The sequence below is a fragment of the Palaemon carinicauda genome, chromosome 39 (assembly GCF_036898095.1).
Source record: "Palaemon carinicauda isolate YSFRI2023 chromosome 39, ASM3689809v2, whole genome shotgun sequence".
NCBI classification, from domain to species: domain Eukaryota; kingdom Metazoa; phylum Arthropoda; class Malacostraca; order Decapoda; family Palaemonidae; genus Palaemon; species Palaemon carinicauda.
Genome location: NC_090763.1, coordinates 44,905,886 through 44,977,974, shown reverse-complemented (window position 1 = coordinate 44,977,974; position 72,089 = coordinate 44,905,886). Strand labels below are relative to the sequence as shown.

The following is a 72,089-nucleotide window of genomic DNA, read 5'->3' as shown; positions in this document are numbered from 1 at the left end:
TATTGTCCTATAGAACAATGGTTTGATTGTGGAGTTTCCATCTCCTAGAAGAGCTTCTTACCATAGCTAAAGAGTCTCTTATACCCTTACCAAGAGGAAAGTGGCCACTGAACAATTACAGGGTAGCAGTTAACCCTGTGAGAGAGAAGAATTGTTTGGTAATCTCTGTGTTGTCACGTGTATGACAGGAGAATGTGTATAGAATAGGCCAGAGTATTCAGTTTATGTGTAGGCAAAGAAAAAATGAGCCATAACGAGAGAGAGGGATCCAATGTAGTACTATCTGGCCTGTCAAATGACCCAATAACTCTCTAGAGGTAGTGTCTCAACGGGTGGATGGTGCCAACATACTACTGTACTTATTAAATCAAGAGGAGTTTTTCCATTACTTAAGGTCTTTACAGTATTCCCCATTTCTTTAACATTGTGTTGGCAGTGGTTTTGGGCTTTTTTACTCTGGCTTTGCAAATCACTAATAATGGAATAAGTCAGTGTTTAGTTTTCCAGTTCCGTTCTTTAACGTGATCTCAACTGGAATTAAAAGTGCTCACTTTTCTCTTAAGGGGTGCATGGTTTCAGAACCTAGTTACAGAACTTGGATGGGAGGAACTGTTACAGATCACCAACAAGGGGTTAAGTACACTGTCTTCTGTACTGTACATGCGTATACACGTACAGTACACTCTGTACATACCTTTTACAGCTTGTATTGGCTTGTAGTCGATTTCTCTGAAGATCTTTCAAAATTAGTTCATAGGAAAAAGGTTTTATATGTTGGATAAATTATCAACTGTCATTGGACAGTCTAATTATGATAGATAAAAGAAATCCTTCACAGTTCTAAAGGTTTTTTCAGTTCCATATGTCATCTTGGAATGACAATACTGTACTGTACTTTGGGATATTTTGTCATCAGAAAAATTTCTCCCTTTTTGTCCAAATTTCTAGCATTGTAATCTGGCTTGTTAATATTTTGCCAATTTCAGCTTTAGTGGCAAAAATATAACCAGCTTGTCGCAGAATTAGGTTTGCTTAGTGTGTATCTAAATTTTTATTTCATTTTTGCACTTTCAAAGAGAAGGCAAAATAGATAGATTATAAACAGGCCAAAATATCCCAAAGTACGTATGGTACATTCTTGCTGACTTCCGTAAGTAGGAAGAGGATTCTTCCTTGGGAACTGGTTCCTATATCTGTATGAATGCAGGGAGGTATAGAATTTAAGAAGACCTTCAATATCAGTTTATAAGACATTAGTCTTATTTTCAGAAGTTTGTTTAGAGCAGCCATTAAAAAATACATAATTGGAGAATCTCCAACATGAAACTTTCTATCCATTTATTGTTATTATATAAGTTACAACCCTAGTTGGAAAAGCAGCCTGCTATAAGTCCAAGGGCTCCAACAGGGAAAATAGGCATGAGGAAAGGAAATAAGAAATCCGATAGAATATTGTGCTTGAGTGTACCATAGTACAGACTATGGCATTACCCAAGACTAGAGAACAAGGGTTTAATTTTGGAGTGTCCTCCTAGAAGAGCCTCTTACCATAGCTCCTCTACCCTTACCAAGAGGAAAGTAGCCACTGAACGATTACAGTGCAGTATGTAATCCTGAAGAATTTTTAGGTTATCTTAGTGTTGGCCGTTGTATGAGGAAAGGAAAATGTGTAAAGCATAGGCCAGACTATTTGGTGTACATATAGGCAAAGGAAAAATGTGTAAACAGAGAATAAGTTATCATCAAACAAGACAAATTCTATAGAACTTTGAATAGTTTACTGTAACATTTATATATGTTACACATAAAGGTATTTGCATTCTGTACCTTTAAATGCATCTCAGGACTTGTGTGACATTGGCAATTTGTGAGTACAGTTTTCCAGAGTTTTTTTTTTACATTGATGTTACAATGTTTTTTTCTCTGGTTTTTAATCTGACCTCACAAATTGCCAATGTCATACCAGTTCAGACTATGGTCAGATAAGGAGTGTCATTCACATAAACTATCTGGACCTGTTAGCAGGATTCAAGGAAGTTTGGGCTTAGGAGTTACTGGTAAAAGGGAAGTGCAGAAAACACTGCCGCAGTCTCCTACATTCAGCGCCAAGTCTCTTTCTGGAGGCGACAAGATCCTCACTGTTGTATAGACTTTGACACTTTTTACTCATGCTGTTGTAGAGTTGATATTATTATGATTATTATTGCTAACTAAGCTACAAACGTAGTTGGAAAAGCAGGATGCAATAAGCCCAAGGGCTCTATCAGGGACAAATAGCCCAGTAAGGAAAGGAAATAAACAAACTACAAGTGAAGTGATGAACAATTAAAATAACATATTTTAAGAACAGTAACAGCATTAAAATAGATCGTTCGTAAATAAACTATAAAAAGAGACATGTCATCCTGTTTAGCATAAAAACATTGGCTGCAAGTTCTACCGATTCAAATACCCAGTTAGGGAGATCATTCCGCAACTTGGTCACTGCCTGAATAAAACTTCTAGAATACTGTGAAGTATTGAGCCTCATGAGAGAAGGGCTGACTTTTAGAATTAGCTGCATACCTAGTATTATGAGCCGGATGGTACTGTCCGGGAAGATCTGAATGCAAAGGATAATCAGAATTTGTAGGTCTATTTCGGTCTTTGACAATTAGTTCATAGTGGAAAGGCTGCAATAATGTTAGCTAGATCATGAACAGTGGCTCAATGGAAACATGGATGGAGAGTCTATGTAGGAAAGTTCCAGAAATCCTTTAAAATTCAAAAGGGATTTCTTTGTAGGTTGTTTCGAGTATGTCTTCCCAGAATGATGATGTATTATTGCTTACTGCCCTAAGTAGGATGTAAAGGGTTATCTTAGGGAACATATTTATAAATCTGTAGGTGCTGTACAAAATTCTTCATTATTGGATTTGTAATTTTGAAATATGATGTTCCCTTGTATGCAGTAGTGTGTTGAACAATGGAATTGTTTCTGTAGTGCTGTTTAGAACAAAGTTCTTATCAGTTTGCCAGTTAGGCTGATAAAATTTTATGATTTTATTTTCAACGTAAGAGTGCTCCCTTTTAGATTCAACTTCGAAAGTGGGACATTATTTCCTTTGGATAATTTGCGTAGAAGGGCTACTCAACTTTGAAAAATGTCATCACTGTAAGGACTTATGCTTAAAAATGCCATCCTTTTTAATGTTTTACTCCATAAAAATTAATTATCTTCGAAAGTACGCTTCCCTGTCTTCAGGGAGATTTGGTGTCGGCTAATTGCTTTACCACACAATAGCAACTTAGTTTCTGTCTAACCCAGTGATAAAGTATCAATTTAAAGTTGGTTTGTATTTATGAAATACTAGATATTTTATAAAATAGATCACTTTTGTTTTTTAAGCTTGATTATATACAGTAATTCACTTTTCTATTATCTTTGGACAGAAAGGAGTTTAATCTCTTATTTTATCTGATAGATTTGTATCTTGAAAGTTTAAGGAAATTTTTCAGTCTTGTTCCAAATGTGAAGTTTAGATTTTAATGACCTTTAACATTCTTTTGCATATACACTAGATTAAATATTGAAGATGTTCTTATGATAATCTTAGGACTTCACAAGAATGTTTAATAGCTAACGCTTATTTTGTAAAGCGTGAATATATTTTCTGTATAATTGTAATTCATATTTTTGAATTAGATAGCCTTGGCCACTACTGCAGTATGATACAACTTAGTTCTTGTTAGAGGTTAAATCATATACTAACTGTGATTTTAAGAACTGTTAAAGAGAACTTCTATGTTTTTGAAAAGTTTTGTAAAACTTCTTTTGACATAAGTCTGGATATGATATTCCAGCTTCAAGGGCATCTTCTGAATACAGTCGAGGAAGTACTATAGCTCTTAGTTAAGATCAAGGGCAGGGTTGAGTTGTTAGTACTTGCAGAATAAGTATTTTTATTCTTATTTTTAAAAGTTTAATTGCATTTGTAATGCATTAGGTTAACCCTTTTACCCCCAGGCTATTTGGAAATTTCCAACCTTTACCCCCAGGGGGTTATTTTTTTCCCATCACATTTTGCTGTATATTTTTTTTTAAATTGCTCTAACAGCCTTAATTTTTGTCATAGAGAGGTCAGGTTGGTCTCATTCTCTTGGAAAATGCCTGAATTTTCTCAAAAAAATATAAAAAATATGAAAAAAAAAATTTTTATAGCATTTTTTTGCAAGGACGTACCGGTACGTCCATGGGGGTAAAGGGATGGCTTTTGTGAAACGTACCAGTACGTCCTTTGGGGGTAAAAGGGTTGATAATTTTGGGATTTATTCAGGTAGCTTGGTTGCATTCGATAGCTGATTTTGACGTATATTTTTCTTTGTACGTTGCTCTTTCTGTCAGTATTTGTTTTGAGTACTACTCTCTTTAGCTGCATGCCTAAATATTGGGCTACTTTTGTTATAGTGAGGACATTCTCCTGAGACCTTTCAGTTTTTCCTGAGATTGTACTGTTTTAGAGACTTAGTGAAAATAGTTCTTTATTATTGCTCTTTTTGTAATTATTTTCATATTTCCTTGGGAGGAAGTTTCTCCATTAAAGAAATTCCCGAGCAAATGTTTACAACCATTGTTATTATGGTGGTTAGAAATAAACAAAATAATTTGTAAGTTAGAAGTGATTATAGGTAAATCTATTTTTGAGAGTTTATAAGGGATTCTAAGCCCATTTCTTTTAGTGAGATGCAGGTAATGAGATCAAAAGAAATCGAACTTTGTTTTCTAAGTAGATACTGTATCGTGAGTCAAACTTTAGATAGATTGACAGTATCTAGTTGAGGAGATAATAAAGCAGGTTATGTAATTAAGAAGGCATCACAGAGTAACAATATTTAATAGTTTTAAAATTTTTTTAACTTGATAACTATCCTGAAATTTAGGCAAGAGAACAACGTTTTAATAGTTAAATTATTGTATTTTTTCCTTATTATTTTTGTGCTGAGTTAATTATCATAAGTAGGATTCCTCATATATCCAGACTTATGTCAAAACGAAGTCCGTGTTGTAACGTTGAAACATTAATTATATTCTGTAACCTTGTGACAATACTGTATTCTTTAATCTCTTCCAGATGTAGATTGTAGACATTACCGAAAGATACTGTAATAAAGGCCTTTAGGCCCATCAACAGGGGCTGATTTCAGAAGTGCAGTGGCCCTGCTTCCTTGCCACCAGAAGCCGTATATAGAAGCTACAACAGTCCCTGTCTCCTGTGATGAGTTTAGTGACATAGGATTCTCAATGGTGAGTCTTGAAATTGTATGACAACTTCTCGTTTACTGGAAGCAGTGTGTCACTGGGTTATTATCTTCCATTCGGTTAATGTTTACTAAATGGGTATCTTGAACATTTGATATTTTAGTCTAGAAATATGAAACTGCTGTCATAATTTTTTCATCTTATTGAGGGAGTTACTCTATGCCACAGAACCAAAAATAGCCTGTCACTAGAGTTCTTAAGAAAATTCCCGATTCATTGTAGCTTAATGAATAATCCCATTTTTAAAGTTCCAATCAGTTTTCTTTTAGAATTATGACTAAAGAACAAATGAATTTAAGGTTTTTGAGTTCTTAAAGTGACCTAAGATGTCTTTGGACACTACAGTTGAACATAGATTTGCCATTCAAAATGATTCCTAAGATTACTGTACCTGGAGTATTGTTCCAAACATGAGTGCAGTGCTTAGATGATTTTACCATTGATGTGAAAAGCTTTGTCTTCATCAGATATTTTTTGCAGGCCATTCAGTTTTGTGTAATATAATTCTTATAGTAACTGTATTACTTGATAAGTCAATTTTATAAAAATAGAATCCTCAGAAAGCTTAAGAAAGAGTGGTTGTTCTTCCACAGGCTTTGAAAGTTCAAAATTTGTTAAACAGAATACTTTTTGCTGTGTTGGATGCATAATTTGCCGAAATCTCATTAATTTTAATGACATTTTCTGGTAATTGTCTGCCCCTGTATTTATGATTACATCTTAGATTATGTGGGAATATATCTCTATATCATGAAATGTATCTCTTTATTAATTTGATTTTGAAGAACAATTTAGTGTAAACTTAATTAATCTTTAGAAGCTGGGAGTGTTAGATTTTTTTTTTTTGTGTGATTAGTGGTAAAGTAAATTGTAATTAAATCTTTTCATCCTAATAATCATTAAATGTCACTGAATGTGAATGCAGTCATTCATTGTTGGGCTTTTTTAGTTTACATTTGTAACTTGTCCCTTGATGGACTTGGAAGAGTTTCAGTATTTTTCTTTATATTCGGGATGCCAATAGCTTTTTAAAAAGGGGACCGGCATCACCCTTTACATGTCCCAAGATTAGATGCGTGTTATGTTTCTCGAGTGCTTCATTAACCGAGGAGAAGTGCAACATGCACATTGCTGCGTCATTTTTGGCTCAAATTTGGTGCGGTAACCTATCATTATTTAAATAATCTTTACATATTTTGTTATTCCCTGTACCAAAAGATAGAGCTAATGGCCTTGTCAGATTCTTGTGCCAAAGTGATGGTATTTAGTAGAACAAGTTTAGAGAGTTGAACATTGCCCTAATATATTGCCAACTATGGCATGCATACTTGATATGCTGTGGTCATTAATACATACTGTATTGAGCTATTTTGTTAACAGGACTTGATTTGGATGTGTCTCTCATTCGTAATTTTAGGCTTGAATCACAGGCAGAAGGCATAGCTTCTTTTTTTATTTTGGTCTTCAATATTCTTTGAGTTTACGTGGTCCTGTTTGGCTCTACTTCAGTATTGGTCAAAGCACACACTTATATTTGAAGCTTAGATCTGTAAAGCTGTCATTTTATGTAGATTTTGTTACACCAAATCTATTAAGATTGACAATTGCTTTTCTTGATGAAGCACTGGTGTTTTTGGAGAATCTACTGTTCCTTTGTTGTGCTACCTTGGGTCCTCTTGGTGAACACTGAGGTAGTGGCAGTAGGTGAGTCAGCATATGAAGCTTCATTTGTGGTGGAAAACAGGGCTATGGCACCCTAGTAGTACCAACCAAACTCGGCTGAGTGCCTCGTCGGGCAAAGAGGAATGATGAGAAAAAAATCCTTTTTTGTTTCTATTTTATGTCGGCTACCTTCTTATATAGATTGAAGTGACGTGGCAGATAGTTAGACTTTGGAGTCCTGAAAGGTCAAGATTTTTGAACGAAAACTATTCAAACTGTTATCATTAAGCATGTTAGATAATCTCATTGTTTCTTACACTATTTTAGTGGAAATCTTTGTAATTGCTTTACACATTTCAGCTGGTATCTAAGCTTAGAAAGTTGATGGTTAACAGACTTTCATGAGTGCTAAATGTGTCAAACAAAGATTAGTTTCATACTCTTACTTTCTCATATTTCATATAAGAAATTATGTACATGAAAATCATAAAAACTTATTGTTGAAAAAAAAAAGAATGTACTGTACAGAGAGTTTGTCAAAACTGAAAGCTTGATGCTGAAAGTTTTTATTTAGGAATATTGCATGAAACTTGATGATGCATATTCATTACTTTCTTGTTATCCTGTGATGCACACTTACAGTAATAGGTTTTACCTGAATTTTCATGTTTGAAAACTATTGCATTTTAAAATGAAATCCAATTTTAATGAACATATTATTGCAAAAAAAGTCATTAGAATATTTCTAGGAAATAGAAATACTGTATCAATATTCGGGAATCGTAAATGTTTGGACTAAGGTTGAGACCCGCTGAAGCTTGGGGGAAGCCTATAGGTCTACCTACTGAGTCATCAGCAGCAATTAGGTAGCCCTCACTGGTCTTAGCTTGCGTGGAGAGGGGCCTTAGCTGATGACCATATGTATATGTTGTCAGTCTCAAGGGCACTGTTACTGTCCCTTGCCTCTGCCGTTTATGAGCAATCTTTAAACTTGCAGAAGTCATCTGTCATCTTTGTTACAAAAACTACAGTAATATCTGTTTTGACCACAGATTCTATCTCCATCATAAGCTGTTCAAAAGTCTTTGATCGAGAAATTTAAGATTTCTACTTTATTTGAGAGATTTTAGATGTGTTATACAGTACTTGAACTAATGTGCAGTATATATCAGGAGATAGTTTGCATTAGGGAAGAGTACTGAATAATTTGGCTGTACCTTTCAAAAATTAACAGATCTTGAGACAATTTCCTTTTTTGAAATGTAAGGAATTTTGTTGAGTTTTGTTTTTAGTCTACAAGACTCTTCCCGATGAAGCTTTTTCACATTGGCTATAGCTTAATGGTAAAGGATGTCAGTACATCCAAGGTTTCAGTTAAGCTGAGACACATTGAAACCTCAGTACTGAATGACATTGGAGAAGTTACTGTACACATTTTAAAGTTATATTATTAGCTGAAAGTCTCTAGTTGTAGACTGATAAGTTTATTTGTCCATTGAGATCTTTTAGATAACTGCTTTGGGAAATATTGTATAGTTTAGATTTTCCCATTGAATCTGAGTTCTGCCATGGAAATTTTTATTTATCAAAATAACTGTTCAGAAGCTCATTTGAAGCCATATTGTCTTTGGTGATCCTTAAGTATTCTGTATTTTTCTTTTTGGATGAAAGATATAAAAAATACTCGTCTTTGTAAATCCTTTTCCAATGTTATACTCAAGCAATTGAATTCATTCTAGATTTTTTTCCCAGTCTGAGGATGTTTCGAGATTACTTTTTCCTTGGCTCGAAGAATTTAATTACAGTAGTGCTTGTCCAAAATCTATTCCACTCAGGTCTTGTGTGATAAGTTGATTTTTTTCTGATGGATTTAAATACGGCCAAAATTTAGCTTCATTTGCACAAAAAACTTGTAGATTAACTTTTCCCTGTTCCTAAGGTTGGTTTGACGCTTGCTTTTGATAAATCTATTATAGATTTCATTCTATCTTCCCTAAGGAATACGTATGCTCGTTGCAATTTTAAGTCTGATTCGAGTATCTTTTCCTGAGGATCTAAAAGATTCAGTTTTCCCAAGAATGACATAAGTCTATATGGAATAAGAAGCTAAATGCATCCTGTTTGCTCTCTAATAAAAACAGCTTCTGTGAGTATGATACTTGGTCTAGGTATCATGGTATTTTGAAGCTCTTCTTTAACTGTTCATTTCAAATGCTTTGAGTCAATTGTTTCTCGTTGATCTTTGTTTGGATGATGCATTCGATAGCTAATTTTGATGTATATTTTTCTTTGTACGTTGCTCTTTCTGTCAGTATTTGTTTTGAGCCCTACTCTCTTTAGCTGCATGCCTAAATATTGGGCTACTTTTGTTATAGTGAGGATATTCTCCTGAGACCTTTCAGTTTTTCCTGAGATTGTACTGTTTTAGAGACGGGAAAAACAGTTCTTTATTATTGCTCTTTTTGTAATTATTTTCATATTTCCTTGGGAGGAAGTTTCTCCATTAAAGAAGCCAAAGAAATTATCTATTCTGTTGTGTTCAGTATCTTGATGAAAAGAATACTGCTTTCAGTGCAACTCAGAATGCAACATAGCGCAAAGGCAATTGATTACTGTACTTTCAGCATTTTATTTTATTAGCTTGTCCTGAGATATGTGGACTTTCATCTTCAGCTATCAGTAAGAGGCGATAGTCATTTTCATCGTTTGGTTTGCAACATTTCCCTTGTGCAATTATTTTAAGGAATGAATTCAGGTCCGTCGTGCATTTATAGAGTTATTATACCTCAATGCTTTTATGAACAGCTATTGATATAGTGAGTGTTGATCAATATTTCTCTTTTGAGTTTTATAGCTCTGGTTGTAGCAGACTTTTGTGCACAAGGAGGCTGTTAATTATTTGTGCGGCTCATTTTCTTGCATCCTCTATACTTCATATTGCTTACTGTGGATGTCATTAGATCTGCCCTATTATTGATCTGAATTAGTGTAGCACTGTCTACTTCTTTGATTGTTGGTGCCACTAGCTATTTTCAGAATCCTGTTCACTCTATTTTTTACTAGTACAGTATTTGTTCAAGGAATTTACATCAGCAATTCTGCTGTACTTAGTGTACGGCTGTCATTTGCTATTGCTTTGGATTTTGAAATCTTTTATCGCTTCATAAATAAGACCAGTTTGCTAGTAATTGAGATGGACTTTGATGACTTTTGACAGCTGCCATATTGTGAAGTTTAGGAAATTTCTCCTCAAGCAGTTAGTACTTTTATACTTATGTGATTTTATAGGGAAATACATTGAAATCATCAACTCCATTGTACATACCAAGGCTCATTGGTGGAGAACTTGTAACACCATGTTCCAGTTCAGGTTTCATATTCTAGAAAGAAAAAACAAAAATTATTTTTGTGTCACAAAATACCAAAGGCATATAATAAAAATTTATCTCTCAATCCTTGTTAGGAGTGTGAGATGGTGTAGAATATTGTCCTTGTCACTGTGCACTTTGTTTTGGATCACAGCTGTGATAAGGTGGAACTTTGAGGTCTGGAGGAAGTATTGTTCTGCACTCTATGACATACTTATTGTTTCCAAGTTCAACAAGCTTTTTTGCAAGCAAGCTAACTCACTTGGAATGTCCCTTTATATGGGATGGGGTCTAAGGATTTTCCGTTCTCTATGTGACCGCAATTTTGCTTTTTTCTTATTACAAGTCTTGGATTTGATTTGCTTTTTTCTTATTACAAGTCTTGGATTTGAATCTTGATTTGTAATCTCCAACTAGGGTTGACTATGATGTTAGTCCCTGCTCAGTTTAGGTCAGGATTTCTTAAGTGTTGGAATTCCATTGTGCTTTCATTTTCTTGGTGTTGATTGTCTAAACCCAAAGTACAAGTAATTTTATGTTGTGTTTAATTGGGTCTTGGAGACACTGTGATTATCTCTATTTGCCTCGTGTGGATTGATTAATCATTGTCATTGTAGGAAAATGATTAACAATGATCCAAGCAATTGCTTTTGGCTCAGCTCCCATTCAAAAAGTTGTTGGACTGTTGCCTCTAAGGAAGAAGGAAAAACAAGCGGCAGGAAAGAGGGTGGTGCAGGAATCTTGAGCAGAAATTGATCCCCAATCTATTGATGATGCCCTTGTTCTCTCTATTTCTTTGAGGAAGAAACTTATTGTTACCTTAGAGTAAAGTACTATAGTCCAGTTGTATGTGGAGCTGATCTAGTGGTCATTGAAATTTGTATAGTTCATGAGTTTCCAGTAGCATAGCTATTGCATTTCATTGCAATGATTCTTAGAAAATTGCCTGGATGAGTTTCGTGAACTTCTTAGTCTTCCATTTGAATTTCACGGGTCTCACGCTTATTAGCAAGTGATAAACTTGTGTCGTTCTCTAGTGATTCTCATGAGGTTCTCCACTTAGCTTTTCTCTATTTATTTTGCTTCTAAGAAAGCTCCTTTATGGCTACTCAAGTATTGTTTTTCTCATTGAGCAATGAAGTGCTTTTGATATCAGTTTTTGCTCTGACAGTAATTCCCAAGTACTTGAGGTTTTACATGTTCTGTGAGGTATCACATCAATATGATACCGTTTCAGTAATTTCAGTTTGAATACCGTTTCTTAGGTTTTATTCACACAGAATGAGCCCTGATTAGCCTAGTACACTTATCCTCAATTTAAGAAAGGTATTTGTATTATAACTTAAGCATCTATGTCATCTGCTTTGTATGAATGACATGGCCTCCAATGGGGAAAGGAGAGTAGCTATATTTTCTTGAGTTTTTTTGAGAGGAAATTGCTGAGAATGCCTCTTTTTGTTGCACAGGTTATTCTGGCAATATTATTTCACATCAATTAGCCTGTTGGTTTTTCTTTTGGCTGTTGGCATTTTATGCATAAGTTTATCTAATTGTGACAAGTCTAGAAAAAATTGGTTTCTTTCCCAACAGTTTACTCAAATCAGAAAGATTCTTGGTTGTTGGAGCAACTTAGTCTGTTTTTCAAAATTGATGGTGCATCAGGGTTTGCTTTTGACAGAGTCTAGGTTATTGAAATCCCTTGAAATGAAGACAGCAATCATGTTAAAAGACGAATTAAGGCCAAACATTTATTAGAGACAGCCATTTGCTCAAAAGACCACAATTTAGAAGGGCACATTTCAACCATATTTTTATCTTTTGGTTCAGAATATACAGGAAATAACTTGACTATGTAAAAACATTTAGATTTAATGTAAAGGTCAGGCAGTCACCCTCCAAGGAAAGTACTGGCAGATGCATTTTGGTATTTAAGGTTTACCTTAGTACCAATGCCATGTCTTTCAGTGCCCCCTTGAAGGGTGCGCTGCCTGTGCTAACTCGTCGGTGTAGGGGAATGCGACATCAGTCCGATCTGGCACATAGCCGGCTGGGGTGAAGCCGGGGTGTCGGGGCAGTACCCTGCATTTGATGTCATCCCCTTTTCCAGGGTCTTTTTTGCATTTGAGAAACATCGCACGAATTTTACCTTGGTCGTGTATTTGGTCTTGTTGCTTTCTATAAAGCTTTTTCATCCAGGTATATTGGACTGTATTTGAAATGATGACTCCTGTCCTCAGTGGTGACTTGAGACATAAAAGTGAACTATAAATGTCTGAACTTTAATGATAATTCATTCACATTAAGGGGTTTAAATGGGAATTTTTTAGTCTTGTTTCTTTGCATTAAATAAATGATGGCATTGATAAGTTTATACTTTAATGTCAGTTATAAAGTAAGATACAAGTTTAAATATTAAAGTTTCTTTGGGGGTTTTAAATGTTACATTACCAACAACTTAAGTTTAATTAAGATAACAGCTGAAATTGTTGTTATTCTGACCAAATTAAAGAGATATATCCGCTTGAAAAGTAGTAGAGAAATACTTTGATATAATCCAAATAATCTTAAATCCAGGGAGACATTTGCTAGACATTAAATGTGTTTAAAGATTAATTTGTACTTTGACAAATGTTGCTTTTACGCAGTTTAACATATTCTGCTTATTAAAATAGTTTTGCTCTCAAAGATGTGTGGAAGAGTTATGGCTAATATTTCTGCTTTCTGAAGGTTCTAGTTTTGTAAACTGTACTTAGATTCTAGGCTATGCAGTATATTATAGTGTTAAGATATGTTAACAAAACTGAATTGCCTGTGAAGTGTCTTATAAAGAGTTAACTATTAAGTCCATGGTAAAATTATCTAAGTACTGTACTCATTTTTAGAACTACACACTCCGGGTATGGTTAACCAGGATTACCTTTGATTGGCAAAGTTCTTCAAATGCTATGTGAAACTAATGTCCAATATGTTCTTAGATCACTGCAAGAAATTAAGAACCTTATTTCCATTTGTTGCTTTAGATAAGTCATGATTCTAAATGGCAACCAACTCTAATTGGAACTTTAAAAATGCAATTAAGTTACGAAATTCAGGATTTTTCTGAAGATTCTGTTTTCAGATATTTTTTTGGTACTGTGGTATACTGAAATGCTTAGAATTGCTTCTAAGTGTTCTCTTAATAAGATGATAAATTGTCTGCAGCAGCAGTTTCTAGTTATGATATTCCTAGACTTTAATTATCCTTGGTTATAAATGATACCCATTTCCTTAAATGTTAACCAACTGGGAGATGTCCCAGGGATAGTCTGCTTTTAGTAAACAAGTTGTCGTCATACAATTTCAACTTCTCCATTTGGAGGAATGAGACTCACCATACTCATCACAGGAGACGTTACAGGACTGTTTGACTTCTATATAAGGTTCTCTGGTATGCTGGGCAGCAGCTAGAGCCAGAAAATGCAATTCTGAGGTCAGCCCCTTATTTGGGGGGGACACTAATTTGTTGGGAAAAAAAAAATAAAAAAAAATATTTTTTATTTTGTTATAATTTTCCTTTGTATTTTTGTTTTTATTTTGTTATAATTTTCCTTTGTATTTTTATGGGAAATAAAAGTTTCTTGTTCTAAATGTTTCTTTTATTGTTTTCCTTAATTTTTTATACAGAAATTGGAGATTCTTTCAAAGTTCATTTTACAACATAGGCATACGGATTTTTTTACATAGTACAATTTTACATAAATTTCATGATATGTATCTTGCATTTCTATTTACATTGCCAAAACTTTAGTGCTAATAGATTTATACTTAACTTTATTGGTTAAATAACTGACTTACGGTAATAACTGCATTGGTTAGAAGGTATCTCGGTTTGCATTTTTATTTCAGAGTGTTTAAAAGTTCATTACAAGAATAATTTGTATCACTGTACACTTATGTATCATGCATTTGAGTTAAAAGTCCACCAAATTTAGCAATTGTGGTCAAAGTTTTGGATGTAAAATCATGGTTTTTGCACAACTGATTCGAGAGATCTAGTCAATGACCCACAAAGAAGTCCATACAAATCCTTGGGATTCATAAGTACTTTTATGGGACTTTGACTAATCTCTCAGGTCAACTGTACAAATAATAAAAATTAAAATATGCGTTTACATATAAAACTTTGACCAGAATTGCTAAATTTTGTGGTCTAATAAATTAAATGTATGATACATAGTGTACAGTGATGCAAATTAGTCTTGTAATAAAATGTAAACACTTGGAAATTAAAATGCCAACTGAGATACCTTCTAACCAATGCAGTTATTACCATAAGTCAGATATTTAAGCAATAAAGTTAAGTATAAATCTATCAACACAAGTTTTTGCAATTAAAATAGAAACAAAATTAGTCTAAGAAGAACTTTTACACAAATATTTCACTGGATTTTATCTTGATAGAAATCTCTTCTGACTTTGGCAACATTTAAAATTGAATCAATAAAATGAATCTAAAGAAATTTTACAATAAATATTTTACTGGATTTTAGCCTGATTAAAATCGGTTTTGACTTTGGCAAGAGATTTGGCACCATTTAAAAATGGACAAAAATAATTAGTCTAAAGAAATTTTACATAAATATTCCTATGACAAAGAAAAGGGAACAATAAAGATGGATAAAAAATCTGTTAGCATTTGGTGAAAACAAAGACATTTGAGGAATATCTCTCACCTATACAATCCCTAACTTATTCATAGGTTTTCCATGGTTAAACATTGACAAGAAACATTGTATAATACCCAATTGTACTTACAGTATAATCATTATACTAAATTTTATTTAACTTTAACCATAAATTCCTTCTCTGATTGACATCAAATTGAAAAGACAATTCTATGCTACAGATATCTAACTTTAAAATCTGAAATACAAAATAAAATACCCTAAAAGATATGTCAACTTTGTAGTGGCTGGGAAATACGAAAGGTTAAATCAACCATTTGTTCCCAGAGTTAGAGATAAATTTACGTAAAAAATAAAAAAAGGCTTTGCCAAACTAAATTTGTTCAATCAATTATTTCTTTAAACATTAGCATGTTGAATGTAAATATATATCTACTTCCCATAAAAAATTACATAATCAAAATAAACATGTAAACAAGGTTTTTGATCGACTAACTTCAGATTTGAATGGTAATTTGAGTTTGCACTTAAAAATTGCTGATGATGCAAGTAAACTTTTAAAAATCTAAACTTGGCTTCAGGATGTAAATTGATTCTCTATCAAAGCAAGACTGTGAATAAGCTAAATGAAAGTAGAACATATCAAAATCATAAAAGCTCAAACTACTGTACACAGATCACATATTGACATTACTCAGCAACATGTACTAATTAATCAGTAGAACTTAGCAAAAGACGACTATTTTCTTAAGTGGTACAGCAAAATTAGATGGCAATACAAGAGAACCACAAAGCAACCAATACAGCTATTTTCCTATACACAAATTTTTGTTTAATATATATTAAAAACCTATGCAATAATACTTCTGGCAATTTCTCCGGTAAATAATTACAGAAAAGAAAAAAAAAGTAACATGGTAATTTCTTCACAAACTTCTCGAAACTAGGAGAGAACTTGAAAAGTTTGAAAAATTCTTGTATTTTTGTACACTTTTCATTTAAAATAGTTTGAAGTACTACGATTCTGCAACTTTTGGTCAAAGTAACAATTAAAATGATTCAATGACAGACAATTTCAAAAGGAAACTAAATTGGAAGCAAAAAACTTCAACGAACTGGTCCCATACAGGAAAAAAGACCCATTCCATGTTTACAAAGTCTATCAACATTTCTAGGCACAAGGAAGAGGCAGAGACTAGCCACTTAAAATGACACAGGATAGACATCAGTGGTGTGAAAACGCAACCCTATACATCTCTTGGCCTAAAACAGAAACTGGACGGCTAATTACACAGCCCCGAAAGGGATCATGATGAAAATAAGAAAACATAGAAACTGCGATAACCAAAAAAGCGATGGTATGCAGAGCCTTCAGAACAATCTTACCCGATAAGCATAAGGCAAAGGGTGAAAGGTCCTCTCTCTCCACAATACCCATCTAAATCTTAAGATTAAAAATTGAGGGAAACTTTATACAATATCAATCCTTGAATGACAAGATTGAGAAACAAGGTGAGAACTGTTAAGATTTGACAGAGCAAAATAGGGCACCAGTTTCCTGTGGAACTGTGATGCGTGCATTTTACAGCAGCTTTAAAAATACGTTTCATGACCGAGTAGCACCAAAAATAATAAAGCTGTCATTAAAATTCCAAAGGACATTCTTACTGTACCTGGTATAAAGGGCACCAGAGAATTAATGTTGAAATCTGCAAGATTATCCCAACCTGTAAATTGACACGTCAGCAAAGGACCCTGCATGGAGGGCATAATTTAAATAAAAACGAGAGCACTATACCAACAGACTAGATCTAATACAATGGCCTTTCAGCGAGATTAGGATATACAGTATATGCAAAAGCAACAATAAAGTCCACAAAAAATATAAAGGAACTTGCAATAAAAGCGCAGCTGAGCAGCTGTTAAACTTTAACAAGGTAAACATAGCTGCTTACTGGGTGGAAGGTAAGCCGCCACTCGACAGGCAGCTTGGCCTTCATTTTGACCTTTGGCAAAGGTGCCTGCAGGGTGGTTGAAGAAGGCTGTGTAACTTGAAGGTGTAACAAACCATCAATTTTTAATGGGAGACTTATCCTGAGGAGGGGGAAGTTCTCAAGACCAAAACTTGCATGGCTAACCGACCCGGATACTCCGGACTTTGTATGACCTCACTCTCGAGGGTCCAGTGCCTTGCACCTCCAAAGAGTGGTAAGAACATCTGGTAATTTTTAAAAGCCAGAAGGAAACAGTGTTTTTGAAGGTCATTCTCATAAGCTTATTATTCAGAGCTATGAAATATTCTCTTTTGATTTAGCATCTCAACGCCCTCACAGGACAAAGTAGCAGATCGTCTTGATTGCTAAAATCCAATTTTGACAGGTCATCTGTCCTCCCCACAAACTGTGGGGCATATAGAGAAGGAAACTTTCCAACCTTCAGAATGATCAATGGCATAGGAGTGCTGTGTAATTATCAAACTTGCTTCGACAAGGCTAACGCATTCAGGTATCCCCACCATAAATACATAAATACTTTCTGGTACGAGGTCCAAACTACACAGTAAGTATTCACAGCAAACAAACCTAGTATGGTGTCCTTCACAAGTAGTTTTTCTGATCATGGCGATACACAAACTCTTTCACCAGATTCAAGTATCCCCATGATGCAGAGGTGTGCTCACCTCCTTGAGTGTCCATCAGTGTCGATACTACCACAACCGCAAGAGTTAGGATGGGGCGAAAGGTTACTTGAATTCAGCTCACACATCAGGTATTAATAAGTAACTGATGAGTTGACACTATGAAAACACTACTGCAGAAGCATCGCTTCAACACCAAATATTGGGTAACAACCACTAAAAGGCCTAGAGAGCAGGTGTCTAGGATCTTGTATGCACCATTTATCAAATGGGAATGGTAGTTTTCCTCTCCCAAGGTCCTGCCAAAAGTACTGACGGTATCCAGTGGTTTTAGTCAAAAGAATCTTTGCGGCAAGACCACGGATATTACGAGCTCTGGGAGAAGCGCGGCAAAGGGATGGAGACTTCATAATTGTCTTTTGTAGTCAAATAGAAAGTGTATTTTAGGTTACAGTTTTTCTTTTACCCATTGTTGTTAACAAATAAGTTGGAGACACTGGGTTCAACAAGGTTCAGTCTTTATCAAATAGAGATAAACTGCCCTAACAGGCCATAGAAGTAATTCAGTCCCTTCTCGAGTGATGAAAGTTAGATCACTCGACACAAAAAGGTGGATTTTGGATCTTGCAGGAAGCTATGGTTGCAGAAAGCCCATGAATATTGTGAGCCCTGGGAGGGGGCTAAGTAACCCGAGGGTTTAAAGGCTCTCCAAACAGGCTCTCTCTAAGTGTCTACTGAGTGGTTATTACATAATGCTAAGGTTGAGGAAAGACCAAGAATATCAAGGGCTTTTATCAAAGATATAAACTCTCATAATCACATCCCCGTGACCAGAAGGAGATTGTGATATTGGACCCACCTTTTTTGCTTTGAATTGTGCTAACAAACAAAGATATGGAAGGACAGGTGGCATGGAGCATTCTGTTCAGGTATAAGCAAACTGCCCTTACAGGAAAAAGTAAACTGTGTAAATCATCAGTTACTGTAGAGGAGTAAAATCTGGTATCATTATTAGAAAGTTTGGATCTTGGCTACAAATTCTGTAACAAAAGTAAATGACAGATCTTTCCACCCTCTAGTGTGAAAACAAAAAAGATAGGTCATGTAGTTTGCTCAATCATTTTGATGAGGCTACAGCTAAAAGGAAGACTATCTTTGGTAGTAGGTCTTGATCTGAAGCCTTGTTGAGGGGATTAAGAGGTGCCATTCTGGTACTTGCTGAAGCCATAGTTGCTGCATTACCATGTATATATGCTTTGGGAGGGGCCCCATCAGATGCTTCTCTCAAAGATAAACATGCTCTTATAAACATCAAGAATAGTGGTCTAGAATGATGCCGTGTTCTGTAGATGACACCACTGACAGGGATCTCTGTTACTTCGGAGTTAGTCTCGAAGTCCCTTTTTCAGAGGTGGTAGGTAAACTTTAACTGTGGAGATACAGTATTTATAAAGGAGCGACATGGAACTTCGTTAAGTGCACTTATCACAGCAGAATTGGCCAATCTGGAAGCTTCTTTTGAACTTCTACGACTGGATCTATAAAGTTAAGGTACCACTCCACCTTAATGGATTATGTGTTGATAACTAAAAGAATGTTTGGAAGATTGAAAGACGTGCACGTGTTTAGGGGTATGGCTAACGGTATGTCTGATCATTTTTTGGTGGAAGGAAAATTGGTTGTAGCAAAAGAGTGGGGGAATAGAGTAGGTGGATGTAAAAGGGAGCTAGTGAGGGTTGAAGAGCTAATAAAACCTGGGGTAAAAAGTAAATATCAGGAAAGGTTGAAAATGGCATATGACGAGGTGAGAGTAAGAGAAACTGGTAATTTAGAGGAGGAGTGGAAGTTAGCAAAAGAAAATTTTGTTGGGATTGCAAGTGATGTATGTGGCAAGAAGGTTGTTGGAGGCAGCATGAGGAAGGGCAGTGAATGGTGGAATGAAGGAGTGAAGGTAAAAGTGGAAGAGAAAAAGAGGGCTTTTGAAGAATGGCTGCAGAGTAATAGTATAGAGAAGTATGAAAAATATAGAGAGAAAAAGGTGGAAGTAAAGCGCAAGGTACGTGAGGCAAAGAGGGCAGCTGACCTGAGGTGGGGTCAGGGACTGGGTCAGTCATATGAAGAGAATAAGAAGTTTTGGAAAGAAGTGAAGAGAGTAAGAAAGGCCGGCACAAGAATTGAAGAGACAGTGAAAGATGGAAATGGAAGGTTGTTAAAAGGAGAGGAGGCAAGGAAAAGGTGGGCGGGATATTTTGAAAGTTTGCTGAATGTTGAGGATGATAGGGAGGCAGAGATAATTGCTGTTCCAGGTGTTGAGGTGCCAGTGATGGGAGATGAGAATGAGAGAGAGATTACAATAGAGGAAGTGAGGAGAGCACTAGATGAAACGAGAGTAGGAAAAGCATCTGGTATGGATGGTGTGAAAGCTGAGATGTTGAAGGAAGGGGGTGTGACTGTAATTGAATGGTTGGTGAGATTGTTTAATGTGTGTTTTGTGTTGTCAATGGTACCAGTAGATTGGGTCTGTGCATATATTGTACCACTATATAAGGGTAAGGGAGATGTGCATGAGTGTTGTAATTCAAGAGGTATTAGTTTGTTGAGTGTAGTTGGAAAAGTGTATGGTAGAGTACTGATTAATAGGATTAAGGATAAAACAGAGAATGCAATCTTGGAAGTACAGGGGGGTTTTAGAAGAGGTAGGGGTTGTATGAATCAGATTTTTACAGTTAGGCAGATATGCGAGAAATATTTAGCAAAAGGTAAGGAGGTGTATGTTGCGTTTATGGATCTGGAGAAAGCGTATGATAGAGTTGATAGGGAAGCAATGTGGAATGTGATGAGGTTATATAGAGTTGGTGGAAGGTTGTTGTAAGCAGTGAAAAGTTTCTACAAAGGTAGTAAAGCATGTGTTAGAATAGGAAATGAAGTGAGCGATTGGTTTCCGGTGAGAGTGGGGCTGAGACAGGGATGTGTGATGTCGCCGTGGTTGTTTAACTTGTATGTTGATGGAGTGGTGAGAGAGGTGAATGCTCGAGTGCTTGGACGAGGATTAAAACTGGTAGACGAGAATGATCATGAATGGGAGGTAAATCAGTTGTTGTTTGCGGATGATACTGTACTGGTAGCAGACACAGAAGAGAAGCTTGACCGAATAGTGACAGAATTTGGAAGGGTGTGTGAGAGAAGGAAGTTGAGAGTTAATGTGGGTAAGAGTAAGGTTATGAGATGTACGAGAAGGGAAGGTGGTGCAAGGTTGAATGTCATGTTGAATGGAGAGTTACTTGAGGAGGTGGGTCAGTTTAAGTACTTGGGGTCTGTTGTTGCAGCAAATGGTGGAGTGGAAGCAGATGTACGTCAGAGAGTGAATGAAGGTTGCAAAGTGTTGGGGGCAGTTAAGGGAGTAGTAAAAAATAGAGGGTTGGGCATGAATGTAAAGAGAGTTCTATATGAGAAAGTGATTGTACCAACTGTGATGTATGGATCGGAGTTGTGGGGAATGAAAGTGATGGAGAGACAGAAATTGAATGTGTTTGAGATGAAGTGTCTGAGGAGTATGGCTGGTGTATCTCGAGTAGATAGGGTTAGGAACGAGGTGGTGAGGGTGAGAACGGGTGTAAGAAATGAGTTAGCGGCTAGAGTGGATATGAATGTGTTGAGGTGGTTTGGCCATGTTGAGAGAATGGAGAATGGCTGTCTGCTAAAGAAGGTGATGAATGCAAGAGTTGATGGGAGAAGTACAAGAGGAAGGCCAAGGTTTGGGTGGATGGATGGTGTGAAGAAAGCTCTGGGTGATAGGAGGATAGATGTGAGAGAGGCAAGAGAGCGTGCTAGAAATAGGAATGAATGGCGAGCGATTGTGACGCAGTTCCGGTAGGCCCTGCTGCTTCCTCCGGTGCCTTAGATGACCGCGGAGGTAGCAGCAGTAGGGGACTCAGCAGTATGAAGCTTCATCTGTGGTGGAAATGTGGGAGGTTGGGCTGTGGCACCCTAGCAGTACCAGCTGAACTCGGCTGAGTCCCTGGTTAGGCTGGAGGAACATAGAGAGTAGAGGTCCCCTTTTTTGTTTTGTTTCTTGTTGATGTCGGCTACCCCCCAAAATTGGGGGAAGTGCCTTTGGTATATGGATGGATGGACCACTCCACCTGAAGCTGTTCTTACCAGGAGGTCTGGTTGCATTTGGACCTTGTTTAGGACCTGATATATTAGTCAGAACTGGGGAAAGTCTTAAAACATCCATCCCCTCCCAGGAAAGATGGCCAGCATCTGGAACAGAACTGGAGAATAATGTGCTGCCAATTTTAGATTCAAATAATCATCAAAACTATTTATAATTGAGGAACCCAAAATGATGGGGTTTCTCAGTACTCAACAATTCAAAGAATAAAGAGAAGCGATTATCATCCTAGTTGACCAATTGTCTATTACTCCTATCACACTTATTTCACTGGGATGTAGAGGGCTGAGAAGTGAATGACATTCAAATCGACTTTTAGCAAAGGAGGCGTAACAGTCTCTAATTGTTTATAAATATACTTCTCAGAAGTCATGCTGTCGTTTATCAACATTAATGAGGGCCTACTGATGGTTGCAGTAAAGTAGGGCAATGCTAGATAAGCTACTTTTGGTTCTAGATAGTATTGCTAAACTATAACCATAGTTGGAAAAGCAGGATGATAAAGACCAGGGGCCCCAACAGGGAAAATAGCCCAGTGAGGAAAGGAAACAAGGAAAAATAAAATATTTTAAGAGAATAAACAAGTCGCCACTCTGTGGCAGTCACAAGGACACTTGTTCCTTCCAAAGGCGGGCACCATATTTAGTGTGACACGAGGAAAATGGCGGGTATGGCTCAGTTGTACACTTCCTCTCAAAACTCTGCAATTATCTGGGATTAGGTTTGAAATCGCCTGAAGCTACTTTAACCGATATACAGTCTGGACAAGCATAGCTAAAGTTACGTTAGTATTTCCCTTTCTAGATAGGCCTGAAAGGGCATAGGTCATCATTATTATTACTATCATTATTCACTTAACTACAACCCTAGTTGGGAAATCAGGATGCTATGGGCCCAAGGGCTACAACAGTGGAAAATAGCCCAGTGAGGAATGGAAATATATAAACTACAAGTAGAGACTTATGTCAGGGTTCAACTTCATGCCCATAATTTGCACCATGCACTAATTTTAGCTAAATCTTTATTGCGGTAAACTCAAATAAGGACGGATTTGAAAGAGAAAGGCCAGAAGTTGGGAAGGAAGGCTTTAGCTTCTTGCTTTCAGCAGAGGAAGACACAAAAGGGGAAGAATCAGACGCCTATTTAATTATCCCCAAATTATGCAAATTCACAAATTGAGGTAAAGAAGCATTGCTAACCATGACAGGTGCCAGAAGGACCCTCCTCTGAGATTGGAGCAAGTTCTCACATTCACTTGAGAAATACTCAATCCCAAATGTATTGAAATCAAAGAAAAAGCACAAGACACAAAGCTAAGCATGGACAGCATCGAAGCAGCGTTTGATTGGAATGGCAACAATGATATAGCTACAGCCTCTAAATACTAGGAATTAAGAGGCAGAAGATGCCGAGGTTAAATGACTCAGTCATTCACAAGATGTGCCCAGTGTTATGACAGCTCCATTCAGTTCAACAGGCAGCGAGTTAAGAGTTTCCATACGCACATAGACCTTCCCCTGCCGGGAAAGGGTAGGTAGACTTGATGACCCGATCAACCTCAGAATTTTCTTTATATGAAAACTGCTTTATTAGGATCATCATGGTATTTCTATTTTGATTAGAGAGTGGCTCGGAAAGAAACCACCAATCACACAACACCTCCCAGTCACCTGAGCATGAAGAGGTTCTCCATAGCCAACACTATGACAGATAAGATGCATATCCTCATAAAACCTAATGCTTCACCCATTCATGACAAGAGACCGAATCGTAAGCAGACGATAGGGAAGGAAATCGGTCGTTATGTTTTGCTGAAATTCGTGATATGACTGAAGAAATAAAGGAATATTGAAAATTAGATTTTTGCAATTTAACATAATATCTGAAATAAGTGGCATTTTACCCCCAATTTTCCACTTCAAAAATATTCATTTTTATAATATGGATGAATAGAAAGCTAAATCCAAGCCGTTTAAGTGATAGCTGGTCACAATAAGAGACAGGAGAGATAACTCTTAGAATAGGAGTTACAGTTTCGCACTCCCTTTCTTATTAGATATTCATGTAATGTTCTAACTTCTAATACCTGCAACTTCAGCAATGCCAAGCAGCTCTTCTAGGAGTAGGACACTACAAAATCAAACCATTGCTCTGTAGTCTTGGATATTGCCATAGCCTCTGAACTATGGTCTTCCACTGTCTTGGGTTAGAGTTCTCTTGCTTGAGGGTATACTCTGGCACACTATTCTATCTTATTTTTTTTCTTCTTGTTTTTTAAATGGTGTTGGGCAGGCTTAATAGAATGGCCATGGATGTCTGGTGGCTTTTCAACAGGTTGTCTTTTCCTTATGTTTTTCTTTTCAAGATCATCATTACTGTCCGCCCTTCAGTTGAAATGGCTATCCTGGAGGTTATTCAGCCTTGCTTGGTGTATCGGCTCTATGTTGACCAGTTTTTGAGACTTTTTTTTTCATAGGCTATGAATTCGATCGATTACTTTATTTATAATTCTGTCCATATTGTTTTCATCATTTTTGCTGATTTGATTTGTAAGTATAATGTATCTTTTTTTATTACCATCAATTCTTATGCTGTCAAGAGACATTGAGCAAAATCCGGGATCAGAATGTCGTTGAATTTTGTCAATGTCGTCTACTCTATTGCAATATTCGAGGTCTTAATGCAAATATTCAAGACCTTACAGTTGTGTTGAGACAGTATGATATTGTTTAGTGCTCCAAAATTTTGGTTTCTAATATGAGGCACTGATCTGAACCTCTTACAACTGGTTTTGAGTAGCCAATAATTTTGAAAAGGGATGCCTTTCCTAGGGACAGGAGAATGGCAGTGTTAGGACCGCTATGAATGTGAATGTCATGAGATTCAGGTAATAAAATTTTGTGGCAGGCACAACTTCTATACAAGTTCTATCCATCAGAATCCAGAAATGGATGATTCCATCTTCGATTGTCTTCTTACCATTATGGCTAAGATACAAGATGATGATAAAAAGGCCTCTTTTGTATTTCTTGGCAATTTCAATACTTGCCGTTGGGAGTGTTTAAATTCTGGTTCTCCTACCAATCGCCATGGCTCAAGAGCTTTAGACTTTACCTCCGAATCAGGCTGCGACCAAATCACAAGTGAAGCTACTCACAGGTCTGGTAATGGCTTGGACCTAGTATACAACGACTACCCTAGCGTTATACCAAGTAAGGTTGGTTCTCCAACTGGGACATCTGATCATGCCTTGATTTCATTAGTGGTGAAGATTTATATGAAATTTCAAGCAGACTGGAATGGGATTTTGAGTGATCTTTGGGGGTTGAATTGGTTACAATTGTATAGTACTGTTGATCCTGTTGTGCCTTTGAATGAGAATCTAGTCAACATAATTGATAAGCGTATCCCTTCTCGGATGCTAAGATACCGAGTGGAGGACAAACCATAGTTCAACGAGGATTGTATACATGCTTATTTGGAGAAGCAGAAGGCCTATTATCTTTGGAAGGGTAACAGATCAGATTTGACTTGAATTAACTATACTCAGCTTAGAGCTTTTGCACAAAATTTATGTTTCTGTTTGGTACAACCCAGGAACATAAGTGCTGAACTACCCTAGATCTGCATTCTTTGGTGGAAATGCACAAATTCCTCCTTTATTTAAACCTGATGGCTCTGTCACTCACTGTCCACAGGAAAAGGCAACCCTTTTGGCTGAGGTGTTAGACAGGAAGCAGAGTAACGAGACTCGAGATCTTCCTCATTCCTGTTTTCCTGAGGCCAAACTATCTAGTTTAGCTTTTTGATCTAGTGAAATTACAGCTCTCTCGATGAACCATGATGCTTATGGAGGAAGACCTAGATGGTATTTTCCCTGTGCTTTTTACAAAGACTACAGAGGAGTTTTTAGCACTTGTTGGAGAATTGGTAATGTTACTCCACTAAGTAAATGTGTTTGTGGTAGCTCAAGTCCAACTGCTAACCATCCAATTTTTATAACTCCGATATTATTTAAAGTTTTTTAAAGTCTTGGTAAAACGTCTTAATAGGATTGCTAAAGGTAATCATCTGTTCCCTCGTTTGGAATTTGGTTTTTGTAAAGACCTTGGAGCATGTGATACCGTTCTTACAATCTTCCATGCTGTACAGAAATCCCTTGATTGTGGTCAGGAAGTTTGTATGATGGGCCTTGTTTTTAGTGCTGCCTTTGACCATGTTAATCACGAGGCCCTTGTTTTAAAACTTGAACAGTTGCGAGTGGGTGGGTTGTTTCTTAGCCTTATTGTTGAATTATCAAGTAACAGATTGCAAAGAGTTGTTATTGATGGGCACCATAGTGATTATAGGAATGTGATATCTGGTGTTCCACAGGATAGTGTTCTTAGCCCATTACTTTTCATTCTATATACACATGACATGTGGTTTGACCTAGAAAACAAGCTTGTTGCATAAGCAGATGATGCTACACTTTGCATCAATGCCATCTCCTGAATGAAGATCCGGGGTTGCTGCAAATTATGGGTTATGAAGTTGAATCCTAACAAAACTCAAAGTATGATTCAAGTACCGGTAGGTCAAGGACAGTGGCTCCTCAACATCCAGACTGCAGCATTTATCAGGTTTCTTGAACTCTGTGACTTAAAATTTTAGAAGTAATTCTCTACAGCAAATTTACTTTTGAGAAACACATTAGATCTGTATGCTCTTTAATTGCAATACAAATTGGTTTATTGAGAGTCGAGATTTTCAGTGATCAATCTATTCCGAAGAAGTGTTTCAGTTCTTTCACTCTATCTTGTTTCGAGTATTGTTCTCCTGTCTGGGCTTACGCTGCCGATTCTCATTTTTATTCGTTAGACAGGAACTTAGTCTATTGAATTTCTTATTCCTGATCTAGATACAGTATTCATCTCTGGCACTATCATTTCATTAGTTCATTATGCATGTTGCATAAGATTTTACATAATTCTGATCATCCTTTACGTTCAGATCTTCCGGGACAGTTCCATCCTGATCGTAATACTAGGCATGCAGTTAATTCTGATAATCAGGCCTCCTCCATCATGAGGCTTAACACTACACAATATTCTAGAAGTTTTATTCCAGCTGTGACCAGGTTGTGGAAGGATCTTCCTGATCGGTTAGTTGAATTGGTAGAACTTCTAAAGTTTGAAGTTGCACCAAATGTTTTTATGCTGAACAGGCTGACATGTCTCTTTTTATAGTTTATATGTTATTGTTTTTAAAATATTTAATTCTAATTGTTCATTATTTCTCATACCGTTTATTTCCCTATTTCCTTTCCTCACTTGACTATTTTTCCCCGTTGGAGCTCTTGAGCTTATAGCCTCTTGCTTTTCAAACTAGGGTTGTAGCTTAGCAAGTAATAATAATAATAATATCATATACTTAGGGCCACCATAGTTATAAGGCAAACCTAGTTTGCGAGAACATGATGGGAATGACAAACTTTCCTCTTCCACCACGGGTGCCTCACGACTCAGTGGGGAAAGTAGTCTCAACTCAAGAGTTCCTCCAACAGGAGCATCTTGTTGAACCTGCCTGTCCTTTTTCCATCATTCTGGTTGATGTGCTAGGACATGGCTCTTCAAGATTACGCTGTGCGTAATCCAACACTCGCCTGAATGTGAGATTCGTTTGAAGATAAGGTATCAGGGAAATCTCAACATGAAAAATTGAAGGGAGGTTCTCGCCACAGAATAACATTTGTCTCTAAATCCCGTTGGGAGGAGACAAAGTAAAGTAAAAATCTTGTTAAGCTTCCTTGTGACGAGAAAAAAATCACAGTTTGAAGATAAAGTTTCAGGGAAATCTCAACATGAAAAACTGAAGAAAGTTTCTCACCGCAAAGAATGACATTTGTGTCTAAATCCTGTTGGAAGGAGACAAAGTAAAATAAAAATCCTGTTAAGCTTCCTGTGAGGAGAGAAAATATCATTCCAACTGGGAGGAAGTCCTCACCCTACAGTTTTTACATGGAGATGCCCTTGAACATCTCTTGTCTAGGCAAGAGAGACAAAGAAGATGTGCGTCTATGTCTGCCCAGCTCATAAGAATGCCACAACAGTCGCTATCCTGTCCAAGGCAAGAATGTAAATACTGAGTTTTACTAGACATAAGCACTCACTTGTAACTTACAGATAATGAATAGTAACTCATATGACTGTGAATTAAGAAAGAAAACACAAGAGAACACAACACTAAATGGGTAGGGAAATGAATGCAAGAGACTCGATCGTAGAGAATAAGTGAGAGCACCACCTCTTCACTTCACGGCCAGCAGCGTTGTGAAGAGATGTTGTGAGCATGTGTCCTCTTGATCCTTGTGCATACGCTGTGTTTACCCAGCAACAAAGCATGATGCAATCAACCAAAATTTTGATTGTCCGGTCATAAAAAACATGATTAGCAGTTACCCCAAGTAAAAGACTGGAAAGTTTGTATCCGCGTAAGAATAAAAAAAAACTTACAGCACAAACAACGGAATGAATTTTATGTTCTTTGAGCACTGAAATAAAAACATACTAGAAAAATTTTTCTAAATATTTTAACCCTTTTACCCCCAAAGGACGTACTGGTACGTTTCACAAAACTCATCCCTTTACCCCCATGGACGTACCGGTACGTCCTTGCATAAAAATGCTATTTAAATTTTTTTCTGCATATTTTTGATAATTTTTTTTGAGAAACTTCAGGCATTTTCCAAGAGAATGAGACCAACCTGACCTCTCTATGTCAAAAATTAAGGCTGTTGGAGCAATTTAAAGAAATTATACTGCAAAATGTGCTTGAAAAAAAATAACCCCATGGGGGTTAAAGGTTGGAAATTTCCAAATAGCCTGGGGGTAAAAGGGTTAAAATTGTCATAGTTGCATGAAAGTTAAGTGTTGTTCACATGTTGAAGATGAACAAACCAAATATTTCTGTAAGAATAATAAATCACATCAAGACAATATATAAAAGAAAATGCAATTAATTAGTTTCCAGTGAAGAAAAATCAAATTATTCTATTAGAACTTACTAAACATTGAAATTGAAATACTCCATTCAATTCCACCAGTTACAAATTTAAAATGCATTATCCCTTCAGCTTGACTAGATTTCTTTACTAAGCTAAATTATTATTATTATTTTTTTTTTTTTTTTTTACAAACATAAGATTTTAAGAATGCATTATTAAGGAATGTTTACTTGAGATTTTTCTGTAATAGATTTACTTGGGTGATCAATCTGAAATTGTACTACTCCCTCATCTACAAGGTTTTTAACAAAGATCTTGAGGCAATTGTAACCTTAACTAAGAGCACACTGTATTTTACGTTAATCTTAATGATATTCAAGAAAAAGGCAACCGTTACATGTATCTGCAAAAATCACATTGAAAAATTGACTTTAAATTGAATTTGTATTAAAAATTACTGTATTCTCATAACCTGAATTCGTATTAAAAATTATTCTCATAAACTGAATTCGTATTAAAAATTATTCTCATAAACTGAATTCGTATTAAAAATTATTCTCATAAACTGAATTCGTATTAAAAATTATTCTCAAACTGAATTCGTATTAAAAATTATTCTCAAACACATTCTAGAAAACATTATGGTAAATATTAGTAGCGATGACTTGACGTCTTGAAAATTGGGAGCGACGACGATATAAACAGTATCTTGAAAAATGGGCTGGCCTTCTTTGGGTCTTCCTAAAGCTTGAGAATTTCCATCCAGTGTCAGTGCTCATCCATCAAAAAATATCTGTAATAAAAGGAAAATTGTCAAAACTGTCCCAACTTTCTTATTACAGCTTTTAAAGTTGAAGAGTTTAATTATTCAAACAGGTTACTTTACATGGATGAAACTAGCAAGGCCATAATCATTGGTTGAGAAAAGTTTAAAATGGAATGACCCAATGTTGAGAATAGTTAAAATTCAAACAAAAAGGTAAATCAACAAAGAGAGGAAGACATACAAATAGCAATGATGATTCAAAGAAAAAATAAGACAATGATGAATACTGTACAACTATTTACACATCCTTTCAAACTGACGCCATACTGTGCAGTACATACATGACCATTTTTCACTTCTATAAGAGGGAGTGAGATATACAGCCTTAACCCTTTTACCCCCAGGCTATTTGGAAATTTCCAACCCTTAACCCCCAGGGGGTTATTTTTTTTTCCCAGCACATTTTGCAGTATATTTTTTTTTGAATTGCTCTAACAGCCTTAATTTTTGTCATAGAGAGGTCAGGTTGGTCTCATTCTCTTGGAAAATGCCTGAATTTTCTCAAAAAATTATCAAAAATATGAAAAAAAACAAATTTTCTAGCATTTTTTTGCAAGGACGTACCGGTACGTCCATGGGGGTAAAGGGATGGCTTTTGTGAAACTTACCAGTACGTCCTTTGGGGGTAAAAGGGTTAGTATTATTATAATTATTATTATCATTATTGTACAGTCATTTCATTATCATCTTCCTTTTTATCATTATTATTATGATTATTTCTTGTTAAGCTACAACCTTAATTGGAAAGCAAGATGCTGTAAGCCCAATGGCTCTAACAAATAAAAATACCTGTGAGGAAAAGAAACTGAAATAAACTATATGAGAAGTACTGATAAATGGATATAAAGTGTTAAGATCAGCAACAACATTAAAACAGATCTGTCATATGTAAACTATGAAGACAGATTCATGTCACTCTGGTCAACATAAAAACATTCATTGCAAGTTTGAACTTCTGAAGTTCAGCCAATTCTACTGCCGATAAAATAACACACTAACAGGGTTACAACTTGGTTACATTAATGCTTTAATCATCAAGGTTAAAGTTTGAAGGCCGCTTACAAGCGGCAGAGGCAAGGGGCAAGACAATTTTCTAGAATGACTATTGGAAACGTCCCTGCCCGGTTCAAGCCCAACAGTTTCTTGTTGAGTGAGAAGAAAAAAAAAAAAACCTGACTGATTGCAATAATTACAGAGGCATAACACTTACTGTACATGAGTCATGAAAATACCGGTATATAATATGCTTAATCTAAAGAGACTGGAGAAAGATTGGTGAAAAGCTGAGAGATGAACGAGCAGGATTTAGAAAAGGTAGAAGTTGCACTGACCAGATTTTCATTTTGAGAAATGTTGTACAGCAAAGCGTAGAATATAGAAATCCCCTTTTGATGGGATTTGTGGACTGAAAAAGCCTTTGATAGAGTGCACTGGCCAATTTTGTGGAGAGTCCTGCATTACTATGGAATTCCTCTTAAATATGTGAATTTGATTAAGTCTGTTCATGAGCTTAGCAAGTGAAAAGTTAATGTTAGTGGAGTCTTATCAAGCGATTTTCCAGCGAACAAAGGAGTACTCCAAGGGAATGTGTCGTCACCTATGTTGTTTATCCTCCTCATGGATTCTGTGATGTGTAGAACAGTCATAGATGGTGGAGAAGGATTGGACTGGATTGGTGATAGGAATTTAGCATACCAGAGTATGCTGATGAGGCTGTCCTTGTTAGCAGAACATTACAGGATTTACAATGCTTGCTTACCAGAATGCATGAAATATCAAATGAGGTTGGGCTGAAGATAAGTAGAAGAACGGCACATGAGAATGGAGTATGCAATGGAAGATGAAATATCATAGGAAGGAAAAAGGATTAATGAGGTAGAATCTTGTAGGCATTTAGTAACTATGATCTCCAATACAGTAGAGTTTAGTGAAAGATTGAAAAAAAGCAAATCAGACAGTGGCTAAGTAAGTAAAACTTGGAAATCAAATCGCCTGAAACTGCATATAAAAATCTGACTATACATCAGTTTAGTGAGATCGGTGTTACTCTATTTACATGAGAATGAAACAATCTCTAATATATTTAGTAGATTTGAGCACAAAGCCTACAGAAGGATATTGGGAGTTAAATGGCAGGACAGGATTAGAAATGAAACTATAAGAGAGATTACTTGAATACCATATGTTGACGAGATCACGATGAGGGGTAGATGGAGATGGTTTGGGCATGCTCTCCGCACTACCAAAGAAAGATTAGTACACCAAATGTTCAGCTGGGCTCCACAAGGCCCTAGAAGAGTTTGAAGACCCAGGCCTACATGGTTGAGGACAATGAATCGCGAAATAGGAGATGATGAATCGAGAAGTATTGAATTAAAAGCTCAAGATAGAGACGACTGGTGAAAGCTAACCGAGGCCCTTTATGTCAATAGGCGTAGATGATGATGATGATGATGATTACAAAATAAAAACAGCAAATATACTGTATGTTTTTTCTATTGTTTATGCTTGTAAGCTCTTTCAGACTATGTTTATGCTTGTAAGCTCTTTCAGACTATGTTTATGCTTGTAAGCTCTTTCAGACTATGTTTATGCTTGTAAGCTCTTTCAGACTATGTCTAAGCTTTCCATATCAGTTGATTAAAGCAAAATACTGATTATTTTTCAAGCTAAGAGATAATTATTACTTGAACGAATATTTCTATTTTACCATATCAAAGTATATACCAGTAGTTTTGACTAAAATTACTTTTCATTTACTGTCAATTTTAATGGCATATCGAAGTTTAGAGGTGTTTCATATCTGATGCTGATGCACAATTTCATGATTCTTGTTTACAAAGCTTTGGAAATTATTGAATTGTTCTTATAATTCTATGAGTAATATTTCATATTCTACTTAACATCATTTGTAGCAACCAAGGTAATTGGTTACAAACCGGCAGTTTACTTTCTTTTGGTAACAATTGTTTCATCATTCATTCTCATTTGCTCTTCTAACTTACTGAACCAGAAGTTGCGATACAGAGGTAGAGAGAAAAAGACGTTGATCTATTTTGATTTAGTCTCAATAGAAAAACCGAACTTGCATTATACTCAAAATAAGTGGTGAAATTATTTTTCATTGAAGAAAATTCAGTGCTCGCACAATATGCTGGATTGCAAGTGTTACACTAGTATATGTGGTATTGTTGTAATTTACTTCATTAATTTAAAGCCCCAAAAAAGGGATATTGACGAAGGAAAAATCTATTTCCGGGCACGACCTGTGTCTCTTCGTGAAATGCTCCTCTAGCACCATTTCCAAGGCATAGTTATTGCTGAATATACCAGAGAAAAAAAAAATAATGCATGGTATGCCAGGAATAAACCCAGCTCGCTCACTCATTGAGTGTCGGTATAGAAAACCATAGATCCCTCACCAATTAGACCTCTCCCTCATCAACATCCCCCCTCTCTACCCCTACATCTCCCCACTCCCCCTCCTCATTCCTCCTCAGCACATAAAAGAATAATTAAAATGTGAAAAACATAAAACATATCTGCTCTCGAAAAACTGCGATAGAGAGAGGAGTTCGGGGTGTAGATTTACATGAATTTATAAATCTGCGATGCATTGAGGGAGTGATAAGTGAACCGTGATATGACTAGCGATCTCCTGGACTGGTGTTTGAGTCCTGCTCAAGCTCGGTACTTACTTGTACCGTCTGCAACCTCATCATCCTTTTGAGCCTGTAAGTCTACCTGCTTAGTAATCAGCAGCCATTGCCTGGCCATCCTTGGTCCTAGCTTGGGTGTTGATCATATGTATATATGGTTATTCTGTAGGGCATTGTCCTGCTTGATGGGGCAATATCACTGTCCCTTGCCTCTGCCACTCTTCGGTGGCCTTTAAACCTTAAAAGCTCCTCAGAGGTCTACTATGCAAAAGTTTTGCTTTCCAAGTTAGATATTAAGCTTATTTTTGTTTTGGCTGAGACAGCGACAGTTCTGGGAAAGACTACAAGAAATGGATTTTATATTTATATCTAATTCTTAAGGATGAGCAACGAAGTGTACCAAGGTATGTTTTAGTGACAAAGAAGGGTATTTGCAATGAAAAAATGAATGGAGAATGAGTGTTCAATAAATGTGTTTGTAGGAAATATTTTGGGGACAATTTAAAGACTCTAAAGGTATCATACTCTTGAAAACAATTACCAAAGGTGAGCATTAGGAGTGAATAGAAAGAAAATGTTGCATGAAAGATGGAAGAATGTACTAAGTGGCTAATTCATTAGAAAAAAAAAAAAAAATTTATTTCGAAGATCCTCACTAGGCTAAACTAGAATGTTAAATTGATTAAAAAACAAAAGATTGACTGACGATGATGCCGGCTATGATTCAGAATGCCAAGAGAATCAGCACAATGTGGGCTTTGGACCTAATTCGCGAGAGGGATACATATTTGAAAGAGGTTAAAAACTGGTTTAGGATGTCTAGGCACTGGCAGCCACAATTTGACACACCTAAACCCGTTACTACTACGACTACTACCCCAAAGTTATCCCAACATGAAAGGGGTCGGTCGCCTGATACACACTCTCCAACGTCTTCCATCAAAGGCATCCTCTTCTAACAAACCTCCTCTCTCCAGATCATCCTTCACCTTATCTCACCATCTAATTCTCTGCGTCTCTCTTGATCTTCTCCCCCTTACAGGTTCCTCCCAAGCCCTCCTTACTCCCTTCCCACCATCCATCTACAACATGTGCCCACACACACTCCATCATGACACTCTTTTCATCTAGGTAATCTCCACTACATCTGCCATTCTACTTATTTCTTCAATTTGCAGTCTTTCAAAACTGACACAGTATTCCCATAAACCATCCTCGCACTTTCATCTATGTTCTCCCAAGCTTTTCTTCCATGCCTGATAAACCAGTTACTCTTCGGTTGTAAATTTGTAGTTTTCTATCTTATACCATCATTACATGCTGAGCACCAGGGAGAGAATATACAAAAGGATAGAATTTCATGCTAAGGTGGCAACGTATGCATGGATGAATGTGGACGAGCATGCGATCTCTTACCAAAATGAAGAGAGTGTAAAGTCAGAGAAAGAGAAGATGGTGGAAAGGAAAGGAGAGGAATAAAAATTAATGTAACACATAACAAATCTAATGGTGAACAGTAAAGCAATTAAGAGTTTGACAACATTTGAAAAATGGAAAAGTTGGGTGCGAACAAAAGCAGGACTAAGTTTCCGAGGGTAAATCTTGATTGGAAGGTTGACTGAGGAAGCAAAAGATGGAATTGTATTATACAGTAGTATTTCTGTATCTTATGATGTATTGCGGTGCCTATTGGAAACATCATTGCATAGCGATCTGCCGGACTGAGGCTCAAGTCCCGCTAAAGATCAATAGTTTCTTGTATTGTGTGCAACCTTACTATCCTTGTAAGCTACAATTTAAATAATTCAAACCTCACGACCAAATATTGATCTCTGCGAACATGACATGATTGGAATTTTATCAAATACGCTTCTCCCAATACTCACCTTGACAGGTTTTGCAAAAGTTGGCCTCAGGTCCCTTCACACATCGCCTTATGCATAATTAAACACCTTGACTCATCTGCAATAATAAAAAATACATTACTAGTTGCATTTTAAGTGGTTTATTATAAATCTTACTCAATGCAAAGTACTAAAATACCCTAAGACATTTGATGAATGGTTGGAGAGATGGTGACAAGGTAGTAAGGCCAGGTCCTGATGATGGATGTTACCCATTGGCCATGTTAGAATTAAGAAACCCAGCAGTAGAACTGTGTAGGTAAAGTCAAAAGAAGTAAGACCAGAAGAGATGAAAAAAAAGGGATGAAACGGAAAGTTAAAAATTGGGTACATCGAGGAGTCACCGGAGTTGCCAAGAACTTTCAGTAATACTCACAGTCCAAAGATTGAGGTGTAATGAAGGAACACAAGACTTTTCAAATCTAAATACTAAGAACACCATTGTCAATATATAAAGAACACCTCAAAGTAGGTTTTGGGCAATTGCATAACAGGGGGACTCCCAAGGCAATAGTGGGAATGTTCAAGACCCATATATTTGATTTTTAAATAATTTGCATTTTTCCTAACTATACAAACCTGAGTTCTTTGAAATAAGATGTGATTCAAGCGCATTAGCAGGTAGTTAGCGGCTGGTGGAGGGAGAGCCCTGACCCTGCTGCCGGTACAAAGAACTTTCAATTCCTGTCTGGGATTTTAGGTGAAGGAGGAAATTCAGGTTTGTATTACTACTATTATTACTAGCTAAGCTACAACCCTAGTTGAAAAAGCACGATGCTATAAACCCCATAAGGGCTCCAACAGGGAAATTATCCTAGTGAGGAAAGAAAATAAAGAAACGTGGAATAGTGTACCCGAGTGCACCCTCAAGCAAGGGAACTCCAACCCAAAACAGTGAAAGACCATGGTACAGAGGCTATGGCACTACCCAAGACTAGAGAACAATGGTTTGATTTTGGAGTATCCTCCAAGAAGAGCTGCATACCATAGATAAAGTCTCTCTTCTACCCTTACCCCTACGAGAAAGTAGCCACTAAACAATTACAGAGCAGTAGTTAGCCCCTTGAGTGAAGAAGAATTGTCTGGTAATCTCCACGTTGTCATGTGTATGAGGACAGAGAAAAATGTGGAAAGAATAGGGCAGACTATTTGATGTGTGTAGGTAAAGGGAAAATACAAAGTTTTAAAATTTGTGGTTTGTCCCACCAAAATGTACAAACAACCTTCATCCTTATTACCAAACTAGATGGATAAAATCCAGCGATAGCTATGCTCGGTCCTGATAATGTAAGGAGCATGGCATCCTAGACACCTCACAAAACAAGGTCAAAAGTACCGTAGGTTCAAAGACCAGGAAACCATGACTATTTCACTAGAAATTCTCTGTCTCTTATAGTGAATCTGTTCAGTAGGCCTGTACAAATCCATCCTCCCCCTCATAAGGAGGATGGTGGAATGAACGAACACTTCTATTTCATCAGTAACAGACTGTTAGCTATAAATGTTGTTTGCCTGTATAAGAATCCATCCACCTCCATGGGATCACAACAGCTATGCCCCAAAGGGAGAGGAAAACGTGAACAAAGGCTCCAGACTCTCTCTCTCCTCCTAGACTTGCATGGTAACCGTCATCTTGGGCACAATACTTTGTCCTGCAGAGGAGCTACAGTCAGAACATGACTTGCTGAGCAACAATTTCAGGTCCAGTGAATATGTACTCAAAGGCTCCTTAGTGCATCCCGCAAATAATGCACACAAAAGGTGGTCCGATGCTTCCATACTCCCGCGTCTAAAACTTCAGTCAACGAGATTTTTCTTGAAGGCTACAGTAGCACCAACTCCTTTAATCTCAACGGCACACACCTAGTTTGGCCTGATGTGCCGAGGGATCTCAAGGGTAATGCTTTATTGACAGTCTCCTGCAGCCAAAAGGAGATTGTATTCTTGACGACTCTCCTTGTATGCTCAACATGTACTTCAGAATAGATTCTGTAACCTAGGTCTGGCAGTTTGAGTTATCTCAAGGTAGTGCTTTAGCATGCTTACAGGAAACAAATTAACTCCTCCGGATCATCAGTTACTTCCCCGAGTGAAGAAACTGTAAATGACAACAACCTGGAATTAATGATTGATGGATTTTGAGTTTTGCTACAAAGCAGAAACCAAAGATTACAAAGACCAATCTGCAATGCTCATAACGAGAGGAGGAATACAAGCCCGTGAAGTTAGCTTATGCAATTATTTGAAGCGAAAGCAAGGAGAAAGACCATGTTCTATGCTAAGGTTCATACGGAGCTCTCTCTAAACCGTGGATAGGTGTGGTGGGTCGTATACGAAGAGGTAAAAAAAAAGTTTTTTTGCCATAATTTTTCATCTGTACTGGTTGTGAGCGATATTGACCTGCGAGACCTCAGTTCATTGTGTGCAGCAGTCAGGCGAGGACGCATTTCATCCCAGCCCTTTTCCTTGTGCTATTTCTGAGATACCCTTGGGTTGAGCTCGACCCATCAATACCTAATAAAGGCAAGTTGTGTAATATAAAATTTTTATATAATTATCGAATGTGCAGTAGTGTTTAGGCGTGTATAAAACTAAAAGGATTATTGTAGTATTTGTGAATGTCTTCTACCTCGAATGTTTTTATAAAACAGCTTATAATTTCTCCTGTTTTTGTAAGTTTGTATCTTTACGAAAACTTAATTATGATTATTTTATTTGTTTAAATTGCAAAATAATATATAAACTTCATTCTAGCAACCATAATATTTTTCTGCAAATCCTCGAACAATTATATAAGTAAATGACTCGCTGATATTGACATTTCTTTCTCCATTTCAGGTAGCAGATCTGACCTTCCAGGGTGGTGTGGTTGGCGGCCATTTTGCGAGACTATCCGACAACCTGGCATAGCTCTATGTGGGAAAAAACAAAACAAAAAATTTCCCCTTTATAAAACATTAAATAAATATCCAAGCGCAGATTCTTATACACATTTTTGTTGTACGATAATAATACAATATCCAGTAAAAATTCCAGCCACTAACTATGTCATTTACCTACCCCCAAAAAATGTTGAAAGGAGGATAGATTTTTCTAGCAAAAAAAAAAAAAAAAAAAAAAAAAAAAAAAAAAAAAAATAAATAAATAAATAAACATTTTCTCATTTCAGGAAACATTCCGTTTTGGTCCCACCCCCAACCCTGGATCTCGGCAAATGGTGCTCAATTATTATAGAATAAGTTCTATGAATAGTTTTAGTTTATTTCCATATTTAGATTTTAGGTGAATTATTTTGTAGTCATTTTTTTTGTATAATAATTTCTTTAATTTATTTGTAATAAATATTTACTTTGAACTTAGCTTTTATTTACTTTTTTTGAAGATTAAAATACTGTATTCCTTGAAATATGTTCTTGCTATTAACCCTTTTACCCCCAAAGAACGTACTGGTACGTTTCAAAAACTTATCCCTTTACCCCCATGGATGTTCTGGTATGTCCTTGCAAAAAACTGCTATTTGCATATTTTTGATAACTTTATGAGAAACTTCAGGTATTTTTAAAAAGAATGAGACCAACCTGACCTCTCTATGACAAAAATTAAGGCTGTTAGAGCAATTTAAAAAATATATGCTGCAAAATGCGCTTGAAAAATAAACCCTGGGGGTTAAGGGTTGGAAAGTTCCAAATAGCCTGGGGGTAAAAGTGTTAAAAGGTTGCGAATTGATTTGTAAACAAATTTTTTTTATGAATTTCTCTACCCGAGGTTGACCCACGATACCTACTCAAGGTGGTCAAATAATGATACCTATACAGGGTTAAGGACTACAACACAATGGTCACATGGTATGACAATGAAACAATCTCCTATAGATTTAGTAGATTTGAGAAAAAAGCCCTCACAAGGATATTGGGAGTTAAATGGCAGGAAAGGATTAGAAATGAAACTACAGTGGAACCTCTACATATGAATTTAATCCGTTCCAGAACCAACTTCGGATGTAGAAATTGTTCGGATGTAGAAACGAATTTTCCCATAAGAATACATTGAAATAGGATTAATCTGTGGTTGAGCCCAAAAACCTATGATAACTTCTTAATAAACTACTACACATAACTTTCCCATGAGAATAATGAATACTAAATTAGATAATAGACATGTAAATAAGAAGAATAGACATGTAAATAAGAAGAATTAGCAAAAAATGATAAATAAGAAACGGGTTTTTAGCGTCACTTTACCTTAGAAACTCCAGCGCAGGTGTTGTTCGTCTTCGCTACGCAGAGAGGAGAGAGGAGACGGACGGACGGCGAGGAGGTAGAGAGGTTAACTACGATAAACGTAACACTACCGTAACTTATTCTAACTTACCCTAAGTGAACTTTAACATAACTTAGCTTATCTTTTTTTTTTTATATTTTATATTTTTTTTTTACATTTTCTTTTTTTCTTTTTGATGATTATGTAATTTTAATCACTATCACTTACATTTAAAATTGACTGAATTTCTTTTGCTTCACTCTTTTCCGTTTTCTGTGTTTCACTTTCTTCCTCTTCACTCTTTGCCGTTTTCTTCGGTTCACTTACATCCTCTTCATCGCGAGTTCGCTTCGCAGTTTTTTTAAAGAAAGCATCGATAGATAATTGCTTCGTACGGCTTTTCAGAATGTTTCGAAAGTGCGTTAGGCAAACATCATCGAATTGAGAAACTACACGACAAACCTGCAATTTCTTTGGATGGTATTTGTCGATGAAGTCGACCACGTCTTGATATTTTCCTAACACCTCTTTTATTTGCGCTGAACCTAACACATGTTCTACCTCCTCGCTCTCTTCCTCGTCATCACCCATGTGCTCCGACATAGCATGGAGTTCCTTGAGCTCATCCGTCGTCAGTTCGTCGTGATGTTCAGCGACGAGTTCCGTAACGTCATCTGCATTGACCTCCAGACCCATGGACTTGCCAAGGGAGACTATTTCCTCTACGGCTTCCGCTGCACCGACCACGGGATCAGGTTCGGGGTCAAAACCCTCGAAATCTCGGGGAGAAACTGCATCAGGCCACAGCTTCTTCCAGGCAGAATTGAGGGTCCGTCGAGTTAATCCAACCCAAGCCTGATCAATGATCTTTAAGCAGTGCACGATATTGAAGTGGCCCCTCCAAAAATTCACGCAAAGTTAAGTTGGTGCTTTGCGTGACATTAAAGCACTGCTTGAATAAGTGCTTGGTGTACAGCTTCTTAAAATTAGAGATGACTTGCTGGTCCATGGGCTGGAGGATAGAGGTGGTATTTGGTGGAAGATACAGCACCTTTATGAACTTGAATTCATCGAAGATATCATCTTCAAGTCCGGGGGGGTGAGCGGGTGCATTGTCAAGGCATAGCAGGCACTTTAAAGGCAATTTCTGCTCATGAAGATACTTCTTCACAGAAGGACCGAAAACTTGGTTTACCCATTGCACAAAGAATTGCCTAGTGACCCAGGCCTTCGAGTTGGATCGCCAGAAAACATGAAGCTGATCCTTATCGACGTTGTGTGCTTTAAAGGCCCTAGGGTTCTCCGAATGGTAAACAAGCAAGGGCTTGACTTTAAGGTCCCCGCTAGCGTTGGCACATAGAGCAAGAGTCAACCGATCCTTCATTGGCTTATGCCCAGGCAATTTCTTCTCTTCAGCAGTGATGTAGGTTCGACTCGGCATCATCTTCCAAAACAGCCCGGTTTCATCACAATTGAACACCTGCTGCTCTACGTAGCCTTCTTCCTTTACGATATTTTCGAATTTCTTAACAAAGTCAGTTGCAGCCTTTGTGTCCGCACTAGCAGTCTCTCCGTGGCGAACAACTGAATGAATCCCGGACCGTTTCTTAAATTTCTCGAACCAGCCACGAGATGCCTTGAAATCATCTGAGGAAGGCTCGGTTGAACTCTCCCCAGCATCACCCCCGGAGCTCTCCTCCTTCAAGTCCGTAAAGATGGCGTGCGCCTTCTCGCAGATAACGGTTTCGGTGATGGTGTCGCCAACAATCTCTCTATCCTTAATCCACACTAGAAGAAGTCGTTCCATCTCTTCTATGATAGGGGTACGGCGTTTGGAAATTATAGTGATCCCCTTAGAAGGTTTCACTGCTTTAATAGCTTCCTTCTGTTTAAGGATTGTCGAGATCGTCGACATATTACGGCCATACTGTTTAGCAAGTTCACTCACGCGGATGCCACGCTCATGTTTTTCAATAATTTCCTGCTTAATTTCTATAGAAAGCATTTCCTTCTTCCTTTTCTCACCACTACCACTACCACTACCACTGCCAAAACTAAGCCTTTTTGGACCCATGATTTACGTAAATTATCGTTAATGGATGCACGTAAAAAATCACGATTAAATCACAGTTAATATCAGAACGCAAAGAGCACAACCGCAAGAAGCCGACGAGAACAGAGGACTGACCCAAGCCGCGCTAATTGAGCGTCTCTCCGAGGTCGATGTGCTGCCTTCTATCGGCGGAAATAAAAAACACTTCAGGCGCTATGAGCACCGACTACGCGTACGAGTATTGTTTACTTCGGGTGTCGAAAAAAACATTCGGGTGTAGAGTCGGAACGTGTTCGAATTGTACTTCGCGTGTCGAAAAATTCGGATACAACCGGTACGACGAAAATTGCTACTTCGTGTGTCGAAATAAAATTCGGGTGTAGAGTAAAAAATTTGCTCGAATTTTACTTCGGATGTTGGAAAATTCGGATGTAGATACGTTCGTGTGTAGAGGTTCCACTGTATAGAGACTACTCGAGTACCACAGGTGGATGAGATCATGATTTGGAATAGATGGAAACAGTTTGGGCATGCTCATCGCACTCCCCAAGAGAGCTAAGTTCACCAAACGTTCAGCTGGGCTCCACAAGGCACTGGAGGAATTGGAAGACCCAAGCCTACATGGCTGAGGATTATGAAGCACAAAGTAGATGATGAATGGGTAAGTATTGAATTATAAGCTCAAGATACAAGATGACTGGTGAAATCTAACCGAGGCCCTTTGTGTCACTAGGCATAGGAGATGATGATGATGATGAACAGTAATAAAACCAAACCATTTATCACACACAAAGTATAAAAACTTCAAAAAAAAAAAACTGGGAGAGAACTTTACCACAAGATCAGAGAACAATGGGTTTTATTTTGGAATGTCCTTCTCATAGAAGAGAAGCTAACCATAGCTAAAAAGTGCCTTCTATCCTTACCAGGAAAAAGTAGCCATTGAACAATTATAAAGCAGTAGCTAAACTCTTGAGCAAAGAATTGTTTGGTAATCTCAGCGTTGTTAAGTGTACGAGGAGAGATGAGAAGATGTAAAGAATAGGAGAGACTATTCAGTGTATGTGCAGGCAAAGGGAAAAAGGAGCCGTAACTAGAGAGAAGGATCCAATGCAGTACCGTCTGGCCAGTCGAAGGACCCAATAACTCTTTATCGGTAGTACAGTATCTCAAAGGGTGGTTGGTGACCCGGGCAACCTGGTGGCTAGCAAGATGATTGTACACAGCCAATGGCGAGCAGTTAAGGTTGCAGCATGTAATTGCGAGTACCTAACAGGATACCTATAGTACGGCTTTAATGGGCGCAATCGCCAACATACGTGCCATCTCAAGTACGAGTGGTGGCGCTCCCCTAGATGAGCGATCATGAACGGCTGAGATGAAAACAAAGTAGACCGTAGTCTCGCCGTCTCTTTTAATACTTTGGTAGAGGGTTGGGCAATACTGTACTCTCTCTAACATGGGTGGGAAAACCGTGAGAGTGACATCTTAACTCAATCAGCCTCAAAGGCCTGATCGTTCAATAGTTTTCTTCCCCCCAGCTGAACTAAATTTTTATCAAGGAGACACCAAAAACACTGGTAAAAACTATAGGCACCAAGGAAACACATAAAATAATTAATTTGTATATTAACAATATACTAACAAATAGAGAACTTCCCTTAAGTAAACATAAGCAACTTAAATAAACTATTAGAGGCTCTCAATAACTGCCCGAGGTCCTGAAGTAATTACAGCTAGATGCGAAGTAGTGGGTATAACACAATGTCTCCATTCAGTTCGGTAATCACCTGTAAATTTCGATAGGTCATCAATTAAAATTACCAAGCAGAACTAAAGGTTATGAAAATGGCCTATCATTCCTGGCTTACCAGTCAATTACACATTTAATCAATTTGACATAAAATGGCTATTGACTAACCTAGAACAATCGAATAATGTTGACTGGATACTCCCTAAAGGATAAACAATTGCTAACGTTAACCTGGATATATGCCAAGACACAAGACACTTAAATTTAGCTCATAGATGATTACATATATATTAAAGACATGCAAGGCCTTACTTAAGAAATAGCTTTCCTAAGCTGGAATTTACAAAGGGCTTGACTTGAGACCCACTCTCTAGTTGACCCTTACCTGTAATTAATTCCAGAGCGGCAAATGGCAATATTAAGAGGTTATGTTCTGGCTCTTGATCAAGCCTCTTGACACGACGAGGACGAGCGTTGTAGAACTTCATCAAATCACGGCACTTTGTTCAACATGGTAGGTCACTCCCAAGGATCAATCTACACCACGATCATGGCTGGTACATAGGGCTTTTAAAAGTAGGAGAAAATCTTATCCATCAAAGTCCTAGTGATAAAAGCACAAGGTTAAAATCTCCTACGAGAGTGTGGCTTCCGAGTCGGAGACAATTCGTTGCCAGACTGCTTCGGCTAACTAAGTCAGTCCCGAAGTAAACATTTTTTCCCGATAACAACGGGTAACAGGTTAAAGGGTCTATTTAAAAGTGGGTCAAGGGTAATTACATAAGGGAAAAGTAATTAATATAAATTAACCAATTTACATATCTTATGTCTTAACATATGAAAGACGTTAATACAGTAATATACTAAAATTTAATTTCTTTTAGTCCACCACCAGCGATGCAACTTTTTTAGTACAAAAAATTGCATCTAAAAATATAAACAATGCACTAACATTTCACTCTGTTAAAATCTCCCTGGTCTTCTGCTCACTAACTATAGCAGCCTTTCTTTTGACATGGGGAGGCTCTGATAAAAGTTTAACTGAATCATTAGTCGACGAAAGTTCCGAATCATCTAATCTTTCAAGAAAAGGAACTAGTGTTGTAATGTGTCTTTTAACGACTTCCCTAGTAGAACCCTTTTGTATCGATGCTCCTGTAACTTCACCGATACTGTTATATTGCAATTCTTTCACCAAACCCATAGGATAATTGTTAGGTTTTGTGTGCACCTCTTTCAGTAGGACAATATCCCCAATTTTAATACCCCTCTGTGTAATAGGTCGGTATCTATCCTTTTTATCAACAGCTTGGTCAATCAGTGTACCCAAAAACTCGTTATGATATTTTGATAACAGATTATTTCTGACTTTCCTTAATTTCATATACTCATCTTTAACCTGTTGGGGATTTACACAAGGTTGCCAGTCAGGATCCTCATCTGGTATACCCTGTAATTCTGGAAGGAGGTTCATGGAAGTCAGTTCATAGCCCTTAACTAACTGTTCAGGTGTAATTGGTTCAGGTATAAAGTCTAAATCTTCTTCTCTAAGGGATTCCTTAAAGGCTATAGGTCTCCTATTAACAAGGTGAACAATGTGGCAAACAATAAATTCAAAGTCATCATAAGATAAAACAAGATTTTTTATACTTCCAAACAACAATCTTTTAACCTGTTTGACACAAACTTCAACAAGAGATCCAAGCTTACTGCATCCTTTAAAATATTGCTGAAACTGTATAGGGCGAATATTGTTTTCTTCAAAATATAACTGACTAGCATGATCACTTAAAAAGTTCTGCATCACATTAGCCCCAGCTACAAGCTGTGTCCCCATATCACTGACGCATAATTCAGGGATTCCATAATCAAAACAATGCAGCTGGAAAGATCGCAAGAATTCTTTTACACCAAGATCCTTGCAAATTTTAAGATTCACTGCCCTACTCCAAGTACATGTAATGCATAATAACCACACTTTTTGAGTTTCATTATTCTTCCTAACATGGAAAGGACCCATATGATCAATGAAAACATTAGCAAATGGCTTGGATGGTAAATTAGACCTGAATTCCCTATATGAATTCTGGCTAAGTTTGAAAGTTCTATTACAAAAACGCCTACAATGCACACATTGTTTTAATGCTTTTTTGATGGTTGAAAAATGCCTAGGGATATGAAATTGTCGTCGTATTTCAGCTAGAACTGAATAACATCCTGCATGAAACAGATTGAAATGAACATCCAAAATAATTAGCTTCGTCAAAGCACTGTCTCTCGGCAGTAAAATAGGAAAACCATTATTGCTAAACCATTTCTTAAATTTGCTTTTAACCCTAAGAATACCATTTTCATCCATGAATATATTAAGCTGAGTAATGAGGTTAGGAATGGCCTTCAGATTAAAACTATTCTTATTTTGAAAGTAAGCAAAGATCTCTGGAAACCACTTCCTTTGCTCTGTTATAACAACTCTCTTACTAGCTTCTGCAAAGAGATTAGTGTTGGTATCAGATGAGGTTTGAGAACATATACCTGCCTTTGACTTCCAGTTTCTTATTCCTACTAGTATTCTTCGATAAATCAGAATCAACTTACGAAAGCTGGAATAATTGCAGGGATCAATAACATATTCAGGAAAACCTGTTAAGGAAGAAAAAGTAGTTTGAGAAAGTTCTGCCCCTAAAGGTGCATTCAACTTTGAGAGGTACCCAGAGTCTGTGACAGTCATGAGATTTGGAATAATAAAAGTCATGTCATGTTCCACACCAGGGAGGTCATCCAACTTCTTGCCTGGACCGACGAGAAAATTAGTTTTATACAACTGCTTATGTGAGAGGCATCTAGTAACACAGTCGGCCGGATTCTCTTTCCCTGAAATGAAACAGAATCTTATTGGAAATCGTTGACACAATTTTTGAATATTACCAATTCTATTCATTACGAAAGTTGAACACCTTTGCATTTTATCCAGTTTCTGGGAGGAAGAATTAAGACAGTGTAGGGCACAAAGAGAATCAGCATAGAGAACCATTTCTACTATGTTAACAGGTTTCAGGCAAGAAGGTCCAGAGATATCTCTTTGCAGTTCCACGAGAGTTTCGACACCCAAAACAATGGCATTTAACTCTAATGAAGGAATTGACTTATTCTTCAGCTGAGTGTTAATCATACGGTTCTTAGCTTGAACAAAACTCACCTTACCAGATTCAACGTGCTGCAAAAAAATTACTGAACCATATAAGTCGTGACTAGCATCAGTATAAGCCATAAGCTTATAAGTACCATTCCTTGGTCCGACATATCTACCTATCTTAATGGGAGGAGAAGCATTAGCTTGTTTACATATATTTACCCATTCACGTTGAAGCTCTAATGGCAACAATGCATCCCAACCAAGGTTTTTATTGCACTGAAGCCTGTGCATAAACAAACGGCTTCTGTTTAAAATAGGCATGTTAAAGCCATATATGTCAAATTGAGAAGCAATTGTTCCTAAAACAGCACGTTTAGTGGTGGCCTTGCCATCAAGGCAAATAGGCTTTGTAAATATTTCATCTCTTACTCTGTCCCATGCAAGACCAAACAACTTTGTAGTTTCAGGGGTCTGAGTTTTCATGTCTTCATCTATCTTAATTTGTAAGGAATTATCATTAGTGATAATCTGCTGAACCTCGAATTTGTACGGAGCAAAAATGCGAGGCAGCTCATTATAAGCCCATTCTAAAGACTCTCCAGTTTCCATGGTAATTGCACCATTATCCATATACAGCAAGGTATACATTAAATGTTTTAATTCTGACAAATCTTTATCCTTTTCTTCCTTAAAAACTAAAATATAATATAAAGAAAGCATTAACAAAAACGGGCTACAACGCAACCCAAAACTCAGCCTCACATTGCGATAAGCAACAACAGAAAAGTCCCCAGCTTTAACATTTTTATACCAAAGGAACAGCAATTTTGACTGATCAGATTCACTTAATGAAAGCATATTGAATGCTTTTTTCAAGTCATAGGTAAGCAATTTCTGACCGAACCTTAAATGAAGAAAAGCCGAGGATAGCTTTTGGTTCAATGTGGGACCTGGATGCACACACTGGTTGAGAGAGAGGCTTAGTTTCTTATTTTTCTCATTCTCTCTCAAATTGGATAAAAAGACTACACGACACTTAGTCGTCTCCCTCTCAGGCTTAAAAATTCCCATGTGAGGAAGGAAAGCATAATCTGGGTGCAGGGCTTTATATTGTTCAAGATCATGAATAGGTTTTATTATACCAGCTGCTATTTGATCCTTAATAGTCTGATCCATTAAATGTAAATAACCCACATTATTTTTAAGCTTCCTAAAATTGGACTTCAAAATTACCTCTGCTAAATGTTCATTTTTCGAAAGCAAGTGCGATACCTCACCATTCCAAAGTAAGGGAACTCGAATCCTACCATCGACTTCTCTAGATATATTATTAAAAGTATAATCAACTAACTGCTTATTCAGTTCTACAGTCTCTTCCTCATAAATAGTTTGGTCATAATTAATGAATTTAGGGCATTCAAGCTCCAATATTTCATTTGTTGCCTTTTGTAGTTTACACTCCATAAGCTTTCCCTTGTCATTCAAAACCGAAAAATTACTACTAACTTTCAAAGTATCATAGTGAAGGTCATGAACCTCATCATCCAAAGTAGGTATGATAGAATCTGCAACAAATAACGAGTGAGTGTGGACACTTACTAAAGACTCCACACTAGGTGGACTAGGAATACTAGCACTAACAGACATCGAATGACATGGCAAAAAATCTATATTATCGATCAATCTTTGAACATTGCCTACCAACATAACGCCCATTGGGGAATCTACATATACTGACAGAGTACCCTTTCCAAACAGGACGTCTTTACTTGGAATACAATAAGCAGCATCAGAACCAAGCAGAAATTCAATATCCTTTACTTCCCGGATATTTGAATGAAGACCCCCATCAGCAAATGAAAACCCTTTATCTAAAAAACCCTTCACTGCCGTGCCGAGCATCGGCAAATTCAACTTAATCTTTATTTCAGGAATAACCATGGCTGGAATCTTATAACGACCATTTCCTAGTGTAATAGGCACCTGAACTACCTTGCTCCGATAAGTTTTAACACCATTGAAACCATGAATTGTAAGATTAACATTATTTCTGATAGTTTCAAAGTCATAAGTATCAGCTAATTTCTGTGAAACAAAAGTACTTTGAGACCCACTGTCTTTTATACCTCTATACAAGCGCTCTTGTCCAACAATGCCAAAAGTGAAAGTAGGAAGAACAGAGTCACTAACGAAATTTGAGAACACTGTAACCCCATTATTTGTTTCTGTGCTTGCTATAGCTTCTTCACTTTTCTTACAATCAGAGGAATTATCTTTGTTACACAGAAAAGAAAAATGCCAGCCAAAACATTTAAAACATTTTTGTTTAAACCTAAAATAACATTTAGCAGTGGGATGCGAAAAACTAGCACATTTCAAACAGCCTTTAAAATACTTCAATTTATCTACTTTTGACTGTGGAGTAGGAAATTTAGTACATTTATATAGTACATGATTGAAATCCTTACCATGAACCTTAGAACATAACGAACAACTAGGTAGGACTTTATTCTTAGGAGAATGCACTTTAACTGCCAAACTAGCAAAACTATCAGCATTTTCAGCACTACCATTGCATGATAAGGAATGCTTTGAAGGCGTAACATTTGACACTTTTCTCGAGTTTTCATACCTCTCGCAAGCTACAAAAAAGTTATCCAAAATCTCCGTAATTGAAGGAGAAGTCTTATTAGTAATTTGCACTAACTCTTTCCTAAATTCATCATTCAAACCTAGCCAAGCAAAATAAGTCAAAAAATCATCAGAGGACATTTGCAAAACCTTAGTAGACTCACATAAATTCCTTAACCTAGAAACATAATTAAATGGGTCATCACCTGGATTTAGTTTCAACTCTGTTAGTTTCTTAACGGTGGAAGACTTCCTAACTTCTTCCGAAGCAGAAGCTTTAATCAAGAGAGATTTAGCATCTTGGTAACTCTGTTTATCTGCTTCAAGAGAATTCAGCAAAACCTTAGCCCGACCTTCAACTTGCTGTTTAAGCAAAAGTAACAAATCCCTATCGGGATATTTATAAACACCAGTAGTAGCCTCAAATTCTACAAAAAACTGTAAGAGATCCTCATTTTCCTTGCTACTAAATTTTGGGAGGGGCGCTGTTGGCTGCTTTAATAAACTAAGAGCTGTGTCCGTGACACTACGGGAAGGAGAAACTTCAAGTAAAGGCAAACATCTCTCTATCTTCTCTAAATAATCAATACAACCCAAACATTCCTCTTCTAATTCGAGTTCTGTAACTGCGCTATCCTCAAACTTTGAATTTTGAATTTTAGAATCCAAGTCTAACAAACCCTTCTGGTAACTTAACAGGAGACACTTTTCCGATATTTTCCGGGATGCAGTAAAATTTGCATAGGACCCCAATTTATTAAAGGCATCAGTTACTTTCTTACGAATAACCTTTCTCTGAGTAATAAGCAATTTTAAATTTGACATTATATCTTACTTGACAAAAAATCACCAACAACAAAGATCGTTAATAGAAAACCCGTGGGAGTGAGCTACAGCTAAACTAGTACAACCTAATTTTGAGAGCCTCTTAATTAATTACCTAACATGCAACTATCCTGTCACGGTCGCCATGAACTAAATTTTTATCAAGGAGACACCAAAAACACTGGTAAAAACTATAGGCACCAAGGAAACACATAAAATAATTAATTTGTATATTAACAATATACTAACAAATAGAGAACTTCCCTTAAGTAAACATAAGCAACTTAAATAAACTATTAGAGGCTCTCAATAACTGCCCGAGGTCCTGAAGTAATTACAGCTAGATGCGAAGTAGTGGGTATAACACAATGTCTCCATTCAGTTCGGTAATCACCTGTAAATTTCGATAGGTCATCAATTAAAATTACCAAGCAGAACTAAAGGTTATGAAAATGGCCTATCATTCCTGGCTTACCAGTCAATTACACATTTAATCAATTTGACATAAAATGGCTATTGACTAACCTAGAACAATCGAATAATGTTGACTGGATACTCCCTAAAGGATAAACAATTGCTAACGTTAACCTGGATATATGCCAAGACACAAGACACTTAAATTTAGCTCATAGATGATTACATATATATTAAAGACATGCAAGGCCTTACTTAAGAAATAGCTTTCCTAAGCTGGAATTTACAAAGGGCTTGACTTGAGACCCACTCTCTAGTTGACCCTTACCTGTAATTAATTCCAGAGCGGCAAATGGCAATATTAAGAGGTTATGTTCTGGCTCTTGATCAAGCCTCTTGACACGACGAGGACGAGCGTTGTAGAACTTCATCAAATCACGGCACTTTGTTCAACATGGTAGGTCACTCCCAAGGATCAATCTACACCACGATCATGGCTGGTACATAGGGCTTTTAAAAGTAGGAGAAAATCTTATCCATCAAAGTCCTAGTGATAAAAGCACAAGGTTAAAATCTCCTACGAGAGTGTGGCTTCCGAGTCGGAGACAATTCGTTGCCAGACTGCTTCGGCTAACTAAGTCAGTCCCGAAGTAAACATTTTTTCCCGATAACAACGGGTAACAGGTTAAAGGGTCTATTTAAAAGTGGGTCAAGGGTAATTACATAAGGGAAAAGTAATTAATATAAATTAACCAATTTACATATCTTATGTCTTAACATATGAAAGACGTTAATAATATACTAAAATTTAATTTCTTTTACCAGCAGTGGGTACGAAATCAGCTGACTACATGCCTAGACAAAGAGGTATGAACAGACATTCGTACAATAGGTTCCCTCCAACCAGGACTCGTAATCTAGGCCGAATGCATGAAAAAAGTTGGGCATTAGCAAGCTTCTTTATCGGCTACCTGTCCATGTGCGCACAGTGTAACAGGGCACGTGCTTCAAATTAGCGCACCTTCCCTCATCTCTAGCTTTGTAATCAAGAGTTCAGGATGTGAGGAAACATCTCCTCTCCTGTTCCTGCTTATTCACCTCACTTAAATTTCCTGAAGATTCTTCAATGTTATCATAGGCCAGGTCCCTAGTTTCGACTTTCCTGTTTTCATCAACCAGTCTTTCATTTAATTCAGTTAAATCTCTAATCAGTAAGGGTAAATATACAATACTTTAATTTTCTAGCCAAATACATGAACCATATATTTTTCCTACTCGCTATCTTGTGTTTTATGCACTTCTGACCATGATTATTTGGGCAAACCACCCATTCCTGAGTTTTTGGACCCCCTTACATAGACAATTATGGGGGACCCCAGTGGGAAACCAGGGTTTTTTTTAGGTGGGGAAATGTCATAAACGAGTGATTTACAACAATAACAATGGTCAGAAATGTAAAATAAGCCCAAAGATAACCAGTTGGAAAAAAAATATGGTTTATGTAAATGGCTGGAAATAGGCCAAAACATGATTATTTAACCTTTGAGATTTGTAAAAGGGTACAGAACCTAACAACCCTACCCAACCTAACCTAGTAGTTCCCCAGGTCACAGCCCCTAGCCGGGGTGTGTCCCCCCCCCGACCCCCCTTCCCAGGTCACAGCCCCTAGCCGGGGTGCAAGCCCCACGGAACACCCTTCCCTGGTCACAACTGCTAGCCAGACCCTGCTTCCCAGGTCACAAACTAAAAGTAAATCACAAATAAATCCTTAGATTATGATTATAGTAAACAAAAAATAAATCCTTCCACTATGAAAAGTAAATCACAACTAATTCCTTACCTAATGATTGACATCGCCTATTTTCTTCTTGGCAATCTTTACAAAAGTTTAGCAGTAGAAAATGTTCTGGCATTCCCTGAAAATTAAGCCAGAATCAGACATTTGAGGCCTTATTTCGCTGTTATTTTCTAATTTCACACGAGTAACAATGGTTTTACACTAAACGAAGAGCATTTCCATCATAATTAATTGCCGACATGAACGAAATTAAAAATTTTGAAATAGATTGATGTGCTTCCCTTAAGTTCACTCTGGGAGACGTCTTTATGAGATGGTGATTAACTTAGAAACTGAAGGCGAAGGTGGGAATAAAATGGCTGTTGTAGAACAACATCCGGGAACTTATGAAGAAGTACTTGCAAGCTGTTAATTTGTTTAAAAGAAATCACCTGACAAATACGTCATTGTAAATGCACAAAACCCTCTCCAAACCATGGGAATGAAACCCCTTCAGTCTCTCAGATGTAAACAATGGACTTGAGTGAAAAACCTACTTAATAGACTGATATGCAAGTTATAATGCCCCAGCTCCTATTAAACATATAGAGAAGGTATTATTGTAGTGTATTACAGGGCAATGTAACCTAGGAAAAAAAAAACTACTTTTTCTTATAGAAAAAATTACGCTCTCTTCGAAAATGATACTTGTTCCCATTGCAAATTAATAGTTTCAGATATATATATATATATATATATATATATATATATTATATATAATATATATATATATATATATATATATTATATAATATATATATATATATATATATATATATATATATATATATATATATATATATATATACATAATATACATATATATACATAATATACATATATATATATATAATATACATATATATATATATATATATATATATATATATATATATATATATATATATATATATATATATCCTACAATAATGGGGGACCCCCAGTGGGAACTCAGGGGTTTTGGGTGGGGAAAACACACTGGGGAAACGATATATAACCGTAAAACAAGCCTTTTCTTCTCTAAACATTACCTTCTTGAATGTATAATAAACTGAGGAAAATACAAAACAGTATAGCTGGAAAAAATACCAAACTAGCCAGCAATCGTCTTTTTTTATAGCGAATTCCAGTTTCGCTAGAAATAAGAGTATCGCATATTACCCGTAATTTATGATCTCCTCTTGCAACATTGCTATTGTCCTAGACTTCTCTCATTTTAGTTGTCTTCAGCAAGTTTATTTCATTCTCTTTTCCCTTGATGAGACCGTTACTCCTATTAAGTCCATCTAACATTTTCCTTTCTTTCTTTAACCTATCTGCAACTAACTCCATCTAAGAGTATTTCTCTTTATAATTAGGTCCTTTATTTTCATTCATTCCTATTTTTTTCCCTCAAGATAGCCATCCACCGGTTTGTAGCAATTTTACACCACTAAAATAAGCCGGTTAACAGTCAATTCTATTGCTGCCAATTCCTTTTTTGACCGGTGTGACGGTCTGAACAATCCCCCGGTCTCAGAATTCTCCTTGATAATCTGCGCATGCGCGAACATTACCGTTTGCCAGTGCATACGAGGTTAACGTTTTATTTTCCTGTAATGTTAGCTTGCACAGCTCAACATTACCGTTTGCCGGTACATACGAGCTTGATGTTTTATTTTCATGCGAGCGAAGCGAGCTAATGGCGGAGAAGAACCATTATACAATGTCAAGGAGAATTCTGACACCGGGAGATCGTTCAAACCGTCACACCGGTTATCAGTCAATTCTATTGCTGCCAATTCCTTTTTTGACTGGCCATGACAAGCTAAGCAGGTCCACAATTCACATTAGTTGCATAATGCACAATGTAATCCCCCCAAAAAATAACCTTTGCATACAGTAACCAGAGAGGGTAATTTTTTCTATAAGATAAAGTAGTTTTTTTTTCCTAGGTTACATTGCCCTGTAATACAGTAAAATAATACCCCCAGATATTTCATCAACACGCAGATTTGACTCTCCTGTTGCAGCTTCCTCAATGCTTTCGCTACCTGTCTTTTCAGTTTCTCTTACCAGAGTTGAAATGATAAACTCAGTTGCTTCTATCTTACTTATAGCAACTTGCTGTTTTCATTCGATCCTAAATATGTTTCTGTTTGTTTTCCTTCATTGTACACCATCCCTGTGATTAATGACGCCTTTGCCTAGCTCTGCTGTTTCACTAGCTCTCTTATGTTCTCACCCCTAGTGCTCACCCAATTACTATTGTTAGCAACCATATAGCTCGCGTTGAATTACTCACACTAAATACACTGTCGTAGGCTCATCCTGTCTGCTTTAAAGCCACGTCTGACTCTGAACTAACCTTAAACTACACGCATTTTGGTTGCTATGATTCCTCTTAGGGTGTGAAGTCACCGGTATGGGCCATGGGGTCACAGCCTTGCTCGTCCGGCTTTCGCCAAAAATACATCCAAGGATTGAGATTGTCCATCCACCTTCATTCACTTCTGCACTCAGCCTCTCACTTCAATTATCTGTGTTCAACCACTACGCTATTTAAGAACACGTGTTTTCCGAGAGTGCTTCGTCCTGTCAACTCTAGTGACTCTCGTCTGGAATCTAGAATCCGACAGGGCGACTGTCCTGTTCCAGTTTACACATTTAGTCAATCTTTACAATGGCTCCTATAGGAATCCTGCAACGTATTTTAAAGTTCATCATTATTTACACTTTTATATCATTCTAACTTGAGTATCTCCCCATAGTCTAATCTCGAGACCTTTAATAATAATAACAGACAAATTTATTTTGGAAACCAAAGCTAAATGAATGAATTTAAATAATAGAGATCGTTCCATTGTATCATGCAAACTTTAAGTTCTATTTTTCATAATATAGTTTGTTTATTAATTAAATGATTAAACAGTGTTTATTATTTTGTGGGCACATATATATTAAAAACAGTAAAATTAAACTAATTTGTGGTCACGATTTTATTCAATTGTTAAGATGAAAACTGATATGACTAAATCAAAAGAAATATCTGACAACTTTTCTCCTGGCACGGACTCTTCGTTAAAAAAAAGCTATTGTCTAAGCTTTAAATCATTTTCATATAAAAATATATTTTCTAATACTAGTAGGCTACTACAGAATACAATGATATATAAGAAATAAAATGTATGAGATCCCATTAATGTTTTATCTGACCGTAAAATTAGATCATTTGGAGGGGTTTTAGTAATCTTGTTTGGTAACACAAGTGAAAAAGCATTTTCACAAGGATGATGTTGACGTGGCAAAAAAAGAATTTGGTATTATGACTTATAAGACATTAATATGCCATTCTAAAGGCAATGCTAAGTCTTAGGATTTAATATAGATGATGATTAAGGAATATTCCATCCTAGAGATAGCTAATTATAGATGAAAACCATAAAAATTGAGATTTGGTGTTAGCAGACGAATTAATTTAGGGAAACAAAACTAAATTAAGAAAACAATATCTTATAAATTGGCCCATTCTATCATGTAAATTTGAGTTTTAATTTTGGTACTACTGTTCCAGTATTCTATTAAATGATTTATATATGTGTGTTATTTACTATAGGCTATAGTAATTTCAAGAAATTCATGGACACGGCGATGGTATGGGTACCTATTGGCAGAAGTAGTAACTATTCAAATAGACACTTATTAGATACTACATGACAACTTTACATATCCAAAGAAGGTGTCTAGTGCAAGACATGGACTATTCTATCATTGCAATATAGGACGAATATATTAGAAAATATATTTACTTTTAATTGGAGATATAATATATCCAATTGTGAAGATAAATACTGAGAAGAGAATTAAAATAGAAAATCTACTAGCCACCTCTAGCAACTTCAACCTTGCCCATATTATTCATCAAAAGAGCTATTGTTCAAGTTTTAAAATTCTTATATATAAAATATATTTTATGTGCAGAACTAATACAAAATATATCTATATCAAATAATAAATTTGCTCAGATACCATCAAAGTCATATTTGATTGCAAAATTAAAAATCTTAAAGGAATTTTGCACATTTCTGTTGGTAAAACAAGTAGCTCAGCCTGTTTCAGAAATAGTCAACTGTCTGTTTTACCAAATACGATATACCAGAGACCTTAAGGAATTCTAATTTTACAATCGAACTGATCAATAATAGTATCTAATAAAATTTTATTAGGTGAAATAAATATATCCTGTATCATAATCATACATAAAATATATTCTATATGAAAGACACTTAAGGCTTGGACAATAGGTATTTAGATGAATAACCTGCGATGGAAAAGTTGCTACCATCTTTTTTATTTTAATTTTTAAAAGAAGTTTTCCTCCTAGCAACTGGATACATTATTACTCAGAAGAAAAGTATTTTCATTTCTTAATATATTCGTCTTATATTGCAATGATTAGATAGTTTGTTTCGCAATAAATAGCTTTTTTGATATACAAAGTTGCAACTGTTATTTTTTTCTCCATATTTTAGTTATTATTTTAAAGATTACAAGCCTATAATGAATAATAAATATCGATAAATCTTTTAGTAGCATAAACGAACAGTATCCTTAATATTAATACTGAAGTTTGCATGATGCAATGGGACAACTTCCATTATTAATTGAATTTTGTTTGCCTAAATAAATTAGTCTAACGAAAAATGTCGCAATTTTTTTAATGCTTTCACCAAGAAATAGCTTTCTCTAGGATGGAATACCCTTTAATAAATAATCATATTCAATTTCAAGAATTAACATTGCCCATAGAATGGTATATTAATGTTTTGTAAGCCATAACACCAAATTTATTTTTTGCCACGTCACCATCACCCTCCCAAAAATGCTTTTTCACTTGTGTTACCAAACAAGATGACTAAAATCCTTCAAGATTTCTAATTTTACAGTCAAATAGAGCATTAATTGGATCGAATAAATTTGTATTCTTGTATATGATTGTATTTTGTAGTATTGTCCTCTAAAAATATATTTTATATTTAAGAATATTAGATTTCATACGATAGTTTCTTTAATGAAGAATCCTTACAGGACAAAAGTTTCTTGAGGCTTCTTTCAATTTATTGAAATTACCTGTAGTCATCTTAACAATTGACTTGATTATATCTCCAAATTAAAACAATTTTACTTGTTAACAAAATTTTTTTATTTTTATTAGTTGATTTTTTTTCTGAATCTACTCAATGTAAGAAAAATTAGCCCAGGTACGCACACATGTATACAAGTGTAGATACACACACATACATAGTATATATATATATATATATATATATATATATATATATATATATATATATATATATATATATATATATATATATATACTTTCTGGGTGGAGATATCTTAACGTGGTGAGAAGGTTTGCGTATTGCCATGAGTAGCAAAGCTGTTCTATAATAAAAAGTCAGGGCCACCCATACTAGGTTGGTTTGATGTGAGCGATCAGACGAGAATCTCCCACCATCACCAATCTACGCTGGTCAGCATGGGGAAGAAAACTAGCAAATCACAGATATGAATAAGAACATGTCTGGGGCCTTCGTTCTGCAGTGAACTAGAAGCGTCTCTCTCTCTCTCTCTCTCTCTCTCTCTCTCTCTCTCTCTCTCTCTCTCTCTCTCTCTCTCTCTCTTCTATGAAGTCTCTTCCCCTTTTATAAGCATTGTTGAAACAATATTCACTTAACGCTAATAAAACAGGCCATCAACACATCAATGTTAATTACTGAAATCAGATAATGGAAAGAAACACTGGGCAAAGAAAACTAAATTTATCATATATATATATATATATATATATATATATATATATATATATATATATATATATATATATATATATATATATATATATATAATTAAATACTAAGCTTCAACCCTAGTTGGAAAAGCAATATGCTATAAGCCCAGGTGCCTTAGCAGGGAAAATAGCCCAGTGAGGAAAGGAAACAAATAAAAATAAAATAATTTAAGAACAGTAATAGCATTGAAATAGATATTTCCCATATAAACTATGTAAAATTTGACAAAACAAGAGGAGGAGAAAATAAACAGAATAGTGTGCCCGAGTGTACCCTGAATCTTTTATATGTATATGTAGCCTGAAATAATAATATTAATAATAATAATAATAATAATAATAAATAAGCAAAATAGTAGGATGACAAAGATTTACCCTTCCACAAATTCCCCCCCCCCATCCCCAGCTGATGTAGTGACCCGTCACCCACCTGCTGTGAGTAGCTCAGCCGTGTGTGTGTGTGTGTGTGTGTGTGTACGGGTCTATTTGTGTACATACACGTACGTCTGTGAACGGTGGTATATATATATATATATATATATATATATATATATATATATATATATATATATATATATACTGTATATATATATATATATATATACACACACACACACATATATATATATATATATATATATATATATATATATATATATATATATATATGTATATATATAAACAAGTGCATCGGTTTATAGACCACTGCAGGACAAAGTCCTCAGACATGTCAATTGAAGTCTTTGGTTTGTCCAGATTTCAATACCACGCTATTATTATTACTATCCAAGCTACAACCCTAGTTGGAAAAGCAAGATGCTATAAGCCCAGGGGCTCCAACAGGGAAAAATAGCCCAGTGAGGAAAGGAAATAAGGTAATAAATAAATGAAGAGAACAAATTAACAATAAATCATTCTAAAATAAGAAACAACGTCAAAACAGACATGTCATATAATAAACTATCAACAACATCAAAAACAAATATGTCATAAATAAACTATAGAAAGACTATGTCTGCCTGGTCAACAAAAAAGCATTTGCTCCAACTTTGAACTTTTGAAGTTCTACTGATTCAACCACCCGATTAGGAAGATCATTCCACAACTTGGTCACAGATGGAATAAAACTTCTAGAGTACTGCGTAGTATTGAGCCTCGTGATGGAGAAGGCCTGGCTATTAGAATTAACTGCCTGCCTAGTATTACGAACAGGATAGAATTGTCCAGGGAGATCTGAATGTAAAGGATGGTCAGAGTTGTGAAAAATCTTATGCAACATACATAATGAACTAATTGAACGACGGTGCCAGAGATTAATATCTAGATCAGGAATAAGAAATTTAATAGACCGTAAGTTTCTGTCCAACAAATTAAGATGAGAATCAGCAGCTGAAGACCAGACAGGAGAACAATACTCAAAACAAGGTAGAATGAAAGAATTAAAACACTTCTTCAGAATAGATTGATCACCGAAAATCTTGAAAGACTTTCTCGATAAGCCTATTTTTTTGTGAAATTGAAGAAGACACAGACCTTATATGTTTCTCAAAAGTAAATTTACTGTCGAGAATCACACCTAAAATTTTGAAAGAGTCAGTGGCGATTGGTGATGGTGGGAAATTTTCGTCTGATCACTCACAGCAAACCCCAAGCTACAACCCTAGTTGGAAAAGCAGGATGCTATAAACCCAACGACTCCAACAGGGAAAAATTGCCCAGTGAGGAGAGGAAATAAGGAATTAAATAAACTACAAGAGGGGTGATGAACAATTGGAATGTAATATTTTAAGAATGGTAACATTATAATAATTATTTCATATATAAACTATAAAAAATAAATAAAAGACGAGGAGAAATAAGAAAGAATATTGTGCCCGATTGTACCCTCAAGCAAGAGAACTCTAATCCAAGACAGGAAAACCTTGGTACAGAGACTAGCAACAACAATAATAATAATTTGCTGTGAAAGCAATTCATGGCGAAGCTAGTTCCACATTATGGAGTGATACCACAAGAATGTACAGTACAGTACATGAGATTGAAAGTACGTAAAAGTACTATGGCAATGTGCTTAAATGGCCACCTATCTAAAGATGTCGAATTTGAATGGCATGCGAATATTACGAAGAAGAAGAAGAAGAAGAAGAAGAAGAAACACTCAAAGTATATTTGAATAATATTAATCGAAAGGAAACAATGAAATATCCACAATTGTGTCAAGAAATAATAGAATTAACGCAGGAAGGAAAACGACAATAAAATAATGATTATAACTAATAGGAAATAAGGACGCAAAGAGAATCAGCTGACTCCCGGCCAGGCCACAAGCAACGGTCTCTCTCTCTCTCTCTCTCTCTCTCTCTCTCTCTCTCTCTCTTTTTTTTTTCTTACCTTAGATTTGAAACTTTGTATATACAATACCTTATTTGTCGACGTTTTGATACCTTATAGATATATTTCATATTTTTTTTCCCAAAATATGGTTTTTTAACTAAATGCCAGAGCAATAGAACCTTAAAATATAAAAGAAATATGAATAAAGGATGGAAGAATAATTGAGAGAGAGAGAGAGAGAGAGAGAGAGAGAGAGAGAGAGAGAGGGAGATTCTGGGTACTTAGACGAAAACAATTGCCACATGGTGCCAAATATCAAAACAATACCCTATTTCAAGATTAATATTAGAATTAACGAGCTATAAATGGTTTAATTTTAATAAACATAAACCTTTATTACGGCGTTGAATTGTATTTGATCCTTGACTTTCATATAAAATGAATTAATCACTAGATTGTTTTGAACATGTTGCACAAACAGTTTCCTGTATGAGGTTCCTCATCCGATATCATTATCAAAACAACAATAAGCTCTATTAAGATCACGCAAGCACAGATATGTTAGTATCTCTTTTAGAAAAATCCTTATTATTTTGTTAACTTCTGTCAGTATTTTAGGAACTATAGCCTGCAATACAGGGTCTTTAGAATTAAGTTTAGTAAAAGATTGAAAAATAGCAAATTAGACAATGGCTAGGTTAAGTCAAATTTGGAAATCGAATGGCTTGAAATTACATATAAAAATCAGACTATATATCAGTTTAGTGAGACCGATGTTACTACAGGGATGTAAGTCATGGTATGACAACGAAACAATAGATTTAGTATATTTGAGAAAAGAGTCCTCACAAGGATATTGAGAGTTAAATGGCAGGGCAGGATTAGAAATATAACTATAAGAAAGATTAATAGAGTGCCATTTTTTAATGAGATCATGGTGAGGGGTAGATGGAGATGGTTTGGACATGCTCTTCGCACACCCCAAGAGAGATTAGTTCACCAAACTTTCAACTGGGCTCCAAAAGGCACTAGAATGAGTTGGAAGACCCAGACCTACATGGCTGATGACTATGAAGCGCGAAGTAGACGATGAATGGAGAATATTGAATCAAAAGCTCAAGATAGAGATGACTGGCGAATTTTAACCGAGGCCCTTTACGTCAATAGACGTAGGAAGAGATGAAGTGAAGGTACAAGAGAGAGAGAGAGAGAGAGAGAGAGAGAGAGAGAGAGAGAGAGAGAGAGAGAGAGAGAGAGATGTACATCGATCCATTTGAGTAGGAAATAAGTATTGGTATGAATTTAAAGAAGCAGAGCAATAAATAAGTGAATAAAACAGTAACCAAGGAAAAGATAACCACTGAAGCCAACCGCACCCCCCCCTCCAAGCACCGGCCACAAACCCCCCTCAGACACCACAACAAACAGCTGAGGTTGAATCTATAGTTCTGGTTCGAAGCGAGACGAAAACACACACACACACACACTCTCTCTCTCTCTCTCTCTCTCTCTCTCTCTCTCTCTCTCTCTCTCTCTCTCTCTCTCTATATATATATATATATATATATATATATATATATATATATATATATATATATATATACATACATACATACAACAAATGCAGTCGTTTCTAGTCCACTACAGGACAAAGGCCTCAGATATGTCCTTATTCATGTCTGGAGTTTGTAGGCATGGGAATAACGACGCTCACAGGTGCGTGTGTGCGTGCGTGCGTTTCTTATTGTATAGAGCAACCCCGTTATTACGAACATCACATCGTTCACCTTCATCTAAAGCATTCGAAATAAATCAAAGAAATGCCTTATGAATTATATAGAGTATGACATACGCTACAATACAACACAAAGTAAAAATAATAATAATTATAAACTTACCCTTTGGAAATGATGGGGACAAATTGTATATACATCCATCACGTGTCACTGCTATAAGAGAACTGACGGGACGAGGTCAGGGACAGGCGACAGCATCAGGTCCCCAAGGCTATCTTGATGTCCGTGAGAATTAGGTTTTTAATAAAGTTTTGAAATAAGTAGTCATTAGGAGTGCTAATAAATACTGGGAAATATATAGTCAAACAAAGTCTGTTTTATGGCAGAGATTCTGAATGAATAAACCCTCGCTTTATATGTTAATACTTTTCGGGAGAGAGTGTTCAAGTCCGTGAGAATTAGCAGACGAAATGGACCCCTCTAGGCCTCTACTACTGTCCAGATAAACATGCATTTCTTGTCTCCTGTGTGTGTGTGTGTGTGTGTGTGTGTGTGTGTGTGCATAGGTCTAAAAAGCATAAATTTCTTATATAATTACTTGAAAGACATTGTAAATATATTAATAAATGAATAAACAAGGGAATAACAAAAAATCTATTTTAATTATTCATTACTTCTCTTGTATAGTTTTTTTCCTTATATCCTTTCCTCACTGAGCTATTTTTCCTTGTTTAAGCCATTGGGCTTATAGCATCCTGCTTTTCCAACTAGGGTTGTAGCCCAGCTTGTAGTAATAATGATAATAATAATGTGTGAGGGAGTATTGACGCAAAGGGCCTCGGTTAGATTTCGTCAGTCATTAGATAATATATATAGTATATATGTCAATTTTTATGATTTTGTCCAAACTGTTCTTACACCCTTCTTCCTAACAATGCTGAGAGAGAGAGAGAGAGAGAGAGAGAGAGAGAGAGAGAGAGAGAGAGAGAGAGAGAGAGAGATCCAGCTATCAGTTATTATATCTTGAAGTTTATTCTTTCCTATTAGTCTCTCTCTCTCTCTCTCTCTCTCTCTCTCTCTCTCTCTCTCTCTCTCTCTCTCTCTCTCTCTCCTTACGAGTTATTTCTTCTCACCTTTTCCCCAATTCCTTATTTAGATTAATATTGAAAATGACTAAAATCCTGCTAAGGGGGTAACAGGTTGGTCTCCACGGCGTTGGTTCCATGCTGGCGTTCGAGTCACGCTCTGGTTCAATAGCTTTTTATAGTGTCTTCAACCTCACCATCCTTCAAAGCTAAGTATGGGGTGCTGGTTATGGGGGAGCCTATAGGTCTATCTGTTCATGCTAAGTCATCTGTAGCCATTGCCCGGCCCTCCCTGGTCCTAGATTGGGTGGGGAAGGGGCTAGGGTGCTGATCACATTATTATTTATCATTTTATAATAGGCCGTTAGTAGTCCACTGCAGAACAAAGGCCTCAGACACGACTTTCTAATTGCATCTGATTATGGCCTGTCTATGGCAGTCCACGCCCGCACGCTTTCTTAGTTCGTCAATCCATCGTCTTCTCTTCCTTTTCCTGCTTCTCTCTCTCTCTCTCTCTCTCTCTCTCTCTCTCTCTCTCTCTAGACCTCGTGGCGTAGTGGTATAGTTTATATATAAAAGATCTCATTTGAATTCTGTTGCAGTCATTGAAATGCTTTATTCTAATTGTTCATTACTTCTCTTGTAGTTTATTTCTTTCCTTGTTTCCATTCCTCACTGGGCTATTTTTCCTTGTTGGAGACCTTGGGCTTGTAGCATCTTGCTTTGCCAACTGAGGTTGTAGCTTAGCAAGTAATAATAATAATAATAATAATATTAATAATAATATTTCCTTATTTCCTTTCCTCACTGGGCTATTTTTCCTTGTTGGAGACCTTGGGCTTATAGCACCTTGGTTTGCCAACTGAGGTTGTAGCTTAGCAAGTAATAATAATAATAATAATAATAATAATAATAATAATAATAATAATATTTCCTTATTTCCTTTCCTCACTGGGCTATTTTTTCTTGTTGGAGACCTTGGGCTTCTAGCATCTTGCTTTGCCAACTTGGGTTGTAGCTTAGCAAATAATAATAATAATAATAATAATAATAATAATAATAATAATAATAATGATGATATTTCCTTATTTCCTTTCCTTACTGAGCTATTTTTCCTTGTTGGAGACCCTGGGCTTATAGCATCTTGGTTTGCCAACTTGGGTTGTAGCTTAGCAAGTAATAATAATAATAATAATAATAATAATATTTCCTTATTTCCTTTCCTCACTGAGCTATTTTTCCTTGTTGGAGACCTTGGGCTTCTAGCATCTTGGTTTGCCAACTGTGGTTGTAGCTTAGCAAATAATAATAATAATAATAATAATAATAATAATATTTCCTTATTTCCTTTCCTCACTGGGCTATTTTTCCTTGTTGAAGACCTTGGGCTTATAACATCTTGGTTTGCCAACTTGGGTTGTAGCTTAGCAAATAATAATAATAATAATAATAATAATAATAATAATAATATTTCCTTATTTCCTTTCCTCACTGAGCTATTTTTCCTTGTTGGAGACCTTGGGCTTATAGCATCTTGGTTTGCCAACTTGGGTTGTAGCTTAACAAGTAATAATAATAATAATAATAATAATAATAATAATGATAATATTACCTTATTTCCTTTCCTCGCTGGGCTATTTTTCCTTGTTGGAGACCTTGGGCTTCTAGCATCTTGCTTTGCCAACTTGGGTTGTAGGTTAGCAAGTAATAATAATTATAATAATAATAATAATAAAATTTCCTTGTTTCCTTTCCTCTCCGGGCTATTTATTCCGTGTTGGAGCCCTTGGGTTATAGCATATTGCTTACCCAACTAGGGTTGTAGCTTATATTGTAATAATAATAATAATAATAATAATAATAATCGTCATCATCATCATTCCACAACTGACCCAGGTGAATGTGACGGAAGGTGAGAGAAAAATATATTATAGTTTGAAAAGCAGGATGCTATAAGCCCAAGGGCTCCAACAGGGAAAATAGTCCAGTGAGGAAAGGAAAGAAAGAAAAATAATAAATTCTAGAAACTTTAACATTAAAATAAATATCTCCTATATAAACTATAAAAACTAAAAGAAAAGAAGAGGAAGAGAAATTTAGATAATAGTAGGCCTATGCTCGAGCTAGAGAAGAGAACTCATGCAAGCTACAAACCTAGCTTGAAAACCTGGGTGCTCTATGTGCCCTCTCTCTCTCTCTCTCTCTCTCTCTCTCTCTCTCTCTCTCTCTCTCTCTCTCTCTCTCTCTCATCCAAACCTTTTCATGATTTGAATTTGTTTCTTTGCAGAGTGAGCGTTTAGCGTTAATTGATATATTTCTAAACCAAATTTTTTCTATATAATTTCTCAGCTTTTCTCCAGCTAAAAGTTAAGCCTTAACCCTGTAGCAGTGTAGCTAAATCTTTAAAAATCTAAGTTATAAAAGCTATTTATTTTTTCCTACCGTTTTTCTAATACACTTAATGTTTATTCTATCTTTTCATTCTCAAACTTAATCTTATTTTCCCTCTTCCTTCCGATTTCTTATCAGGACTTTCTGCTATTCTTCATTCTCTATTATTATTATTATTATTATTATTATTATTATTATTATTATTATTATTATTATTAGCTAATAATAATCCTTCCAACTGAGAAAGTACTTTATCCTATAATGTAGCCTTGTACCTCTACATCAAAGGATATTTCCTCCTCAAAACAAAGTTCCTTTTTCTGTCCATCTTCCATAGTCCAGCTACCTGATCCTTCTAACTGAGAAAGTACTTTATCCTATAATGTAGCCTTGTACTTCTACATGAAAGGATATTTCCTTCTCAAAACAAAGTTCCTTTTTCTGTCCATCTTCCATAGTCCAGCTACCTGATCCTTCCAACTGAGAAAGTACTTTATCCTATAATGTAGCCTTGTACCTCCACATCAAAGGATATTCCCTCCTCAAAACAAAGTTCCTTTCTCTGTCCATCTTCCATAGTCCAGCTACCTGATCCTTCCAACTGAGAAAGTACTTTATCCTATAATGTAGCCTTGTACCTCTACATCAGAGGATATTCCCTTCTCAAAACAAAGTTCCTTTCTCTGTCCATCTTCCATAGTCCAGCTACCTGATCCTTCCAACTGAGAAAGTACTTTATCCTATAATATAGCCTTGTACCTCTACATCTAAGGATATTTTCTTTTCAATACAAAGTTCCTTTTTCTGCCCATCTTCCATAGTCCAGCTACCTGATCCTTCCAACTAAGAAAGTACTTTATCCTATAATGTAGCCTTGTACCTCCACATCAAAGGATATTTCCTCTTCAAAAGAAAGTTCCTTTTTCTGTCCATCTTCCATAGTCCAGCTACCTGATCCTTCCAACTGAGAAAGTACTTTATCCTATAATGTAGCCTTGTACCTCTACATCAAAGGATATTTCCTCCTCAAAACAAAGTTCCTTTTTCTGTCCATCTTCCATAGTCCAGCTACCTGATCCTTCCAACTGAGAAAGTACTTTATCCTATAATGTAGCCTTGTACCTCCACATCAAAGGATATTTCCTTCTCAAAACAAAGTTCCTTTTTCTGTCCATTTTCCATAGTCCAGCTGCTTGATCCTTCCAACTGAGAAAGTACTTTATTCTACAAAGTAGCCTTGTACCTCTACATTAAAGGATATTTCCTCTTCAAAAAGTAAGTTCCTTTTTCTGCCCATCTTCCATAGTCCAGCTACCTGATCCTTCCAACTGAGAAAGTACTTTATTTTATACTGTAGGTTTGTACTTCTACACCAAAGGATATTTCCTCTTCAAAATAAAGTTCCTTTTTCTGTCCATCTTCCATAGTCCAACTACTTGGTCCTTCCTACTGAGTCAGTACTTTATCCAACGATGAAGGCCTGTACTCCTACATCAAAGGATATTTCCTCCTCAAAGCAAAGTTCGTTCTTCTGTCCATCTTCCATAGTCCAACTACTTGGTCCTTTCCGCTGAGTCAGTAATTTATTCAATGATGAAGGCCTGTACTCCTACATCAAAGGATATTTCCTCCTCAAAACAAAGTTCCTTTTTCTGTCCATCTTCCATAGTCCAACTAATTGGTCCTTCCCACTGATTCAGTACTTTATCCAATGATGAAGGCCTGTACTCCTACATCAAAGGATATTTCCTCCTCAAAGCAAAGTTCCTTATTCTGTCCATCTTCCATAGTCCAACTACTTGGTCCTTTCCACTGAGTCAGTAATTTATTCAATGATGAAGGCCTGTACTCCTACATCAAAGGATATTTCCTCCTCAAAGCAAAGTTCCTTTTTCGGTCCATCTTCCATAGTCCAACTACTTGGTCCTTCCCACTGAGTCAGTACATTATCCAACGATGAAGGCCTGTACTCCTACATCAAAGTATATTTCCTCCTCAAAACAAAGTTCCTTTTTCTGTCCATCTTCCATAGTCCAACTACTTGGTCCTTTCCACTGAGTCAGTACTTTATCCAACGATGAAGGCCTGTACTCCTACATCAAAGGATATTTCCTCCTCAAAGCCAAGTTCCTTTTTCTGTCCATCTTCCATAGTCCAACTACTTGATCCTTTCCACTGAGTCAGTACTTTATCCAATGATGAAGGCCTGTACTCCTACATCAAAGGATATTTCCTCCTCAAAGCAAAGTTCCTTTTTCTGTCCATCTTCCATAGTCCAACTACTTGGTCCTTTCCACTGAGTCAGTACTTTATCCAATGATGAAGGCCTGTACTCCTACATCAAAGGATATTTCCTCCTCAAAGCAAAGTTCCTTTTTCTGTCCATCTTCCATAGTCCAACTACTTGATCCTTTCCACTGAGTCAGTACTTTATCCAATGATGAAGGCCTGTACTCCTACATCAAAGGATATTTCCTCCTCAAAGCAAAGTTCGTTCTTCTGTCCATCTTCCATAGTCCAACTACTTGGTCCTTTCCGCTGAGTCAGTAATTTATTCAATGATGAAGGCCTGTACTCCTACATCAAAGGATATTTCCTCCTCAAAACAAAGTTCCTTTTTCTGTCCATCTTCCATAGTCCAACTAATTGGTCCTTCCCACTGAGTCAGTACTTTATCCAATGATGAAGGCCTGTACTCCTACATCAAAGGACATTTCCCTCTCAAAGCAAAGTTCCTTATTCTGTCCATCTTCCATAGTCCAACTACTTGGTCCTTTCCACTGAGTCAGTAATTTATTCAATGATGAAGGCCTGTACTCTTACATCAAAGGATATTTCCTCCTCAAAGCAAAGTTTCTTTTTATGTCCATCTTCCATAGTCCAACTACTTGGTCCTTCCCACTGAGTCAGTACTTTATCCAATGATGAAGGCCTGTACTCCTACATCAAAGGATATTTCCTCCTCAAAGCAAAGTTCCTTATTCTGTCCATCTTCCATAGTCCAACTACTTGGTCCTTTCCACTGAGTCAGTAATTTATTCAATGATGAAGGCCTGTACTCCTACATCAAAGGATATTTCCTCCTCAAAGCAAAGTTTCTTTTTATGTCCATCTTCCATAGTCCAACTACTTGGTCCTTCCCACTGAGTCAGTACGTTATCCAATGATGAAGGCCTGTACTCCTACATCAAAGGATATTTCCTCCTCAAAGCAAAGTTCTTTTTTCTGTCCATCTTCCATAGTCCAACTACTTGATCCTTTCCACTGAGTCAGTACTTTATCCAATGATGAAGGCCTGTACTCCTACATCAAAGGATATTTCCTCCTCAAAGCAAAGTTCCTTTTTCTGTCCATCTTCCATAGTCCAACTACTTGGTCCTTCCCACTGAGTCAGTACTTTATCTATCGATGAAGGCCTGTACTCCTACATCAAAGGATATTTCCTCCTCAAAGCAAAGTTCCTTTTTCTGTCCATCTTCCATAGTCCAACTACTTGGTCCTTCCCACTGAGTCAGTACTTTATCCAATGATGAAGGCCTCTACTCCTACATCAAAGGATATTTCCTCCTCAAAGCAAAGTTCCTTTTTCCGTCCATCTTCTATAGTCCAACTACCTGGTCCTTTCCACTGAGTCATTACTTTATCCAATGATGAAGGCCTGTACTCCTACATCAAAGGATATTTCCTTCTCAAAGCAAAGTTCCTTTTTCTGTCCATCTTCCATAGTCCAACTACCTGGTCCTTTCCACTGAGTCAGTACTTTATTCAATGATGTAGGCCTGTACTCCTACATCAAAGGATATTTCCTCCTCAAAGCAAAGTTCGTTCTTCTGGCCATCTTCCATAGTCCAACTACTTGGTCCTTTCCACTGAGTCAGTGATTTATTCAATGATGAAGGCCTCTACTCCTACATCAAAGGATATTTCCTCCTCAAAGCAAAGTTCCTTTTTCTGTCCATCTTCCATAGTCCAACTACTTGGTCCTTCCCACTGAGTCAGTACTTTATCCAACGATGAAGGCCTGTACTCCTACATCAAAGGATATTTCCTCCTCAAAGCAAAGTTCCTTTTTCCGTCCATTTTCTATAGTCGAACTACTAGGCCCTTTCCACTGAGTCAGTAATTTATCCAACGATGAAGGCCTGTACTCCTACATCAAAGGATATTTCCTCTTCAAAGCAAAGTTCTTTTTTCTGTCCATCTTCCATAGTCCAATTACCTGGTCCTTCCCACTGAGTCAGTACTTTATCCAATGATGAAGGCCTGTACTCCTACATCAAAGGATATTTCCTCCTCGAAGCAAAGTTCCTTTTTCTGTCCATCATCCATAGTCCAACTACTTGGTCCTTTCCACTGAGTCAGTACTTTATCCAATGATGAAGGCCTGTACTCCTACATCAAAGGATATTTCCTCCTCAAAGCAAAGTTCCTTTTTCCGTCCATCTTCTATAGTCCAACTACTAGGCCCTTTCCACTGAGTCAGTAATTTATCCAACGATGAAGGCCTGTACTCCTACATCAAAGGATATTTCCTCCTCAAAGCAAAGTTCCTTTTTCTGTCCATCTTCCATAGTCCAACTACTTGGTCCTTTCCACTGAGTCAGTACTTTATCCAACGATGAAGGCCTGTACTCCTACATCAAAGGATATTTCCTCCTCAAAGCAAAGATCCTTTTTCTGTCCATCTTCCATAGTCCAACTACGTGGTCCTTCCCACTGAGTCAGTACTTTATCCAATGATGAAGGCCTGTACTCCTACATCAAAGGATATTTCCTCCTCAAAGCAAAGTTCCTTTTTCTGTCCATCTTCCATAGTCCAACTACTTGGTCCTTCCCACTGAGTCAGTACTTTATCCAACGATGAAGGCCTGTACTCCTACATCAAAGGATATTTCCTTCTCAAAACAAAGCTCCTTTTTCTGTCCATCTTCCATAGTCCAACTACTTGGTCCTTCCCACCGAGTCAGTACTTTATCCAACGATGAAGGCATGTACTCCTATATCAAAGGATATTTCCTCCTCAAAGCAAAGTTCCTTTTTCTGTCCATCTTCCATAGTCCAACTACTTGGTCCTTCCCACTGAGTCAGTTCTTTATCCAATGATGAAGACCTGTACGCCTACATCAAAGGATATTTCCTCCTCAAAGCAAAGTTCCTTTTTCTGTCCATCTTCCATAGTCCAACTACGTGGTCCTTCCCATTGAGTCAGTAATTTATCCAACGATGAAGGCCTGTACTCCTACATCAAAGGATATTTCCTCCTCAAAACAAAGTACCCTTTTCTCTTCATGTTCTATGGTCCAACTACTTGGTCCTTTCCACTGAGTCAGTAATTTATCCTACGATGAAGGCCTGTACTCCTACATCAAAGGATATTTCGTCCTCAAAACAAAGTACCCTTTTCTCTTCATGTTTTATGGTCCAACTACTTGGTCCTTTCCACTGAGTCAGTACTTTATCCAATGATGAAGGCCTGTACTCCTACATCAAAAGATATTTCCTCTTGAAAACAAAATTCCTTTTTCTGTCCATCTTCCATAGTCCAACTAATTTGTCCTTCCTACTGAGTCAGTACTTTATCCAACGATGAAGGCCTGTACTCCTACATCAAAGGATATTTCCTCTTCAAAACAAAGTTCCTTTTTCTGTTCATCTTCCATAGTCCAACTACTTAGTCCTTTCCACTGAGTCAGTACTTTATCCAATGATGAAGGCCTGTACTCCTACATCAAAGGATATTTCCTCCTCAAAGCAAAGTTCCTTTTTCTGTCCATCTTCCATAGTCCAAATACTTGGTCCTTCCCACTGAGTCAGTACTTTATCCAATGATGAAGGCCTGTACTCCTACATCAAAGGATATTTCCTCCTCAAAGCAAAGTTCGTTCTTCTGTCCATCTTCCATAGTCCAACTACTTGGTCCTTTCCACTGAGTCAGTACTTTATCCAATGATGAAGGCCTGTACTCCTACATCAAAGGATATTTCCTCTTCAAAACAAAGTTCCTTTTTCTGTTCATCTTCCATAGTCCAACTACTTAGTCCTTTCCACTGAGTCAGTACTTTATCCAATGATGAAGGCCTGTACTCCTACATCAAAGGATATTTCCTCCTCAAAACAAAGTTCCTTTTTCTGTCCATCTTCCATAGTCCAAATACTTGGTCCTTCCCACTGAGTCAGTACTTTATCCAATGATGAAGGCCTGTACTCCTACATCAAAGGATATTTCCTCCTCAATGCAAAGTTCCTTTTTCTGTCCATCTTCCATAGTCCAAATACTTGGTCCTTCCCACTGAGTCAGTACTTTATCCAATGATGAAGGCCTGTACTCCTACATCAAAGGATATTTCCTCCTCAAAGCAAAGTTCCTTATTCTGTCCATCTTCCATAGTCCAACTACTTGGTCCTTCCCACTGAGTCAGTACTTTATCCAACGATGAAGGCCTGTAATTCTACATCAAAGGATATTTCCTCCTCAAAGCAAAGTTCCTTTTTTGTCAATCTTCCATAGTCTAACTACGTGGTCCTTCCCACTGAGTCAGTACTTTATCCAACAATGTAGGCCTGTACTCCTACATCAAAGGATATTTCCTCCTCAAAGCAAAGTTCCTTTTTCTGTCCATCT

The 72,089-nt window shown here is 36.7% G+C and overlaps 1 protein-coding gene and 2 long non-coding RNA genes across 3 annotated transcripts; all 3 read right to left on the bottom strand.

Annotated features, from left to right (window-relative positions):
• Nucleotides 1-14,556: 14,556 nt before the first annotated feature.
• On the bottom strand, nucleotides 14,557-54,718 carry LOC137631149 (uncharacterized). Its single transcript, XR_011041866.1, has 4 exons — nucleotides 54,436-54,718; nucleotides 35,162-35,237; nucleotides 21,774-29,583; nucleotides 14,557-19,194 (listed from the first exon to the last, which is right to left on the bottom strand). It is a non-coding gene; the product is annotated as an uncharacterized lncRNA (long non-coding RNA).
• On the bottom strand, nucleotides 43,105-44,089 carry LOC137630843 (uncharacterized). The gene is made up of 2 exons (XR_011041773.1): nucleotides 43,631-44,089; nucleotides 43,105-43,282 (listed from the first exon to the last, which is right to left on the bottom strand). It is a non-coding gene; the product is annotated as an uncharacterized lncRNA (long non-coding RNA).
• Nucleotides 44,201-51,064, bottom strand: LOC137630902 (uncharacterized). The gene is made up of 4 exons (XM_068362439.1): nucleotides 50,580-51,064; nucleotides 45,219-50,231; nucleotides 44,660-44,822; nucleotides 44,201-44,515 (listed from the first exon to the last, which is right to left on the bottom strand). The coding sequence occupies exons 2-4, from the start codon at nucleotides 49,835-49,837 to the stop codon at nucleotides 44,201-44,203; spliced, it is 5,097 nt and encodes a 1,698-aa protein (XP_068218540.1). The 5' UTR covers nucleotides 49,838-50,231; nucleotides 50,580-51,064.
• Nucleotides 54,719-72,089: the final 17,371 nt, after the last annotated feature.

What these genes read in the sequence shown, in the direction of transcription:
- LOC137630902 (XM_068362439.1), bottom strand. Translation starts at nt 49,837, where the DNA reads ATGTCAAATTTAAAATTGCTTATTACTCAGAGAAAGGTTATTCGTAAG. An exon ending in AATGAAACTCAAAAAGTGTG is followed by an intron (nt 44,823 to 45,218) that starts GTTATTATGCAT and finishes CCTTGTTAATAG; the next exon opens with GAGACCTATAGCCTTTAAGG. An exon ending in ATCCTGACTGGCAACCTTGT is followed by an intron (nt 44,516 to 44,659) that starts GTAAATCCCCAA and finishes CCTATTACACAG; the next exon opens with AGGGGTATTAAAATTGGGGA.